Genomic DNA, 72,089 nt, shown 5'->3' on the forward strand with positions numbered 1-72,089 from the left:
GAGGTTATTGTAGTTTGATTGCACACATACATGGTCTCTAGCCATATGGGTCCATGCAGTGTAGATTGGCTGCAGTAGGTTCACTGTAGGAGTAGGGTATGCACCTACAAGGAATCTATCGACCTTGATAGAAGAGGAGAGATCCTATGTGATTTGTTAGACTGAGTTCTAAGACCTTGGCCAGGGCAGTAATATAAAGTGGAGAAAGAGTTTTCCACTATCGAACTCGAGTCGAATAAATCTTGACATATGACAGACGATGGGGTTTGACGAGTTGTCCATGACCTCCGTCCTGTAAGGATCCACGATAGTAGGACTGTATCACATGTTAACTGCACCTAGAGGTTCATCATTCCATTCTGCTGGGTAGCCACTACATGCTGCTAGGTGTCACTGGTGGATGGTGGGACTCACAGGGATTATCTCGATGATCGATAAACCCTAATGAGTTGAGTTGGAATAGTTCCAACCCATTGAAAGGAGTTTTCAATGATATTGAGATAGAGTTCACAATATATCTCACTACCAGTCAGAATAGAACCTATGGGGTCACACACACTAGAAGTATTGACCGATCCGATGGTTGAAATCGTGATTAGGAATCACAAGTAATCAATTTGATTGATAAGAAGTTGAAGAAGGAACAAAGGGAATTAACTAATTGGACTTAAACACAAATCCTACTTCGGGTAGGATTCCTAGAGTCCTAATTGGATTAGGACTGGGAATCCTAGTTGGAGTAGGACTGGGATTTCTACTTGGAATAGGATTCCTACAATCCTAATGAGATTAGGAATTTTGAATTAAAATAGGATTCCTACTTAGAGTAGGATTCCTAGAAATCCTAATTGGATTAGGACTTTGGATTCAAATAGAGTCCTAATTGGATTAGGACTAAAATTAAACAAATCCTAATTGGATTAGGATTCCTTAAGTCTAAATTAATTATTAATCTAATGAATCAACATGACTCCTAATTGGATTAGGATTGAAGAGTTCAATTGAGTCATGGTTCATTCAAGTCCTAATTGGATTAGGACTAGCATAAATTGAACACAATTTGGCCAATCCTAATTAGATTAGGATTAAACCATGAAAGAGGGACCTAATCCTCTTTGGAAGAGGATTAGGTTAACCAAGTAAGAGGGGCATCAGCCCCTCTCCACATGGCTAGGGCGACATGAAGAGAGGGGGCCGGCGCCCCCTCTTTGGTAAGTTATCATGGAGCTCCTAATTGTTAGGAGCTCCACTCCCTTTAAAAGGAGGACTAGGGCCGGCCCCCCTTAAGGTTGAATCCCTCTTCCTCCAAGCCGTGGCCCTCTCCTTTCCCTTGGTGTTCAGCCGCAAGCAAGGTGCAAGCAAAGGAGAGCTTGGCGACATCCCTTCTTCCTCCTTTTGGCTTCAACGCGTGTGAAGAGAAGAAGGCTGCGAAGGGCTTTGATCTTCTTCCTCTTCTTCATCCTTCTTCTTCCTCCTCTCAAGTGCAATCAAGAGTTGATTGAAAGAGAGAACATCAGCCATCAAAGCTATCTCTGCAAGGGAGCTAGCACCCCGGTGAGATAGAAAGCTTGGATCGGATCCTGCTTCGTGTGGATACCTGTAGAGGCCGGACGTTTGAACGGCTTCAAGCGAACCCTCTTCCAAAACCACGAATTCAGATTTGCGGTGATCATCTACCCGTGCAAGGTGAAGATTTGATCTTCCTAATAGTTCTAAAAGTTTTAATTCTTACCTAATTACGAAAGGTCTCGAAACAACGTTCATGCGATGAACGTCGAACCCGTGCATGCCGATTCCGCTGCCATCTGAAAAATTTTTGAAATATCAGCGGCATGGGCGGGTTCCCAACAGTGGTATCAGAGCCTAGGCTTCGTAGATTAAGGTAAGAATTAAATATCTAAAGGCTTATTAGATCTGAAAATTGAATGATCATGCATGCTGAAAAATTCTGCATGCAGATTTTTCAGGGGTGCTGATTTTTTGCATGCTGATTTTTATGTGATAAAAAGATGATTCTAATTGCATTGTTAATGGGATTACAAAGTTTAGAATCATGATTAGCATGATCAGCGACCTAAGTCATGATATAATCAGTTAGTTTTCAGATCTGAAAATTATAATTGTTGCATACGGTGATGATCATAGGATTCAACCCCTTTTGGTATCAAATGTAATGACCTGCGATGTGATCTGCGATGTCATGTAATTTTTCAGATGCTTGCATGCATCTTATTTGATGTTTTGAGAGGCCTGCGTGCCTCCTAAAAGGAGATGTAATTTATTTTTATTTTTATTTTACATCTGGTTGTATTTCTGTGATGTGATGTACATCAACGATCAAGTTGAAGCAAAGGCATGAGATGAAAGGTGATCTAAGCGGTTGATGGCGATGGGATCAAGAGTTGATCAAGAATCGAATCAAGGAGGCTTAGAACCAATTCAAGAGTTGAAGACCACTTGATCGATTGATGTGCATGTGCTTGTAATACGACCTAATTAGAATCTATGATCATCACCTATTTAAAGTTTAGCTTTAATTTGATGCTGCGATTATAACTGCCTGTGATGAGCCGTTTGCATGTGATGTGAATGCGAGTCGGGTAGATAGGTTTACATATGATGTATCAAACCCAATTGAGACCTAAATCAAAACCTCCTCAATCAAGTCGAGAGTGAACCGACATGAGCAAGTCATATTAGATTAATTGATCTAATTGGTGTCTAGGAAAGCATGAAAGGTGGTTACTTAATTAGGACCTTACTCTCTGAGTAAGGAGAGCCTCCCACCTGCTTACCTGGCCAATTGTTCGATTACCTCTTATGAAGGGCTCAAGTTGCAAACACTAAGACCTGATTAACCAATATTAAGTCAATAGGTCTTCCACTGTAGTAGAGCTGCTAAGGCCTTTCTGATGTTGATTTGTCTCGGCTGGACACAGTGGTCAAGTTGCATCGGGGGGCTGGACCTCTCTATAGACATGAGATGTTGTAGGGTAAAGGTGGGGTTGGGCACCAATAACTGTTAGGTGAGGACCCAATGACGACTTTATTCCTACGGTTATACGGTGGGTCTGACTTAACTAAGAAATGGGACCAATAACTGTTAGGTGAGGTCTTCATGGCTTAGAGACCAAGTTACACTGCACCATGCTTGAGAAGCATTGTACAAGAGTTGTACACTCATCCATCTATGTGTCACCAATAACTGTTAGGTGAGGTGGTATTGTAAATCGGTGGGACCGCAGTACCCACTAGAAACCCTAGTCGTGTGGGATTTCCGTTTTCCTACCAGGGGAGTGTGAGGGATTCGAGAAAATAGTGGGAGTTACATTTGTTCTAAAAGACCTTAGAACAGATTAGGATCAAGTACAAAAGTCTAACTAGAATCTTTACTCTCTGCAGATACAATGTCAGCTTCAAACCCTTTGACCCGTATTCTTGAGACCAACCGACTGACCGGAACCAATTACAAAGACTGGCTTAGAAATCTCAAAATTGTTTTGGACTGTGAAAAAATAGGCTACATACTCGATTCAGATATCCCTACACTACCAACACGTCCTACTGATGTTCAGCGTGAGATGCATAAAAAGTGGTTGGATGATGACATTAGAGTAAAATGCTATATGATGGCATCCATGTCTAATGAACTCCAATGCCAGCATGAAAATATAAAGACTGCTAGGGACATACTGGCACACCTGCAAGAGTTGTATGGTGAGCAGAGTCGCACAGCTCGTTTTGAAGTGTCCAAGAGGCTTTTCAAAGCGAAGATGCGCGAGGGGCAGTCTGTCCATGATCACGGTCTGACCATGATCAAGGACCTAGAGGAGCTTGAGAAGCTCGGTATGGACATGTACAAGGAATTACAAGTGGATTTGATCCTACAGTCACTTCCTGATTCATTTGGTCAGTTTATAGTAAACTACCACATGAATAAGATTGAATGCACTAAGACTGAACTCATAAACATGTTGGTAACTGCTGAGGGAGCCTTGAAAGGTTCAAGGGGCAATGTCCTTGCTGCTGAGTTGACTTCTGGTTCCAAGAGAAAGTCTACTTGGAAGAAAAAGAAGTCTGCTAAGAAGCAGAAGAAAGACAAGAAGCCAAAGAAGGAAGTTCAAAAGAAAAAGGCTGACGACAAAGAAAAATGTTTCCACTGCAATGTCGAAGGCCACTGGAAGAGAAACCGTCCTTCATACCTCGAGAGCCTGAAGAACAAGAAAGGTGACACACCTTCAGAAGGTATAGACTTGCTCATAATTGAAACTAATCTAACGGTTTCTTCTACTTCTAGTTGGGTTATAGATTCTGGTTCTAGTGCTCATTTGTGCACTACCATGCAGGGTCTAAAGAAAAGTAGAAGGCTGGCGGAAGGTGCAGTAACCCTTAGGGTTGGCAACGGGGCAAAACTTGCTGCTGTGGCTGTGGGCACCTACCATCTGCGACTACCGTCTGGATTTAGTTTAATACTTAGAGACTGCTATTATGTACCTGTTGCTAGCAGAAATTTGATTTCTGTTTCATGTCTAGCACAGGAAGGTCATGTTTTTACATTTGACAAAGACTGCTGTTCTATTTATTTAAGAAATAAAATAGTCGCACGTGGTTTTATGATTGACAGTCTCTATCATTTACATATGGATGTATCTGTGAATGTTACCGAGCAAGATGTGAGTGCCAAAGGATCCAAAAGATCCAGAGATGAGATCAACCAAAGATATTTGTGGCACCTCAGACTTGGCCATATTGGAGAAGACAGAATGAACAAAATGGATAAAGATGGGCTTCTCGGCTCATTGACTTCCGAGTCATATCCAACTTGCGAGTCCTGTCTTCAAGGAAAAATGGCTAGACTGCCCTTTGTAGGACATGGGGAGAGGACCACTGAAATACTTACCCTAATACATACAGATGTATGTGGCCCATTCGATGTGCTAGCCAGGGGACGTTATTCTTACTTCATTACCTTTACCGATGATTATTCACGGTATGGGTATGTGTATCTTATGAGACACAAGTCTGAGTCTTTTGAAAATCTCAAAGAGTTCAAGAATGAAGTAGAAAAACAAACTGGAAAACCTCTTAAGGCTCTTCGATCAGATCGAGGAGGAGAATACCTTAGTGGGGAATTCTGGGACTATCTCAAAGAAAACGGCATAGTCTCACAATGGACACCTCCGGGTACACCTCAACTCAGCGGGGTGTCAGAGAGGAGGAATCGGACCCTATTGGATATGGTCAGGTCCATGATGAGCTTCACTGATCTACCTATGTTCCTTTGGGGAGATGCCTTACTCACAGCGATTTATTTATTGAATAGAGTTCCCTCTAAATCCGTTCCTACCACACCGTATGAGATATGGCATGGTAAGAAACCAAGTCTGGGTCATCTCAAGATTTGGGGATGTCCGGCCCACGTCAAGAGACTACAGGCGGACAAGTTAGAGGCTAGGACCATAAGTGCTCGTTTTATAGGATATCCTAAAGAGTCATTAGGATACAATTTTTACGTCTCAGAGGATCACAATGTGTTTGTGAGCCGTCATGCCATCTTATTGGAAAATCAGTTTATCCTTGATAGAGGCAGTGGGAGGAAAATTGAGCTTGAAGAGAAAGTCTCTGAAAAGCAACGAGTCATAGATCCTATAGAACCCATTCATAAAGAGCCAGTACACGATGTCCCTCGACCACCTCGTAGATCTAGTAGGGTCTCCCATCCTCCCGATAGATACTTAGGTATACTAGAAGAGGATACCGAGGAAATGTTCCTAGTGGGAGATAGGGATCACATACAGGATCCCAAAACCTACAACGAGGCGATATCTGATATCGATTCCGAGAAATGGCTGGAAGCTATGAAGTCAGAGTTAGACTCCATGCATTCCAACCAAGTCTGGACCTTAGTAGATCCACCAGAAGGTATTGTACCTATTGGATGCAAATGGATCTACAAAAGGAAGATAGGTTCGGATGGAAAGGTAGAGACCTATAAGGCAAGGCTTGTGGCGAAAGGGTATAGTCAACGCGAAGGCATTGACTATCAGGAGACCTTTTCACCTGTAGCCATGCTAAAATCCATCCGAACATTGCTTGCCATTGCAGCATTTCATGATTATGAAATCTGGCAGATGGATGTGAAAACTGCTTTCCTGAATGGATATCTTGATGAAGATATCTATATGGAACAGCCTTTGGGTTTCACTTCCAGTGATGGAGATCACAAGGTCTGCAAGCTGCAAAGGTCCATCTATGGACTAAAGCAAGCGTCTCGGAGTTGGAACACTCGTTTCGATGACGCAATCAAAGCATTTGATTTCATCAAAAACGAAGAGGAACCGTGTGTTTACAAAAAGGTTAGTGGGAGTGCTGTCGTTTTTCTCGTACTGTACGTAGATGACATTCTCCTGATTGGGAATGATATTCCCATGCTAACCTCGGTCAAGGTCTGGTTGTCAAAAGAATTCTCCATGAAAGACCTTGGAGAAGCATCCTATATTTTGGAAATAAAGGTCTATAGAGATAGATCTAAAAGGATGCTTGGCCTTTCACAGAAGATGTACATAGAGGAGGTGCTGAAGAGGTTCAGCATGGAAAACTCCAAGAGGGGTCTCTTACCCCTTAGGCATGGAATTCATCTCTCCAAGAAGATGTGCCCCAACACATCTGAAGAGATTCAACGCATGAGCAAGATTTCCTATGCATCGGCAATAGGAAGCCTCATGTATGCCATGCTGTGTACACGACCTGATATAGCTCTTGCTGTGAGTGTCACAAGCAGATATCAGTCGAATCCAGGTGAAGAACACTGGACAGCTGTGAAGAATATTCTTAAGTACTTGAGAAGAACTAAAGATTTATTCTTGATTTTTGGAGGATCATCAGAGTTAAAGGTAGAAGGGTACACAGATTTAGACTTCATGACTGATGTCGATGACAGGAAGTCAACATCTGGATATGTGTTCTTGTGCAATGGTGGTACGGTAAATTGGAAGAGTTCTAAACAACCGATCATTGCTGATTCTACTATGGAAGCTGATTACATCGCCACCTCTGAAGCTGCTAAGGAAGGCTTCTGGTTCAAGAAATTCATTGCAGAGTTGGACGTGATGACATCAGATGCCATAACACTTTACTGCGATAATAATGGCGCCATAGCCCTTGCTAAGGAGCCAAGGTCTCATCAGAAGTCTAAGCATATAGAGCGGCGCTTCCATCTCATACGCGACTATGTTGAGAAGAAATATGTAGAGGTGCAGAGAGTAGACTCCGCGGATAACGTGGCGGACCCGTTCACTAAGCAGCTGAGTCAGCAAAAGACTGAAGCCCACCTTGAGAAGATGGGCCTAAGATATATGACCAATTGGCTTTAGTGCAAGTGGGAGATTGTTAGATGTATGCCCTAGAAGCCAATCTGGCTGACACATTATTAATTCTAGGGACATAATTTTGTACTTGACTATTTATTATTGAATAAATAAAAGGCATCTTTTCATTCATATTGTTTATGTGTCTATGAATCGTCCAAAGAATTAATAAGATGATGATACATATTCTCAAGAGTTGAGAATTTGAGCCATGTATCATTAGTGATTAATTTCTAAATGCTCCTGATCAATGGATCATCACGAGGACGGTGATCGATCCGATCAGTGCACAGATCACTTTCCCTCTGGATGGACGAGACTTGAGTCCACAGTGTAGTGACACTGACGTGATAGTGCAGGTGCTTGTTAGAGAACAAGGGTACTGAGCGTGACCAAGACAAGAAGTCACTTGGATGTCTATCCACTCGTCAGTGACTTGCTTGATGTTGCAGTAGTGTGACTGGTCCTTTGACCTGCGGTGCTTCGGCTACTCACAGTGAGGTTATTGTAGTTTGACTGCACACATACATGGTCTCTAGCCATATGGGTCCATGCAGTGTAGATTGGCTGCAGTAGGTTCACTGTAGGAGTAGGGTATGCACCTACAAGGAATCTATCGACCTTGATAGAAGAGGAGAGATCCTATGTGATTTGTTAGACTGAGTTCTAAGACCTTGGCCAGGGCAGTAATATAAAGTGGAGAAAGAGTTTTCCACTATCGAACTCGAGTCGAATAAATCTTGACATATGACAGACGATGGGGTTTCACGAGTTGTCCATGACCTCCGTCCTGTAAGGATCCACGATAGTAGGACTGTATCACATGTTAACTGCACCTAGAGGTTCATCATTCCATTCTGCTGGGTAGCCACTACATCCTGCTAGGTGTCACTGGTGGATGGTGGGACTCACAGGGATTATCTCGATGATCGATAAACCCTAATGAGTTGAGTTGGAATCGTTCCAACCCATTGAAAGGAGTTTTCAATGATATTGAGATAGAGTTCACAATATATCTCACTACCAGTCAGAATAGAACCTATGGGGTCACACACACTAGAAGTATTGACCGATCCGATGGTTGAAATCGTGATTAGGAATCACAAGTAATCAATATGATTGATAAGAAGTTGAAGAAGGAACAAAGGGAATTAACTAATTGGACTTAAACACAAATCCTACTTCGGGTAGGATTCCTAGAGTCCTAATTGGATTAGGACTGGGAATCCTAGTTGGAGTAGGACTGGGATTTCTACTTGGAATAGGATTCCTACAATCCTAATGAGATTAGAAATTTTGAATTAAAATAGGATTCCTACTTAGAGTAGGATTCCTAGAAATCCTAATTAGATTAGGACTTCGGATTCAAATAGAGTCCTAATTGGATTAGGACTAAAATTAAACAAATCCTAATTGGATTAGGATTCCTTAAGTCTAAATTAATTATTAATCTAATGAATCAACATGACTCCTAATTGGATTAGGATTGAAGAGTTCAATTGAGTCATGGTTCATTCAAGTCCTAATTGGATTAGGACTAGCATAAATTGAACACAATTTGGCCAATCCTAATTAGATTAGGATTAAACCATGAAAGAGGGACCTAATCCTCTTTGGAAGAGGATTAGGTTAACCAAGTAAGAGGGGCATCAGCCCCTCTCCACATGGCTAGGGCGACATGAAGAGAGGGGGCCGGCGCCCCCTCTTTGGTAAGTTATCATGGAGCTCCTAATTGTTAGGAGCTCCACTCCCTTTAAAAGGAGGACTAGGGCCGGCCCCCCTTAAGGTTGAATCCCTCTTCCTCCAAGCCGTGGCCCTCTCCTTTTCCTTGGTGTTCAGCCGCAAGCAAGGTGCAAGCAAAGGAGAGCTTGGCGACATCCCTTCTTCCTCCTTTTGGCTTCAACGCGTGTGAAGAGAAGGAGGCTGCGAAGGGCTTTGATCTTCTTCCTCTTCTTCATCCTTCTTCTTCCTCCTCTCAAGTGCAATCAAGAGTTGATTGAAAGAGAGGACATCAGCCATCAAAGCTATCTCTGCAAGGGAGCTAGCACCCCGGTGAGATAGAAAGCTTGGATCGGATCCTGCTTCGTGTGGATACCTGTAGAGGCCGGACGTTTGAACGGCTTCAAGCGAACCCTCTTCCAAAACCACGAATTCAGATTTGCGATGATCATCTACCCGCGCAAGGTGAAGATTTGATCTTCCTAATAGTTCTAAAAGTTTTAATTCTTACCTAATTACGAAAGGTCTCGAAACAACGTTCATGCGATGAACGTCGAACCCGTGCATGCCGATTCCGCTGCCATCTGAAAAATTTTTGAAATATCAGCGGCATGGGCAGGTTCCCAACACTCCACAATCTCGACTATTGACTTGTGTTGAACAAAGCCTTCTTGCAGGAGGAGTATCTCGGCTTCCACCACCTTACAAGCATGCACGGTTCAACCATGCGTTAGATTGTTACATCATGACCCTAAAGTTGTTATACTATATCAGTAGTCTGTTGCGACATAATCTCGAGTTTGTTACGATATGATCTTGGAAGATTCGGACTCTAGCTATAAATAGGTCCGAATGATTCTCTAAAAAAGATAACATAGCAATAGCAATAAAAGTCATCTTAGCTAAGGAAGACTCTCTCTCTCTATTCTCTCTGGTTCATTTTTCATTCATAAAATATTTACCGACTTAAGCATTGAAGGGTCAAGCTGGAGCCAATTTGGCAAGCCTTCACCCTTTGTTTGTTGTTTTGTAGGTCCATGGAGGCAATCCCCATCAACGTCCCGCGATTGGCAGCAACAAATTGATACCATCTATCAAAAACAATGGAGAAAATCCATGAGGCTCGAAGGAGCAATCGTCAAGTACCCACCCAACCTACTCCAGATGGTTCCCCGAGTAGGCCTTTTGATGCAGCGGAAAAAGAAAGAAAGGGTGACTTGATCAATGAGGTTATCCTTCAAATATCAACATGCAAAAGAGAAGAAAACTGCATTGAAGAATTCTTCCCTTGATGAAAGAATTTATCTTGAAAAGAATTTTATCAATATCTCAAAAGTTATACCTTATAATATATTACATGCATATTTATAGGACGTGATACCAAAACCTTAATTCGGGCATTAAACCCGAAAAGAATTTTCTCTCAATAAGAAAATATACTAGAATTATTTTATTACAGATATAGAAACCTGACTAAAATTTGATAGTGTCAGCCAAAAAAAATCCCTACCTAAAAGTTTAGGCTCTACCGTGAGATCAAGAAGATGTGTCGCCGGATCTAGATGTTGGAAGAGTAGAGGGCCAACGTAGAAGATGACCTAAAAGTGATCAGCAATCCTTCTGTCACTAGAGAGATCTTGTAGGAGCCCCTACCGAAGAAATTCAAGATGCCACAGTTTGGACATTACAATGGAAGCACTGACCCGGTGGATCATCTAGCGAGCTTTGGGGTTCTCATGCTGATCCAAAGAGCTAATGATGCTATGATGTCCCATGCTTTTTTGGCTACTCTTAAGAAGCTACACAACTTTGGTTCTCTAGCCTGAAATGCTAGAGCTACATAAGCTGGACTAGTCCATTGTTGTGGCTGTAGTGATGAACAAGCTAAAGTTTCAACTTTTTATTGGATAAAAAGACCCCCCAAGATACTTAGTTGATCTTCTTTTCTGTGTGGCCAAATACATAAGAGCCGAAGAGGCTGGGGCTCCCTAAAAGGAAGCTGCAAGAAAAGAGAGCAGTGGAAAGCATCAGAGCTTCGAAGAAAAAATCGAGCTCAGACGTAAGCATGGCTGAGATTAGGGCTGGAAGTGGGCTCGGGCCAGCCCGAAGCCCATCGGGCCGGGCCGCCCGCGGGCCGGGCTATGGGCTAGGCTCTAGACAGTTCGGGCCGGGCTCAGGCTGAATGATTAAGCCCATATCTATTTCGGGCCGGGCTCGGGTATTTCATTGGCCCGGCCCGGGCCCGTCCAAGTCGGAGCCCACCTCCAGCCCGAATCGCGGGCTAAATGCCAAATAAAATATCGCATTCGCCTCAAGAGATGGACCAATGCGAAATAAAACAGAATAAAGCGGTGAAAACGATTTCCTTTTTTTTTTTTTTTTTGTTTTCTAGAGGAAAATTGGATCAAACCTTTCCGTGGCAGCGTCGGCGGCGGAGGATCGCCGTAGTGGTGAGGCCGAGGACGGCGCTTCTTCTTCAAGTAGCAGACACAGAGAATGCTCAATAGCAGCAGAACAACCACTGCGCCCGCAGACAACCCCACGACGAGCACGGTCGACGGGGAGCCGTTGGTCGAGGGCAGGGAGGAGGAAGGAGGAGTGTTCCTGGAGGGCGTAGAAGGAGAGGAAGGCGGCGGCGGTGGTGACTTCGACGGGATCGCCGGGGACGGAGGGGAGGGTCCCTACGAGCTGGGCGGAGGGGGCGGGGTGGAGGGGGCGGCGGGGGAGGGGGGAGGGGTGGAAGAGGGGGGAGAGGGAGTGGGGACGGAGGCGGGGGGAGGGGAGGAGGAAGGCGGGTAGGGGGGTGAGGTGGAGGGAGGAGGGGAGGTGGAGTTGTTGGACGGCGGAGGGGCGGAGGGGGTCGCTGGCGGGGGGGCGGACGCTGGGGCCCGAGGGGAGGGGAGGGACGTGGGCGCCGGGCGGCGCCAGGGGAAGGCGAGGAAGACATCGGCCCGATTTCCGGCGGCCTGCTTTCCTCTCTCTACTCTTTTTATATTTTAACGTACGCTGGCCTCCGTGATATTTTTGGTTCATTTTTAAGCGCTCGCTCCGTTTTCAGGAGTTTGGAGGGGTCTGGAGGGGAAAGATTCTCAAATTAGCTTATAAACAAATGGCAAGCCCAAACGGGCTGGCACAAATGGGCTGGCCCAAACGGACTCGGGCCGGGCTCGGGCTACATTTCTGTAAAATTGTTCGGGCCTCGACCCAGCCTGAAGCCCGAAAAATAATTTCGAGCCGGGCTTGGGTAAGGGTGTGGCCCGGCCCGGCCCGGCCCACTTCCAGCCTTGGCTGAGATAAGAGGGTTTACTAAATGACCTCATGATCCACCTCGAAGGTTTGAAAGGTAAACTGTTCTCAAATGCTCTGTGGGCCCAAATTATGGTGAAAATCCAAAATTGGTGGTACGTTGGTTAACCTCAAAGGATGAAGACTCTAGCCAGTAAAAGGAATCCAAACACGTTCTGTTAGTTCCACAAAGACCATGGGCAAGATATTGAAGAGTGTCTTCAAGTAAAGGATGAGATTGAAGCCCTTATCCAATATGGACATCTTCATCACTATATTGGGATCCAATGAAAAAATGCAGAGTAGAATAGTTGACCCCTAGATGAGCGAGATAGCAACAAACTACTCGTTGAAGTAATTATCCTGATCCATGAAGGACCAGCAGCAAAGGAGAGCCCATGGCTTGAAAGTTTAGGTGGCGATGCTAGACACTTGACAAGGTTAAAACCACTAGATGAGGAGAGCCCTGAACAATTGAGCTTTGACACACTCAAAGTTGATAAAGTAGGACTTGTAAAATTCATTCATGTTTTTGTCGCTCATGAGGTTGTATTTTAGCTCTTCTCTAATGCAATGCCTGAAACCGGCACAACCGACCTATGGAGACACTCCAAGGGTAACTAGGACCTCCATTCTATGAGCCTACATAGCTAGGGACCTAAACCTGGAGAACCAAACTTGAAGTACTCAGGCAGAGACACCCTAGAAGTAAGTGGGACCTCCGTTCTATAAGCCTACGTGGCTAAGAAGCTAAATTCAAAGTGTCAAACTCTAGGTACTCTCATGGAGATAACCTAGAAGTAAATAGGACCTCTATTCTATGAGATTATGTGGCTAGGGAGATAAACTCAGAGAGCCAAACTTCAGGTACTCTCACCAAGATACCCTAAAAATACTTATGGCCATCTTTCCTTCTTGACCGTATTGCACATTAGTTCAACTCATCCAATCATGGTCTTGTCTTATATGGTTTTTGGGTTTATCTTTCTTTTTTAGCTAATATTCAAGAGTATTATGCATTGTGGCCTTATCTTGAGTCATTCAAATGATCCTAGATGATTGCATTCCATCGACTACAACTCTATCCTAACTATCTAGCTTAATTTGCTCATCTTAACGTCCTGTGGACAACCTGACACAAGCAATCTAGGTGGCTGAGGTAAATATAAGAACCCTTTCATTATTTCATTTATAATATTTTATTACATGATAGGTCCAAGATCAAGCTAGGCTACTAAAAAAAAGAAAGAGAGAAAAGAAGGAGGAGAGGAAAGTTGATGTGTTCAAAGGTCTACTCACTGTGCCCGGGAGAAGGATGTTCTTCCGATGAATCCTACCTCTTCTTGGGATGACTCCTACAAGAAGCAAAGAAAATGAGATATGGCTGAAATCTAGCAATTCCCTTCTAGCATGTTTGAAAGCCTTGTTGGAAGAAATCAGTGATCTCTTGTTGGAAATCAAACGAGGACTTGTATTCTTCAACCACTTGAAGAGCTTTTCTCTCAGCCTCGATGACTTGCAGCTTTACATTCAACAATTTTCTATTGATCTCGAAAGTTCGAACTTCATCCACCTCAACCCTCAGTGATCCTTAGTTGGACCTCTATTTCAGCGATCCTTCATAGAGAATTAGTGCCCATAGAAGCTGATTCATCTATTAGCCTCACTCGAAAGGACCCTATCCTAGATTCCACTTCAGTCACCTTGTACATGGCCCATCAAAGGGCTAGCTGGAGTACCTTAATATGCTCATAAAGGCCTCCTCCCAAGGAAGGATCTATAAGAACACTATGTCGTAGTGGGGAGGAGGAGAAGAAGATTAAAAAAGGATTGAGCCCCTAGGAAGAAAAGAAAAAAGAGGCCAAAAAATAATCCTACAAGTTGATTTCAAGAGAGGCCATTTCCTATCTTCTTAGAGGCGACTTGACGACCTACACTGATCCAAACAAGTGAATTACTGGAACCTTTTTGTTTCTGAAAACTATCATCCTTTTGGAAGACTAAAGGATAGAATTAAACAATCTAGTGGAAGAAGCGGCCGATGAATCCATACCTTTTTTGGAGCGGTACAAATTTCAATGGTAGTTACTTTCTTCGCTCGAGCCAAGGTGATGGTTCGGACTCATGAGGATGTGATGTGGGGTAAGAGGATTTGTCCAACGCATGGCCCGTGCTGTGGTCCCTATACGTTCGAGGGTCCTCCAAGATAGTTTGGCCTGATCTTGTTAGTCATACATGGAGGGTAGGTCGAGTAGAGGAGAAGCATTCAACCCCCAAGGTCGACCTCCTCCTAGCTTGGCTTCTCAAATTCAATTATTAACCTATGCTAAATAGAGCCTTCCTGCAGATGGATCAACTCAGTTTCTATTGCCTTAAAGGAGTGCTCGATCCATCATGCACTAGGTTGTTATAACAGGACACCAAGGTTCTTACACCATTTTAGCAATCCATTACGACATGACCTCGAGCTTGTTAACCAGCTATAAGTAGGTCTGAATGGTTCTCCAAAAGAGGTGCCATAGCAATAACAACAAAAATCACCTTAGCTAGGAGGGTCTCTGTCTCTCCATTCTTTGTTCTTTCTTTCATCTTCATTTTTCACCCGCAAAACCTTACTAACTTAAGCATCGGAGGGCCCGGTCAGGGTTAATCCAGCATGCCTTCACCATTTTGTCCATGATTTTGTAAGTCTACAAAGGTGATCCATCTTGACATCCTAGGATCAGCAGTAATATTAGTTATATATAACAACCTAGACGAACCAAATAGATTTGCCATTAGACTTTTAGCAAATGGACCAAATTAATTTGCTGTTGGGTCGAGTAAGTTTATAATAGTGCTTCAATAGTCTAGTCAACGCTAGTCTTCATTTTTCAGATTTTTCTTGGCATCAATCGAACACCTCTTCCTTTTGGTCCTGCCTTTCCACTACCCTTAACATGATTGATAGCTGGAGCGCCCCCTATTTCTCCATGAACATCATTGGCAACAATATTGTTTGCCCCTATGGTGCTGCCACCATTTCTGACCAATAGATCGGTATATAAAGGTCATCTGAAAGGCCTCCAACCCCAAATCCACAAGTGGCCTCAACATCCGGCTACCCCTCATCATCTTCCTCCCCAACATCCTTCACCATCACCTCGAGTCCCTGCATTCTTCCTTCGATTTCACCCTCTATGTCGCCTAGTACCAGTATAGATAACTAATCAAGTATAATCATGTTCGTGTAGCTTAGGTCATTGCTGTTATGGTTGAGCCATATGAGATTTCGATAGTTGTCGAGCTCCATTAATGTCTCTTAAGAGAGTGAGTTGTTGCCCAATTGGAGGATAAATAGGTTCTAGAGATTGCCAATGCCACTAGATCCTCCTGATAAGATGATTTTTTATGGTACCATCTTCCAAGAATGTGATTGCCGAAGGACGCCTATGTAAGATTTACATACTTGGTGAGGGATTATGGAACACTTCTACTAACAATGCTATAACTAAGGACTAATGTCTCCACAATGGAAGACCCATTCTCAAACTAATCAATCCTACCAATTTTGTCGATTTTTCATCAATTTGGTGCATTGAAAAATCTAGAAACTCCCTCTCCTCATGCACTTTGATGTATCCTCTTCTTCTGCATCTCGCCATTGTTCTTTTCTTCTCCTCTCTCAATGCCAACAATGATTGTGTTCCTTTAACAGAGTTCGTCCTTTGATTTTGAATACAACCTCAACAACCAAAAAAACAAGTCAAATAAATCATAATCTAATGACCTATTCAAATGGACTCCAACATGTTGGGGATGATTGCGTGACCTCATCCCAACCTCCCAACCTGATAGATCTTTTGATGAAATTTCTTCAAAATATCATCTCATGGGCCCTACTGAGCATTCAAGGCATTGACAAGCATTGCAAGTCTACAACTATTCTTGAAAATGCTTGAGATAATAATGAAGCCTAATGGTTGTTACTTTAATCCTCTTGTCATTTGTCAGGGCACTTAGATTATGTCTTGGAGCTCTTAGGTTGTATTTTGGAGCAAGGGAGCAGGATACGACCAGCTGGTTCATGGACTAGCCTTGTAGGTGTTATGTCTACTAGAAAGAAGTGGTAGGAAGATAGATAGCTCGCAATCCAATTTATACCAAGATTGGATGCAATCAGAGTGACCTCGAAATTCTAGTGAGGATGCATTTTCACATTGGGATAGTGCAGATGTGCGATACTGGGTATTATAAAGGTTAAATAACTGGTAAGCTTATTTAACATTTACAATAAGATTGGATAGTGCATTCTCTCTATCATTTTGAGAAGTGGTAAGCTTGATGAGACGATGATAATAAGTGATGGATTATTTGGTCACTTTCCAAAGTGTTGTATTAGAAATATATTAAAACTTGTTGGGAATCAATGGCTGTCAATATTCTTGATTGTGATGATTAGTGGATTTGTGGTACTTCATATGTTCTTAATGCTTTTGGAAAACCTTAGGCTTGTGCTATTGAAAAATTACCATGTTTGGACAATTCTCAATTGGGACAAATTTTATAAACTACATGATATTCATTACATAATTTATATCTTATTAAACATGTGATTTTCAGACTTGAAGTTGTCATGATGTCTAATGGCTTCTTACATTTTTGAAGCATAGGCATGGGGTAAGTTAGAGTAATGAATACTTCTAAGTTTTGGAAGTCATATCTCGAAATGAAGTTTCAAAGTTTTAGATGTATTATCTCAAAAGAAATGAATATTCTTAAATGATCAATACTTATACTCAAGCTTTACTTCATCTTAACTACAAGCATATTGACCTATATCGTATGGAGTTAAATCTTGGCATGCTGCAAGTTGATTAGCATAATTTTATCCTAGCATGTGGTGCTCCATATCATGCTTAATAATGTATTGCTTAACTTCAAGTTTTTACTACCCAATTTTGAATTTTATTTCTTTTCCAAATTAATAGCATAATAATCACAAATAGGCCTAAACTCATCATATGATAAAGAAACTGATGTTATTGTGCTTCTAATTACTTGTATGATCTACCTGGGTAGCAAGCATGCCTATGCGATGACATCTTGATTAAGTATTTTGTCGAACATCTACTATTTGGTTGGAGACATTGTTGGCCATGATATTACCATAGCTAAAACTGACAAAAGCCGCCACCCAAGGTGTATGAAAGTTAAATCTATGGAATCATCTAATAAAAAAAATGTGGAACCAGAACCATTGTAAAGTTAAGGGATTACCTATGTTGGAGGACAGTGCTGGTATGCATGGGTGCAATAATCGTTGTGGGTGTCGAGAGGGTGAGAAAAAAAGGATAAAAACCAACCAAATCAGTAAAGGAGAGGAGTGTTTTCAATCCACCAAATCGGTGACAACAAATATATTGTGGTTAAATCAGTGAGCTAACGAGGCACTCAAGAGATGGGTGGAGTTTATCACTCGTAGAGGGGCAAATTTAGTCATTTTAGAAGGTGTCTTAATGTTATTAGGTGTCAAATGGTGCTCGGGATCACATTGCAACACTTAATGAACTTAAAGGATCTAACTAAAAATTTTTAAATAAAATAGGTGGTAAATAAAACTTGCCATAAGTTGAGGGCATGTTTTTGTAATTTTTCTTTCTTTTTTTGTTGTAGATTTGGCTTATCCATTAGAGCTTAAGAAAAGAAACTTCCCTCACATTAGCTTGAAGAAGTTGTGCAAGGGGAGGTGGGAAGGAGTTTGACCAACTTACTTAGGTCAAGATAGTACTCACTATTTTTGCTAGGTAATCTACAACCTGATCACCTTCTTACATAACATGATCATAAGAGAATTTGGAGAATGTGGTAAGGAGGGATTTGATACTCCTCAAATAAGGGTACCAAGATGTTTGATGACTATTAATCCATGATAGCATAGTCATAGGATCACCTTCCTACATGATCCTGTCAACTTGAAGGAGTGTCATGGCGATCGTTAGCCCAAGCCATGCAACAATGAGCTTGGCAAAAGGAATGGAGTCAGTGGTTAGGGGAATTGCCACTGCATAAACGACTTTACCTTGATAGGTGTGAATTACTAACTTTACACCTACCAAATTTAGATGGACCAAGCCATCAAAATTTATCTTAATGTGTTTTGGTTGTTGAGGATGCCAAGCGACAAGGTATTGGTGGAAGGGTCTTGCAAAGGCCCGGAGAATATGGTAACCCTAGATGCTAGAATCATTGAGCCTCGGCACCACAATCAACTTGGGATACTTAGAGATAAGGTAGGAGGCTTTGCAAAGAACTATGTCAAATCAAGGATCTAGTGCTAGAACACCTCATCATTCCTCCCTTCTATAGTAGCCACAAGATGTAGATCAGAAGAGTTAGGGAGAAACTCATATACATAGATGATGCTTTAGGAAAAAGCAAGCCCATAACCTGATGAACAGTTCTCAGGTCAGTAATAAAAGGGCTACCAAATTTAGCCCACACTAACCTTGATTTATGGCACTAGAGGAATAGGTTATCAGCCTTTTCTTCTTTCAAATTTCATCTATTACAAATTGGATACATTGTTGGAATTCTGGTTGTACGTAGAGAGGAGTTTAGGAGGCCACCTAAAATTAGCTTTCAAATAAAGCAAAGTTGTCAAAAATGGGTCCTCAACTTCCACAATCTTGAAGCATACCTATTGGTGTTATCTCTTCCTCTATGAGAGATAAATTGATATACATCCATGGCTGTGACCAATGCTCTAAATTCAGGACCTAGGTAGAGGGCATCCTCTTAATTCATCCCTCCAATTGAGGTGTTTTGAATCTGGGCTACAATAATAGGTGGAAAATTGATGTTAGTTAGAAAAAGATAAATAGCAAGAAAATAGTTAAAGGTTATTTCTATTATAGCAACCAAGGCCATTAGAAGAGAAATTACTGCCAATAAAGTTGGCAAAGCCCAAGAAAAAGTGAAAGGTATTTTTGCATTCATTTGAGGTGGAGCCTCATTATCTTGAGCTACAAACTAATATAATTTATCCATAACTTTCTCTTCTACGGGGACTAGTCCAAAGCCTAGCACAAGCTGATGGGAGGTGAGATTTTTTGGCTAGAGGGGTTGTAAATTAGATTGGTGGCGGTTGGTTATATCATAGTGGATATGTCTTAGTCTACTAGATCTTTACGGACATCATTTTATCTTTTATAACTTTTAGTTATGGATGATTTGTCTATGAATTCAGATTTCATAGTAGTTTCATCAACTAATTATAAATTTTCTATGATTATACTATTTGGATGATATGATATATTCGACGAATGTTATGACTCAATAAGAGTCACTTTTATATGCATATGTTTCCTATTGATTTTATACTTTATTTAATATATTTAATGGAAGACTTCCTACTTCACATTTATTTGAAAGTGCATATGACAAAATTTTATTTCATCTCCAGGATAATTGAGCACTAAAGTGCAAGTAAATAAACATAGTATGCTCAAGAAGCATATTTGATCATCTGAAAATGTGGTTCCTTTCAAAGAGTTTTGACTAAAGCAAGAAAAATACGATTTTCACCTAGTTATTCTACTAACGCCTAGCAATAGATACTATATGATGGTAGAGACTCAAGTTATTCTATCTTCATAAATGATGATTATTTTCATAGCTGTCAATTGACATTTATAACTAAATAAAGAATAGATTGGTCATATTGAACCTTAATATGTGTAACTGGTTAAAAAGAAAAATCTATCAGGAGAGTTGTATTTTTCTATGTGAAAGGATAATATAAATATTAAGTGGGAGTTTTTATTCTTCATAGTGTTGTGCATAATATTTGATGTTATAATATTAAGTGGGAGTTTTTATTCTTCACAGTGTTGGGCATAATATTAAGTGGGAGTTTTTATTCTTCATATAATAATTAGCACATGTATGCATAAAGTTAGAAAGAATTTAAGGGCCTATTTGGTATCTTTTCTCTTTTTTTTTGTTTCTTTTTTCTTTAAAAGAGAAACATGGAATCTAATGCAAAAATTATGTTTGGTTATCCTGTTTTTGTTTTCCTTTTTTTTAAACAACTTTCATTATTTCTGGCAAAAGTAAAGTAAAAAATTTTTACTTCAAGTTTTTTTAAAAGCGGGTTTTCACCCTTCTCCTTCCAACCCTTCTTCTTCTGCCCAATCTTGGCCTCGGCCCTGTCTCCCCTGCCCAACCATCGGCTCCTTGAGTCTCGCCCACCATCTCTCTATCTCTCATCTCCGAATATGTCGCCAATCCATCTCCATTTCTTTTTCCTCTGCCACTCCCTCGATTGCCTCTCCACCCAATGTTGAGCTCTGTTAGAACCCGCCCATGCCGCTGAAATTTAAAAAATTCAGATGCAGCGGAAGAGGCATGCGCGGGATCAACCGTTCATCGCATGAACGTTGTTCAAAAACCGTTCGTAGATAGATAAGGATTAAAAACTTTTAATCTAATTAGAAGATCAGATCTTCACCTTGTGCGGGTAGATGATCACCGCAAACTGAAGTTCGTGGTTTATGATGAAGGTTCGCTTGAAGCCGTTCAAGTGCCCGGCCTCTACGGGTATCCACACGAAGCAGAGGACTGATCCAATCGCTCTAATCTCCCCGGGGTGCTAGCTCCCTTGCAGAGATTGGTTTTGATGGCTGATCACCTCCCTTTCTTTCAACTCTTGAATGCTAGAGGGAGGAGGAAGAAGATGAAAGGATCAAGGAAGAAGATCCAAAAAGCTAGATGCAGCCTTTCCTTTCCTTGCGTTGAATCCCAAACGGAGGAGGAAGAAGGAGACCACCATGAATCTTTTTCTTTCTTGCTTGCGGCTGATCCAAGAGGAGAGGAGAAAGGGGGCGTACGGCCACAAGGGGAGAGCTTCTCATATTAATTAGGTCAGCCCCCAAGCCTCCTCTTAAATAGCATCTAGGGCTCCTATTTGGTTTAGTCCAAATCATGAATCAATTGGGTTCAATCTATGCTAGTCCTAATCCAATTAGAACTTGAATGAACTATGACTCAATTGAACTCTTCAATCCTAATCTAATTAGGAGCCATCTTGATTCATTGGATTAATAATTAATTGGGACTTAAGAAATCCTAATCCAATTAGGACTCTAATTTGAATTCGAAGTCCTAATCCGATTAGGACTCTAGGAATCCTACTCCAAGTAGGAATCCAAATTTAATTCAAAACTCCTAATCCAATTAGAATTATAGGAATCTTACTCCAAGTAGGAATCCTAGTCCTACTCCTAATAGGATTCCCAGTCCAAGTAGGAATCCCAGTCCAAGTAGGATTCCTGTCCTAATCCAATTAGGACTCTATGAATCCTACTCCAAGTAGGACTCCTAGTCCTACTCCAAATAGGATTCCCAATCCAAGTAGGAATCCCAATCCAAGCAGGATTTCTAGTCCTAATCCAATTAGGACTCTATGAATCCTACTCCAAGTAGGACTCTTGTTTTAAGTCCAATTAATCAATTCCCTTTGTTCCTTCTTCAACTTATTATCAATCAAATTGATTACTTGTGATTCCTAATCACGATTCAACCATCGGATCGGTCATTACTTCTAGTGTGTGTGACCCCATAGGTTCTACTCTGACTGGTAGTGAGATATATTATGATCTCTATCACAATATCATTAAAAACTCCTTTCAATGGATTGGAACGATTCCAACTCTACTCTTTAGGGTTTATCGATCATCGAGATAATCCCTATGAGTCCCACCATCCACCAGTGACACCTAGCAGCATGTAGTGGCTACCCAGTAGAATAGAATGATGAACCTCTAGGTGCAGTTATCGTGTGATACAGTCCTACTATCGTAGATCCCTATAGGACGGAGGTCATGGATAACTCGTCAAACCCCTTCGTCTGTCATATGTCAAGATTTATTCGACTCGAGTTCGTTAGTGGAAAACTCTTTCTCCACTTTATATTACTGCCCTGGCCAAGGTCTTAGAACTCAGTCTAACAAATCACATAGGATCACTCCTCTTCTATCAAGGTCGATAGATTCCATGTGAGTGCATAACCTACTCCTACAGTGAACTTACTGCAGCCAATCTACACTACAAGGACCCATATGACTAGAGACCATGTATATGTGTAGTCAAACTACAATAACCTCACTGTGAGTAGCTGAAGCACCGCAGGTCAAAGGACCAGTCATACTACTGCAACATCAAGCAAGTCACTGACGAATGGATAGACATCCAAGTGACTTCTTGTCTTGGTCACGCTCAGTACCCTTGTTCTCTAACAAGCACCTGCACTATCACTTCAGTGTCCCTACACTGTGGACTCAAGTCTCGTCCATCCAGAAGGAAAGTGATCTGTGCACTGATCGGATTGATCACCGTCCTCGTGATGATCCATTGATCAGGAGCATTTAGAAATTAATCACCAATGATACATGGCTCAAATTCTCAACTCTTGAGAATATGCATCATCATCTTATTAATTTCTTGGACGATTCATAGACACATAAATAATATGAATGAAAAGATGCCTTTTATTTATTCAATAATAAATAGTCAAGTACAAAATTATGTCCCTAGAATTAACAATGTGTCAGCCAGATTGGCTTCTAGGGCATACATCTAACAAGCTCTCCCTAGTACTTAATTCCATCATCAGCCCTATCACTCTCCCTCTCCCTCATTGCCGGCCAAATTGTGGGCTCTTGTTGTAAAAGAAAAGCGAACCAAACATATTTTTTATTAATAAAAATCTAAAAAAATAGATATAGAATTCTTCTTTTCAATTTTGTTTAAAAAGAAAAGTAACAGTAATGCCAAACCAAGCCTAAGAAAACTATTTTCTCATACTACTTAGATTGTTGGTTCTAGATACTAAAAAAAAATTGGTTCATTAAATGCATCATGATATTACTATATTTACCTAAAAGGAGATTATTGAAAGTGGGACATGCCCTAAAATATATTAGGACATTGAATATACTATTTTGATATATTTTACCAATATCTCTTCCATACACTATTACGAACACTAAGAGGACCGTGTCAAATGAGTCTGCAAGTATTGTTACAAGGCAAAATGACCAAATGGATGATTGCGAATTCCACGGAATGACTTGATCATTCTAGACACCTGAACATTGTTCATACTTATGGTTGAGGTAGCATTGCACTCATAAGACTATCATCGTATACAATATGCAATAATAGATTGGAGTGATTATTTTATTATAGTCATCAAAGTAGTTGACTTTATACTGGTATAGTAGATATATTTCATATTGAATAATTAATGACACCAAAGTATCTCTTGGAATCCACTATCGTAGTTAGAGATGTTGATTTCATGTGTACGGTGTGCAAGTGGTCCATTGAGATAAAGGCATGGCTATCCACTATGGATTTGGTTTCAATAATTTGGGATCAAACCCGTATATCGGCATTTAATATCCTGGATTTTATCCTTTGTAGGAAGCAATGATTTATGTGCTCTATTATGAGGAGGCGTGAACATAGGAGTCCTGTTACAAGATTGTGTTTTAACCAAATCACTTTCATATTGTAATTATTATTTACTTTAAATATAACATAATGTTATTCAAAACTAATTTTGCACTTGCAACGGTTTTTTAGTGCATCTCATGATTCAGGGTTTTGATTGACCATGAATTGATTGACTATGAGTTGATGGTGCTAATATTTTTCCAATAGTCAATCAAGGACAAAAATAGATGGAGGGACTCTGGAATAGTTGTTGTGCATGAAGGAAGACTTTTTTCTGATCACTCTACCTACTAGGAATTAACATGATTATATATCTTATCTATAGGGAGACTGGTCTGCCCTACTTTAGTATGACTAGTACACCTATTGGTAAGATAGAATGTAACATCCAATAGAGTTGAGCTTGGTCCACTTGACCGACCCAAATATCCACCCCTGCACCTCACACCCCCATCTCTACTCAGCTCCTCTTCTCTCTGTCTCTCTATTTCTCTCTATCCTCCTCCATTCTCACCCTCCCCATGCTCTATCCCCTACTATGCGGATTTGTCCCCTCCTGCCCTGCACGTCCACTCTCTCTCCCCATCCCCCTCCACCACAACCTCTTCTCTATCTCAACCTTACTAGACCTAGGGGTGTGCAAAAAAACAACCGAATGATGAATCAGGCCCAAATTGATCTTTTTGGTTTGGTTTACATCGTTTTTTTTTTAAAATTTGATTTAGTGTCAGCTTGAGAAATTCTTGAACCAAAAGATTTAGTTCGACTTTGATTTAAGTTTTCAAAAACCAATTCAACTAGCCCCAGCCTGACCTGACTCGTATGTGTGTGTGTATATATATATCATTTTCTTATTTTCTTTACGTTTTCTTTTATATAATAATTTTTTTTTATATTTAGACTTAGACTAGCCTATTTAGCCAAACTTTTGAACATCATCCTAATAATGAAACAAATCCAATTTTTCAGATTAGTTTAAAGTGGTTCTTATAGATGGTCAGCTCGATTTTGGTTTTGATTTTAGAAAACTGAGATTTATTGGTTCAAGTTTTGGGTATATATTCAAACTGATCCGATCTAACTCGTGCACACCTCCAATTGGAATGCAGCCTTCAATTTTGCCCCCATTGAGATTTGCCCTCCTCCGATCTTTTCCTTCACCATTGTGGGCTCACTCCGGTTCGATTTTGCTCAAGACCATTTAGATCTCGAGACGAGCCCAGGTAAGGCTTAGGTCTAACCCCGTAAAAAATTTTTGAATTTTTAGGCAAGCTCAAGCTGCATAGAACACAACATGACCAAGTTCCAACCCTACTTAATTATGGTCGCTTAAATTCTGATTATATCTGTTCTAAAATAATATCATTAGATAAATTATTTTAAATATTAGAATATTTTATTCTCTATTTTTTATTTTTTTGAAATCAAGAAAGGCCAATAACTATCTTTGTATCTTATATCTACGTCACCATTTGAGGGGAGTCCGATGCAAATCGAGCCAGTGCCTCTTCGCTTAGGCAGCAAGGAGTGAGATCATTTGCGCAAATACTCAGGGATGAATAAATTAATTATTTTATCAAAACAAAAAATATTTTCTAAAATATCAAATATGGACCTAATTTTATATATATATATATATATATATATATATATATATTAAAAAAAATGTTGTCGAATCCCCGCCTGGTGAATATTGACGGTGGTGATCCAATAACAACTTCCATCCTACCGCTAAATTCTCGCCCCGGTCTCCGACCTTACCCATGTTCGTACGGTCCCAGAAAGGTACGAATCAGAATCCACCGCGAGCCTCTCCGTAGATGGACGGCTGCGATCTTCCCGCCTGATAGCAAATAAAAGCGCGGCCGCCTCTCTCTCTTCGTCCCTTTGCTAGCGACATAGGAAAAGAAGCAGAGAGAGGAGGGAGAGGCAAAGGCCGGAGAACACAAATTCTACGCCCTCTCTCTCTCCTCTCTCTCTATCTCTCTCTCTCTTCTCGGCAAAGATGGAGTTTTCTCCGATCTCGTTATCCTGCGCCCAGAAGGAGACGGGGATGGAGGCGGCTCTCTTGCAGGTGGATCAATTCCTCTTGGAGGCCCTCGAGAACCCTCGCCATCGTCTCACTGGTGCGCCCTCCCCCCTCTTCTTCTATTTCTCGATGTCCTTCTTGTTCTTTAGAATTCTCGCGCTCTAATTGCTGGATTGGAAGGGATTTCTCCCTTTAGGGTTCGGACTTTCTGTAGGATTTTGATGGTTTGGAGATGGGTTTTTGAGCCTCGTAGGTTGATTTATTTGTTTGGATTTGGTCGAATGCTTAGATTTGGTGCGGTTTCAGTTTTCCTATAATTTGGGATTGCTATTCATATTATTAATAGATATATCGATCTGATGGTTAGGTTTTGATTTCTTCTCCTTAAAACCTTGGAGTTTGTTAGAGGATGCATTCTTTTCTGTTGTTTAATTCTCTATTCAACATTTTCTTGTGTTTGATTTCTTAATGTTCCTAGCAGTATTGTGTAATTTCCAGGATTTTTTTTTTTGTTAATGACATGTTGATATGGAATTCCTAGTTAGTCGATCTCTTGTTGTTGCTTGATCGAGCTAGGTAGTGGAAGGGAAGATTGGCAAACTAACGGCATAAGTGGCTTTTTAGTGATGAAAAAGAAAATGATTTTTTTTTAGTAGAAAAAAGAATATGATATGTAATGTGAGGTTTTGAGTACTTGTTAATAAAAAGAAGCATTTCTTATGTGCTAAGTATCATTATATGCGAATTAGTTTTGCCATATTAAGGTCCTCACCCCCCCCCCCCTCCTCTCTCTCATGTCAACTGCATAGGAACAGAGTTCAATGGTTTGATGTTTGGGCTGAAACTCCAAAACCAAGGTCATGTGATATGAACACATGTGAAAATCATTGTGTTTTTCAGATTCTTGACTGAATTTGACTTACTAGGGAATATTTATTTTAATGTCGACTCAATCATTCTTCAACTTCCAAGAAGCATATTCTGAAGTTAAACCTTGAATTCTGCATATTTTCAGAAAAAATAGAACTGTTTTTGTATTGAATTCCGAAAACTTACTGAAGTAGCTTTTTTTGACATGGACTTGGTTATTCTAGGGCTCAAATCTCCTGAATTCCATTTACTAGATTGTAAGTTAACAGTTAAATGCTATACTATATGTAAAGGAGATCTGAAACTTGATCTTTAACTTCTTATTTTTTATTACATACATACATACCTATGTTCATATGTGCAAATATACACATGTATGTGTAGTATTGCTAATATATGTTCCTAAGGATATTAGTCCCGGTTCAGTTGGTCCTGCCCAGAATACGAGGGATCCAGCACCAACAATTGAAGCCATTACAAGTGACTATCTCTAAACTCCATGCTGTAAAACAAAAATCATGTAACTTGGAGGTCTCTCATTTATATATCAAGTGGTCAATTTTTGAACTACCAATCTTTGACCACTCTATGTATTATAGGCTACGAGTCTTTAAATCACATGATATTTTGATTGTAAGTAGTTTAGATATAGTAGATCACATCAAATGACTCAGATCGTTAGCGTCGGACCCTTTAGTTAGGTCCATTCTAACAAGTGCCAACATCTATATATGTATAGTGTACATGTGTATTTATGTATATATAGTTTTAAAGCAAACTATTGAAATAGTTTACCTAGAGTCTGACTTAACTTTTTTAATTGTTAAGAGTTTCTTTTTTTTTTTTTGGGGGGGGGGGGGGGGGGGTGGGGGACAGAAACTATTGAAACTAGACTCCGAGATTTCAAAATTGTGAAACTGAAATTTATTTTCTCTGGCCGAAGCAAAAAGCAAAATGAAATAATCAAACTCGTAGATTTCAATATCTTTACGTGGAACTGGAAGGATAATTTAATTGCAACGAACATCTTGAGTCAAATTGCTATCGACCTTAATGCTTCTTCCAGATTGCATTTATTTCTTCCATCCTTATGAAGTGCTTATATGCATTTGTTAAGTTTTTTTTCTTGACAACAATGTAATTCTAATTATGACTGCCTTTCAAAGCTCATCTGATGATCAGTTTAGGTGTTTTTTTAGCAACAGCATTCTTCCAATTTGACTGTTGTACTAAACTCATTTTTGAGTGTAATGGTTATTTCTTATTTAAATGCCCAACATAGCCAAAATAGTCCTTAATTACAATTACCTTGAATGTTTTGGGAGCCTGGTCCTTCAAGAAATATGCAAGGTGATGTTATCTTAGTTAGGATTTAAGGAATCAAGGAAGGAGATGGTTGTGCAATAGATGGCTACAGATCTATATATTATTTTGTCTAGGGTACCAAAGTGGTTATTTATGATGGCTTGGGCTTCCAGCTGAATTTGAAGATACTAGCATGATTCTTGATGATGCGAATAACCCACTGTAGGTACTTCTGGTTGATTATGAAATTGTTTGAGGTAATTTTGGAACAGAAATTGAGCTTTCCTAATTTGTTATTTACAGGAGCTGGACAACACAAGTGATCTATCCGATTGAAGTAGATTAAGATTGATAGTTGGGACTGGGATTGAATTTTTCCAGTATGTGCTAGTTGTTGGAAAGATTAGTTTTAGTTTCTGACAATGCCAGTATCAATCAGTCTCTGTTTACTTGTATAGCATAACCTTATTTGGAACTATAATCTTGACCACTGATTTTAAAAAAAAAACGAATTAAGTTTTTTTGTGTAAATTATAAAGGGAAGTAAAGGTAAAATATGCTGATGTGAAGTTAAAGTATGTTTCCTAAAAGATTTCAATTCTAGCAGGATATATTATTGGTTGGTGACAAGTCCATCGAGGAGGATATTTTATGGGTTGGTGGGAGAAAGTTACAAATTTAGGGGCTGTTTGGATGCTGAAAGATCTTATCAGGAGAAATAAGATTTCCTGCCGGGCCTTCTTTTTTAAAATTATGGTGGAATAAATGGTTTGGAGAGATTGGGAGAAATGATTTGAAGAGATGGGAGGCAACCATGGCACAAGTAATTCCTGCTTTCTCTGATTACTAGTTCTGTTGCCTAAAAATAGGGATTATTCTTGCCTGGGGCTGCCCCACTTCTTTAAATCACGCCTCTCCACCATAGTTTTAAAACAGAAAAAGCTTGCATAGAAGATATTATCTGTCTGATAGGGTCTTCCATCATCTAAACAGGGCCTTAGGTTAGTAGATATTTAATCTCGGATATCTTGATAGATATTATGTTTTTTACTATGGCATTAGACATGATTCTTTTTTTTTTTTTTTTTTTTTGGTAAAAACGGCAGTTCATATAACTCTAACTTGAGTACATCCAGCCATATCAAAAGAAAGTAAAGATAACAACGGAGTGGGACTATCAGCTGCTGAAGTCCAAAGAAACTCTCCGGAATGCCTAGCTACGTAAGAGGCGACCCAGTCAGCAGCTCTGTTCGCCTCCCGATACACATGTGTAGCATGAGAATCACCCATCTCCTGAACCAGCCTTCTAATCTCACGGATGAGTGGATGACCATCACCGAACCTATCCACCCCCTGGATCCAATCAATCACCACCGAAGAATCACCCTCTAGATGCACCCGGGCGGCGCCGAGGACCCTCCTCGCGTAAGATAAGCCCTCCCAAGCAGCCCTCAGCTATGCTCCAACAATAGTAAGCCCTGGGATGCGACGGCCACTGGGGGCTATCAGTCTGCCCCTCCCGTCTCTGATCACAAAACCCACACCTCCAGAGATACCATCCACCGACCGACTACCATCACAATTCACCTTGAAATGACCAAGGGGTGGGGGTACCCAAGAAACAAGGGCGAACCTAGGCGCTGTAGCAGCGGGAAGGATACCCCAGATGTCCCTAGCCATTCCAGAAGTGAACCACGCAGTAGTCGCGACCATCTCCCCTGCATGTAGCATAGCTCGATCCACCACCATCCTCGCGGACCACCTCCTGCCCTCAAATAGACCAGCGTTCCTATCCAACCATATATGATAAGTCAAGTGGGCCATCATAATACCCGCCTCAACAGAACAAGGGCTCCGCGTAGAGGCTCTCAACACATGCATCAGGTCCTGGGCCGACTCCACTGAAAGGGGTAACATAACAGGAGACCTACTCCATATCTCTCTAGCCCTGGGGCACTGCAGCAAAACATGGTCAATGGTCTCCTCGATACTACCGCTCACAGCACTGAGAAATCTGCATGCCCCGTCCGGCTAGCATACCCCTGGTTGGTAGGCATCCCCATGCCACCTTCCAGAAGAAGAGCGCTACCCGCGGATGACATCGTAGCCGCCATATCCATCTGCCCTCAATCTGCCGGTCTGACCCCCTACTCGTCAAAGTGTGGAGATCCCTGGCTCGCACCTGCGCTCGACCCGTCGGCCACCAGACTAATCTATCTGGCACCTCCTGCAAAGGAATCGGAAGGTCCATGATCGTCACTGCCAACTCTTCCCCAAACACCTCCCGAATCAATCCCTCCCTCCAGCAGCCCCCCTCTGGGTGTATCAGATCACTAACCCTAAATCCAGCGATCCTCGCCGAGTCCACTAAGGTCGGGATACGGCTGATCGGCTGCTCAGTCACCCACCTGTCCTCCAAAACATTTATAGACCGCCCATCACCAATGGCCCATCTCATCTCCGGTAGCACCAACGCAGCCCTAGCACACATCTCCCTCCACACCGGCGAATGTAATCGGCCTCCACGCACTCCAGGTATCAGAGCTCCATATTTGGCCCTTATCAACGAGGACCACATGCTGTCTGGCTCTAGCACAAACCTCGCTGCATGTCGAGCCACTAAAGCCTCCCTCCTAGCCATCAGAGACAACACCCCCAACCCACCGAACCTGATCGGCTGACACACCACCTCCCATGCCACCAGGTGAACACCACCTCTGCCCCTATTCCCACCCCAGATAAAGTTTCTAAAAGTCTGCTCCAAGGTCCTCACAAGAGACACCGGAATAAAGGAATTGGACAATAAATAGATGGAAAGTGAAGAAAGAACTGACCGAACCAATGTGATCCTCCCCATCATGGAAAGAGTATGCATCTGCCATCCCTCCAGTCTGTGTCTGATACTGAGCTCGAGTGAGAGGCAGTCCCTGCTCCGCAACCGCCGGCCAGAAATCGGAACCCCCAAATACCTCAGCATACCCTCCTGCTCACCCACCTCCAAAATCTCCAAGATAGAGGTCCTCACTGCCAGCCTGATCCTCGGACTAAAGCATACAGTAGACTTCCCCAAATTAACTCTCTGTCCTGATACCTCGCAATAGTGGCATAGAATCCTTCGAAGAACCTCCGCGGTCCGCCTCGTAGCCCGGGCAAGTAATAAACAATCATCAGCAAAAAGAAGGTGAGACAATGGAGGAGCTCCCTCCGCCGGCCTGTAAACCTCCATCTCCTGAGTGACCATCGCCTGTCTGAGCGCTCTAGACAGCGCATCCGCACACATAATAAATAGTAGTGGTGAGAGGGGGCAACCCTGTCGCAGCCCTCCGGTCGGCTCAAAAAATCGGGATGGCGAGCCATTCACCAAGATGGCGAATGAGGGAGCCCTCACACATCCCATAACCCAGCTAATCCATACCTCGGGAAAGCCAAACCCCTGCATGGATTGCTGCAGAAAATCCCAACTCATCCTGTCGTAGGCCCTCTCCATATCGAGCTTGATCCCCATCAAGCTCCTCCTCATCGGGGCTCTATGCATATCAAACATAAACTCCTGGGCAATCATCACATTATCTGAGATACTCCGCCCTCTCAAGAAAGCACTCTGCTCCGGACTGATCAACCTCGGGAGAATCTCCCTCAACCTAACGGCAAGTATCTTCGCCGTCGCCTTGTACAAGGTCGTGCACAGGCTAATCGGGCGAAAATGGCCCGGCTCCGAGGCGTCCTGCCGTTTCGATATCAGTGTGATAAAGGTCCGCTGCCACTTAGTGGGCATCGCAGATATACTGAAGAACTGCTGTATGGCCGCCGTCACATCATGTCCGACTATCATCCAGTACCTCTGAAAAAATAACGGAGGAAAACCATCTGGCCCCGGAGCCTTATCCCCCTCAAGGGACCAGACCGCCTCCCTAACCTCCCTCTCCAATACTGGCCTGATCAATGCTGCAGTCTCCTCCTCCGACACCCCAGCTAAAGGCGCCGATATGTCCTCTGAGCTCCCGCCCCCTAACTGCTCGGTCCATCGCGCTCTGAAAAAACTCTCCACAGTCCGACTGATCTGAACAGGATCCTCCGTCATCTGCCCATCCTCACCCCTGATGGCTCTGACCCTATTCTGGTGCCTTCTGATAACTGTCGCTTGATGAAAATATCTGGTGTTCCGATCTCCCTTCAGTATCCACTGTATCCTAGACTTCTGTCTCCAAAATACCTCCTGCTGTCTAAGTAAAGAATTATGCAGTGCCAAGTGAGATCTAAGCTCCCCCACCTCCTCCTCCGATAAGCCCCCTCCCTGGGCCTCCTGAAACTGTAACCTAGTAATCGCCCCCTCTAGATCCTCCACCCTCCTAAAAATGTTCCCCACCTCCTCACGGTTCCACCTCCGAAGCCGTCTCCTCGTCATCTCCAGTCTACGAGATACTCGGTACATAGCATCTCCCCTAACAGGTACCCTCCAAGCCTCCCGTACCATCTCCCAGGATCTAGGATAACTGAGCCAAATCTTCTCGAACCTGAAGGGAGGGCGAACTAGTACAGGTGCATCAGTGCTCACCAATAGTGGGCAGTGGTCCGATGCAATCCTCGGCAAATGACTGACCTGGTAATCCGGAAAACACTGGATCCACCCCGCAGTAGCACAGGCTCTATCTAGCCGCTCCCATACTCTAGCCTGTCCCTGCTGATTATTACACCATGTGAACTTTGGGCCAGAAAAACCCAAGTCAACCAAACCATTCATCATGAGGAAGTCCTGAAACTCCTTAACCTTCCTGTCACAAGAAAAAGGCTTCCCACCCCTCTTCTCCTGAGGATCCACTATGCAATTAAAGTCACCTGCCAATAACATTGGATATCCCTGCCTAATCAACTGAGTGGCCTCCACCCACAAATTCCGCCTCACCCTATACTCTGTGCTTGCATACACCGCTGCCAAAACCCACGGACTTCTATCCCCTTCCGAGATAACCATGATTACCTCTTGATTACAGACATTGAATATATCCATTTGACAACACCCCTGAGCCCAAGTGACAATGATACCACCAGATAGCCCCTGAGATTCTACTGCATAGAATCCCCATCCTCTCAGAACTGCCCTCCTTGCCTTCTCAAGACTCCTTCCGGATAATCGGGTCTCGAAGAGGACACAAATATCAGGCCTATATTGGTGCACCAACCTACGAAATGCCGGGGTAAAGGACGGCTTCCCCGCTCCACGACAATTCCATAAGAGAGTCTTCATAAATCACCCGACAGATTGACGTGGCCTACTTCCCCGAAGCCACTACTACATGCTGCCTCATCATCCAACTGCTCTTTCCTCACAGAACCCTTGGGACTCACCCCCTTGATAGAGGCCAACAATTGGACCACAACCTGCTTATGCTTCCCCTTGGTGTCTGCCTGAGCCGTAGCCACAAGGCCAGACTCCTTGCCATCCCCCAACAAGCCTCCAGCACCCAAGGAACCGCCATCATGCTTGAACTCCCCCCCCCCCCCGAAAAAGATTGGCCACAAGGTTCGGATCACTGTTGGCCCGTGCCAAATGGCACGGTCTGTCAACAGGGTCTTCCTCGATACCCCCTGCAATCACTCCCACCAGACCATCACCAGGATCGATCTCCATCCCTCGATCCCCTGCTGTCTGCTCCGAGGGTGCACCGGTCATCACCACCGGCTCCAACTCCGCCGACTCCATCGTCGCAACCGTAGTTGTCCGCGTTGGCTTCCGCCCGAGCGTCGCCCCACCTCCAGCACGCAGCACTCCCCCCGCTCCCCGAAGCTCCTGGTCCACCCTAGGGGGTCGGTTGCGCACCGCTGACTGAGGCGGAGGTGAACTCCGGCTCCGCCACCGTCGGAAGCCCTCCGTCCTCCTCGATAGCACCGATGATGGCCGCTGCTGCCCCCCACCAACCTGGGCCCGGCCTCCCACCGGAGCTCTCGACCGCTTCAAAAGGCTTGGGCCCGGTCCTCCAGCCGTCTCCCGCTTGGGCCCTTCAGCCTGGCCCGTTGAAGAACTGGCCCCACTCGAGCCCAGTTTGTTCCCCGACTCGGTCCGCGACTCAGAGCTATGACCGAGTTGATTCGGTCCCTCCCCAGTCGCCCTCGCTCCGGCAACCGCGATGTCCTTCTCAAGCGTCCGCCGCCGGGCGACTTTGGAAGGCTTCTGCCATCCCTCGAGATCAATCGGAGAGGAAGAGGTAGAAGCCGGCGTGTTTCCGGTGGCCTTCGAGGTAGCTCGCCCGGGCGACGACCCCGGATCCAACCTCCCCTTCTGCTTGGCTGCCTCCTTCCCCCACCTGGATGCATTAGCCGGCCGCTGGAAACGGAGGCGATTCGTGACCAACCAGGGGCCAAAGACACCCTGCTCTCCCGCATCATCTCCTTCCCCAACCGCCATCGCCGAAACCTCCGAACGGCTCTCCCCAGCCGTTTCCTTCCCGGTACTTGAGCTTCCCTCCACACCTCCCCCCCCATCGCCGGTAATATGGGATCGCACTCCTTCATTTGATGACCAATCCTGCCACATTTAGAACATGGAACCGGCAGGTTTTCATATAGAAAACCTTGCCAAAATTTATCCTCAGCCCTCTCCGAGCTCCCCTTCAAAAAGATCCCCGGCTTCAGCGGGGCGGAGCAATCCAGCGCTATTTTTACCCTTGCAAAACCGAATCGGCCTCCCCCCTCCGTGAAACTGTCCATTGCCAAGGGTTCACCGGCCCTCGCCGCAATCCGAAACAGGGTTGACCCCTTCCAGTAATCCAGAGGGAGCCCCGGAAGACGTAGCCACACAACCACTCGGCCTAACCCACCAGCACCCGGAACGAAGTTGGGCCGCCACCGTTCCATGGCGAGCAGCTGCCCGGCGACCACCCATGGACCATTCATTAGAGCAGCCTCCCGGTCTTCTCCGTTGGCAAACCTTACTGCAATGAAGCCATCCACCAACGGATAGCACTCGACATCATACTGCAGCTTGCCCACCCTACGGATCTCCTTCGCGACCCAGACTGCCGGAACACTCCTCCCCATACTCCGGACTATAACTGTGGTGTTCCGCCACTCCGACCTCGTCCCCTCCAACTCCTCTGCCGGAACCTCCAATATCTCAGGATATTTGCTCTGCATTGCCTGTAACTCCCTTGGAGAGATCCGATGGTTCGACCACACCGGCTGCCTGGGAGCGCCCTTCGCCACCTCTGACCAAGTGGGAGCCTTCACCTCCTCCCCAGGGACAGGGAGGCGAACCCCACCTGTCTTCCCCGGCGTCGGCGTAGCCGCTGCACCAGCTCCGGGCTCCGTCATGTCGCACACCCACCGACCGTTCGGCAGAAAGTCCCTGTGACTCCGGGCCGATTCACGAATCTTAAAGCACCCACCCGCTCACACCCGCTCACCCACCGGGAATGTGTCTAACTGTCTAAGTGTCTGAGAATGTGTTATAAGTCTGTAACTGAAACTTTATAGACAAATGTAGCATTTGGGTCTTCTCGTCTTCCTTTTTTGGTCATTCTATAAATGATTGTTAATGTAAGATGGATCTTCAATTTTTGATGGCTGTGCTGTTTGAATTATTCAATATCCTTTCCCCTTTTTTTCAATAGGGAGTGTGCAGGTAGCATGATTAGGCCTCTTAGTGTTTTTGTGTATTTCTTATCAGTAGGTCGACAGATATGAATCTGGGATTTAGGGGAAAGTCCAGCACCTACTTGGAAGTGTTTGCTCAGCAGATCAGGAGGTTCTGCTCTGTTTGTGGGTGGCTAATGTTCTTTCTAGCTTGGCTTGGCATGTATCATTCTTTATTACATCCAAGATGAGAGAGACACAGCATTCTTAATTTAAAAATTATTAGATAGAATTCTATGGATGCTCTAAGTCTAAGATTCTCTGCTTCGAAACCAATATGTGATGGTATCCCAACTCATGTTTCTGTGACCGCCTCTCCTTCTGTTCCCTTTGTTTTCCTCTTCCTTTGCATTACAGAAGTCCCATTATTGTTTATCAACTAATAATGTGAATGAATTAGTTGTGCCCCATGTTTCCAGCTGTTCATTATCTTATATGTTGTGCCTTATGAGCTATCTGTGATTTCAGATTTTCTTGGAAGGAGTAAAACTAAAAGTTTGAGAGTTTTTTTTTCCTTTTATTTTATTTTATTTTTGTTTTTTTTTGGGGTGGGGTGGGGTGGGGTGGGGTGGGGTGATGTTGACCTGCTTATCAGAAGACAAGACCTCATGAAGCATGTGAGATGGAGGATTATTGTTGTCTGCGAACACAATCTGATTCAAGATTGAAAATTACCCCTGCTGTTTATTGGTGCACTTCTGTTGTTTCTCTTTTAAAGAAAGGATCAGAGCTGACCCAAGATTGGGTGCACTAAACCAAAAATGTGTATAAACTGAAATGTTCTAAGAAAGCGTTGATGTCTTGTTCAGTAGATTGCTTCAGTACAGGAGAGATCAATTGAAATCAATGAGGGTGGTGTTAAAATTGTCATGGAAGTCCTTTAGATTTCCTGCAGTGGTATTTTGCGCTTTGTCATTGAGAATAGAATGCATAGTACTGTTCTAGTGTCTTACTGCATCTTGCGCTTTTGGTACAAGTTGAAGCTCAAGAATTTTCAGAGGAGTCATAGTGCACCTTTTCAGGGAGGGGAATAGTGGATAGAGTATATCTTGGTTTCTCATTCTTGTTGTACTTTCCTTTTCTTTTACATGATGAAGCATTTTGGTCCACTTGTACAATGCTGCTGAAGTTTGGGTTATTCATATTCCTGTGCAAAATCAAATGGCTTTTTTTTTTTTTTTTTTTTTTTTTTGCTAAAGAAAAGGGGTAGGGGGGAGGAAGGGACAAGCCCACCCCCGCGTAGCAGCCCCCACTGGGCCCCCGCCCCGCCAGGAGAATGTTCGATGCGGGCAGAAATGGCCGTGTGTTGGGCACCCCGACCGGTTTTACTCATACCCTCCCCATCCGTGGGCCCGGCTCAGCTACTCCTCTGAGCTCTGGCTCGAGTCCCACGTGTGAGTACGTCACACCCGGCACCACTCCGGCTACTAGCGGTTCAAGAGCGGTCCTACACCACAAGTCCAAGCAGTGGCCAAAGTAGTGAGCTCCGGTCCACAATTTAATCGTCGCCGCAGCGATTCGAACTTGAGACCTTGTGGTTAGAATTGCTGCCCAGTACCACTAGGCTACCACCTTGGTGGCAAATCAAATGGCTTTCATTAAACCATGTTTTTATGTTTTTGTGGTAATTTTTGAATCCTTATACCAGGTACGCTAGAGCAGTAATTTTCACTGTTTTAATAATTAAACATATTGTAACACGTTTCCTAAGTCCTCCCTTTCCCCAAATATTCACTTCAGGTACTACTTTACTCCTACATAACTGCTTGTGCTTCAAACTACCAAGACATGGAAGGTTGAGCTTATGACCATTGTCGTTCCTTTGCTTTTAACGAATCATGGAGAGATAAGATATTAGTAGACAGATTAGAATGTTGGATAGTGAAGAGGGCCATAAAAGTTCAACATCAAAGGTGATACTGTTCTGCTGCATTTAAGAGTAATGATGGAAAAAGGATAGCACCAAAACTGGGGATCGATGAGATACTAGTTGACAACTCAAATCAGTTGGACAGTCAAGATGGGCCATCCTAAAGGTGATAGTGCTCAGGTGCATTAGTCAAGCTAAGGATAGTAACAAACTGAGTACTTTCGAAGAAAGGTAACTAGTATGTCGCAGAACATAAAACAAAGATTTAAGGTGGTCTGGAAAAGAAGAGGCTTGAATTTCTTCTAATAAATCACGTAAAATGAACACAAGACCCAATAAAGATTGAATAGAAATTATTGCTAAAGAGAAAAAAATCTGTGTTGATGGAGGTGTTAGGCATTGGTGGGCCATATTGAAATGGAACAGTGATCTGAATTCATATTATGTAGTAACACAGCATTCCCAACTAGCATGGCAGATTCATATTTCTCTTTCTAGTCATTGATGGCTTATTGTTAAAGTTGCCAGTCACTAGATCGATCCAAGCATTTGCACTTATATTTGGCATTATTCATAATGATTGTTTTGACAACCGAATACGATATACTGTATATTTAGGGCTGGAAATGGGGTGGGTTCAGGTTGGGCCGCCCCTTTCCAAGGCCACCCCAAATTATTGTACTTGGAATTTGGGCCTGAGTTTTTGGAAGGTTAGACCCAAGCTTGGCCTGAACTCAAACCCTTGAAGCCTAAGGTCTTATGGTTTCTGTCCTCCACTCCCTTTCCTCCAGTTAAGCCGTAATCCTTCTTGCTCAAAAGAAAAAAATCCTAATGATGAAACTATTTAAGAAATACAAATTTAGAGTTCATGGTGTCTTTTTGGAATAGAGGAGATTGGTGGGTGAATGTATCTGCGAGGGAAGACAAGATTCGGCTTCCCCTGTTCCTTGCAACCAAAGTTGGAAGTTCTTCCAGAAGCCAATCCATTTCGAGCAAAAGAAAAATCAGTTTTGGCCAAGTCCAATCCAAAATTGACCAAAATTTTCGATTTTGATCAGTTTCAGCCAGAACCAAACGAAGTACTTTTTTGACACGTAAATATTTTTAATATTTTCTAAAATTCATCAACTATAATTCAATCACATTTTTCTAAGGCACTAACGATCTAATGTGTGCTATTGTGCTATTTTCACTAGGCTTTGTTATTGTGGTAGGTAAGATACAATCCTGTTGTGCACTAAAAGTTTTTAACAGCATTGCAATTTGTAGAACTAAAAATGCATGTGCATGTATGGGAGCTTTTATTGTTTTGAAGAGTGATACATGTAATTAATTCTATACTCGTGCAATTATCTTGTTACTTAATGCTTGACTGAGTGATATTTGCTATTTTTTACTCAAAAGTTAGTGTACTCTTGTAATATGCATTTCAATACAATTTAATTTCTGCTTGAGATTGCCCAAACTACATAAATTAGACAGCTATTTTTTTCTCTTATATTAAATTAACTTAAATGACTCATAGTTGTCACTAAGTGTTTGTTTGAAAAGAATTATAACCCATCGTTCTTTGTTGAAATTTTGACCCTAGGGACTTCTAAAACTATTTGGGATGGTCTGAATTCTTTCATAGTTGTTAGATTGAAGTTGTAAGAATTTCTGTCAACATGCTTAAAGAATCAATGTAGTTTTCATGTAACTAGAAGGATCGAAGGTTTTGTGATTTGAGTGCAATTGTATTTGACTACTGAAATGGAGCTGAGAGAATTATTGCTTGGTCATAGAAGAGAGAGTTTTAGATTCAGACAGAATGCAGTAGAAAAAGGTAAGCAACCGTAACAGTATTAGCTGGGCAGCAGCTGTAATAAAGAGAGCAAAAAGTAGCAGGAGGGGAAGAGAACGGCAGCAGATGGATCAAGGAAGAAGAGGATATAGAAAGAACAGAAGAAAGGGGGTGGAAGTGGAGAAGAGATGGGTAGACAAGAGGATGTATTGTAATGTCTCAATCGGGGATCCATGCGACTCAATTTTTATTAGTAAGCAGGGCAGGACACTTAATTAGAATAAGTGGACGAAAATGTCCCTAAGTAGTGGCTGATTTACATGTATACCTACGAGGTCATATTATGTAATTTGGGATTGATTCAGGCTTAACTAATGACCTGATTATAATAGAAAAGGTATTATTTGAAAACACTAAACTAGATCAACGCTGATTATATCAATATTCATCAACTACAACTTCCCCTTTTCTAAGGGTTAGAACTAGGTAAAATTTGATTATTTTAAAAGCATCACTATGTGTAAGAATCAGCAAGATGGCTTTTGAGAGGCATTGTTTGTGCCAGGATCTGTGGCGTAGCAAGCAAGATGGAATTCTGTCTTCTTACCAAACAATGATTTCAATCAAAAGTAAGTGAGTTCACTTCGACAAGACTTGAAGGCACATTATATTAGTCTTTTGCACGTACAACTTTGCAGCATGGTGAATTCTTTGGTGCTAATTTGTGGTCTGAAGAGATGGACTTGGAGGGCTTCCAGGTGGATTGACAAAGCTGGTTGTAAATTATTATTGTACTATTGCATTTAGTTTCTGAGTTGGACACTAATACTGAAGTTTCTAATTATTTAGAGAATTCCTCGTAATATATCTTGCTTTCCTTCTTTACTCTGATATTTTCTTTTCATGTAGGAGAATAAGCTGTTGTGCTGGTGCTATTGTAATCAAATAAGTTTAGTTAGATTTAGAATAATAATATGGCACAAAATATGATTATGTGTTAGCTACACATCAAAGTCTGGTTGACATTGCAGTTGATCATTTCTTATATCATATATAGTTGCTGTTGTATGGATTGACCAATATTAAAGATTAGTAAGTTGGCCTGTGAATTGAAAGAGCTATTTATGAGCTGCTTGTTCTGCTCAAAATCTAGCTTTATATTGGCTCACTTGATTAGTAAACAAGCTGAATCATGAGTTAAGATTTTGAGATTTAAAAACAAACAATCTGAATACAAGTGTGGCCCAACTCAATCTAGTCCTGATTACTGTTGCCCGAAATATAAATAGGTAGATATATATGATATATAATTGACTAATTATTTACATAATCAGCAGTTCAATCTTAACATAGTGACTGCAATGTTTACTTGCTAGGAGACGTGGTTGCTGTTAAATTATGGTCTAATTGTTGAGATTGTTATGAGTCTATACCTTCCCCTTTTCTCCTTTGTCAAGCACTCAAGGCTGTAGCACCTTTCCCTTAGTTCCGTTCATAGCTTCCAGCATTTAGCTCAACCTCCTCCTTGGCAAAATCAATTCCATGTCTTGTCTTTCTTATCTTGAAGTCTGGCATCCCACTCAAAACTGTCAAGAAAGGCGTTTTGCTCCATCTCTGCCTTCTCCATCTCTCTACTCCATGCCCTAAGAGCAGTGGCCTCCTCCATGGAGGCTTAGTTTGGTGGAGGTTCAAATCACCCTCTTGCTATCGCCTGTTTTTGTAGCTGATTCAGATATCTTCTTGGCCATTGCATTCTACTTTTTGCTGCAGCCTCGGACTTAGTTGGTCTTCTGTTGGAATGAGCTGCAGAGTGTAGATTAAAATGTGAGATTGGGTTAAGAGAGGTAAGCAATGTGGAGGACTTGAGATTAAATCTTAAAGGACAATGTTGCAGTGATCCAAATTTCAAGCTTATGTGAGCCTACTTCGAGTTGGTTTGCTTGATATTTAATGGGCAAGCTTGAGTCTTGCAAGCTTGAATTAAACCCAATCTGGTAATGTAAAATTTCAACTCAAGCTTGAGCTGGCTCACCTAGACCATTTATTCCAATGTTTTCTTGAGTAATACTAACATGCTAAAAAAAAATCATCTGTTTCTTGTTCCCCCTATACTATGCATTCATATATTTGAGATTGCATTCTGTAAATTATAGTTCTCTCTGCCACTATTGAAGCTGTATATCTGGCATTCTTCAAATTTGTTGCGGACAAAATTGTATTTTTATTATCCTATGAGAATTGAGAGCTGATGCCTTTGTGCCTGAGAATTTGTACCTTTTGGAAAGCCATCATTTTTTAAATCCCCTCGATGATTGAAGAAATTGTTAGAAGAAAATATAAAGGGTCAACATATCTTGCATATACTTTTAAGTTCTGATATAGTTGCATCTTCTGTTGTCTGTATAATAGTTCTGCGGATGGAGTTGGACATTCAGAGGTTCATGCAGAGCTCTGATTTGCACCAGTTTGAATTCCAGCACCTCCCAACTTCATACCTTCGGTGTGCTGCTCATCGTGTTGCACAACACTATGGTCTACAGACTATGGTAGCAGATAGCACTTTAGATGGTTTGAATGGCAGAATAATTGCGAGAAAAACATCTGAAAGCAGATTTCCAGCTGTCTTTTTATCAGATGTTCCAGCTAAACAGACTGAAAATGAGAAAACTGAACATTTTAAAATTGCTATTCGTCAAAGGCCTAATAAAGTTTCCCATAGCGATTTAACTGAACTAGAAACCAAGAGAAATCTTGCGAGAACAGTGGAAGAGAGGAAGGAGGAATATGATAAAGCACGGGCCCGCATCTTCAGCGGTTCTAGCAGTCCAGACTCAGAAGGTCCAAATTCTCCAGCTGCAAATGATGGAAGAAACCATTGTTCAAGCAAAGACGAGCATGAATGCTACCAAAGTTGCATTGATGAGTATGAACAACTCAGCACAAAAGTTGGTGCTCCTAGGGTTGCCATTTTCAGGGACAGGGAAAAGGATCGCAGTGATCCAGATTATGATCGAAGTTATGACAGGTATCGCATGAGTGATCCAAGGCACTGCACCGTGATCAATGTCATCATCTGTCAATCAAACAATGCTTTTAATGCTGTGTAACTTTTGCAGGTATATTAAGGGCCTTGCACCTAGCCAGACCTTCAGCTTGCCAGCTTGCAATGTTCTTCAGGCTCCATTTTTTCAATACGAGGCAGGCTTTGCTCAGCTGGGTCAATTTCCAAGCAATCAAACTCCTATGAACTATGGGCCACCAGATTCAAATTTGAACCCTTATTGTGCTGTTGGATGCCAACAAGCTCCTGGAGATGCGGTCTATATGCAATGGCCTACCCCTGCTATGATGTATGCACACTCTTATGAACATTTCAGACATGGCATTTTCCAGGTAAGCATGCATATGATTATCAGATCCATCTACTGTCATTATTGGTGTCAAATAGAAGTGAGCTGAACGTTTCACAGACTATAGTTTTGCCCAGTTGGGGCTTTCAGGTCTTGTTTCTTCAGGTCCTAAACCTCTTTTATGCATCCACTCAGCTCAGTCTAGTTGATATTCAGCCCACTTAAATCCCAATTTCTTTATAAAGTTAGCTAATAGTAGAATGGAACATTTGTTTGGAAAATAATACAGGTTGAAAATAGCCGAGTACATGGTATGTCATTTATGAAGTCTAATATTGTAGCGTTATGTACTTTCTGTTATGTTATGCATGCTGGTTCAATATCATAAAGAGTATATAAAATGAAGATGAGGCTGTCAGAAGTTGGCTTAAGCTTATTATGGTTTTAAAAATAAAAGCTATGAGATCCAAACCATTTATGAAACTGGTTCCATAACTGATGTGGTGCCCCATGGATGGCCCAACTTCCTGTCCATGACACCTACCTTACGTTGATTGCACCAGTACCTTGTTGCCTTGTCAGTTTGGGAATCTGTTTGGCAACTGTTTTGGGTCCCATCGTAGTACTCTTATGATACATGAGCTCTCCAATTTTTGTCATGCTGAGCTTATGCATGGCTCTGAATTCAACGTTTTCTTAACTTCAAATTGCCAGGATTTGAACTTATTATTTGTGATTGTGCAGGCTCCATTCTATCAGCAACCTCTGAGCTTTGATCATATGCGAAACCACTAGAGGCAGCAAGGAAAAGTCAGATGTATAACAATCTATGTTGTACCGTAGACCAGAGACTATAAGATACTCAAACTAATTTCGTTCAATTCTAGGGTTTGTGTTTGTATGAAAAGAACAAAGTACACAAATTGCACTTAGTATCTTTTAAATCTGGATCAGACTCTATTTTAGTTGTTCCCAAGTATTAATTTACTGCTTCTGTTATCATCCAATTGGTATGTTTTAGGTTTTTTTTTTTTTTCACTTGAAATGGTTTGTTCCTATTTTTCTATGTAAACGTGTGCTGCCAAGAGACTGAGTAGTAGTTCCTTACAGTAGATTCACAAATTACTTCGAAAGACGGTTAACAAGAAAACTAGTCTCAAGGACTCGTGTTAGACTTGGTAGAGGTACCATAGCATGTTGTTGAAGATTGAAACCTCTTGGCTGAGCTACATGGCCAACATACAAGATAAAGAATTGATTGGCTGGTACCATATGTTATTAAAAAATTTTATAGTTCACAATATGGTAAGAACAAGAAGATAGAGCAGTTGGTATCAGAACTATTCTATTACACTCCTCCGAGTCGCCTTTAATGTGTAATCAACTGCCATATGCATATGTTAAATGAGAAAAGCTTTAAGCAATCTAATAGTGTATTTTTTCGTAGCATGTAATCTTCTTCTTAAATGCAGCACTATATACTTAATTCCAAAACCTAGCTAAATGAAATGTTCCTTATGGTTGCAATTATGTTGCAAGAGGACCGGTGTGGAGCTTTGCTTTATTAATTGCTTGCATGAATTTGTGTGAAAAAATTATACATGGAATGATGATAAGGTTGGCTGCAGGAGGAAAAGACGGTTTTTGGTATTTCTTATTTGGTTGATTGCAGGAAAATATAAAGCAAACTTTACTGCAATCAAAGTTAGCTGAGAAATGAGGGAGCTGGGAGAAGAGTATGCAGGAGAAGGTTCGTCCTTGCATGCTGCGGTAGCTTGCTTCCATTCTAGGGATCCTGGAGGACCGCAGCCAATGGGGTGGTGGTTACTGATAATTGGAGGCTTGTGGTCTCTAGTTAGTACAGGAATCGGACCCAGATCAGCTCCATCTAACCTCTCATCTCCCCACTCACAGTGTCCCATTTCTCCTCGTTCTCCCTGGTTTGGAAGCCATTGCTTTCTTTCTTTGGGGTGCAAGACAAGTATGTTGTTGTTTCGCTTCTTAAACTGCCTCCGATTTGTTTGTCTTCTTCTACAATTTGCACATCTTCTCTCGCTAACTTGTTGGAAGTTACTCTCCTATGAGCGAAGCTCTAAGACTTGCCAAGCTATACAACATGCGGCCTTTCTTTCTTGTTTCCCTTTCGTATGGTTGGCGGCCACATATTATATGTTTCTCTCTAGATATTAGATGTTTTAAGTTTCGTTTGGAATTTTAAAGGACTCGACGGGGCTGGAAAAAGTATTGTATCAAGAATTCCATATATATACAAGGTTGTTTTCAGGAAGCTAAGCTAGACCAATTAAATGATAGATCCGTGAGGTCAATCTGTGTTAACCAACTGAACAAATGGGAAGCTATGGATGCTTTGGGATGTTTAATAGTGCTTAGAAAAAGAGTATATTTGGCGGATTGTGTACATTTGGTTGTCAACCATATATGTCTCTTAGACAGCTTTACGATGGTTCCAGAGGCAGTTAGATTTAGTTGGATTTAGCACCATTTGGGGGAGCAAGCATTTTTGAATGAAAAAAAGTTTTTTGGTAAAAATTTCGGAAAGTTCTTTTAACTTTTTCAGAAAGCTAAAAACAGCTTTTTGGAAGAAGCTCTATTTTGGAGCTTTTCGAAAAACTGTTTTGAATTTTGTCAGAAAGCTATTTTTTTACCAAAATATCTACAATAAAATAAAACAATTACATACTTTGTCTCTTTATAAACCTAAAAAATATGATAGAGCTCTAACAAAGAACCCTAGCCATGGATCAGACTCCCTTTATTATTGTATTATACTATAAATATAATATTATATTACATTATATCATAATACATTAATATGTTATGTTAAATAATTTAATATTATGTTATATTATGAAAAATTAAAGTACACTAATAATTATAATATTTTATACCTTTATTATTATATTATACTATAAATATAATATTATATTAATATTATAATACATTGATATGTTATGTTAAATAATTTAATATTATATTAAATTATTATGCTATAGTATACAATGTTATATTACTATATTATAATAATATTATATTACATTACAGTAATATTATACTATATCATATATTTATGTATTAATATATGTTATATTTTATTATGCTTTGTTGTATAATACTATGTAATGTTCTTTATGTTAATTTTGTCATACAAAATTACTTTCTCAGTTTGTTTACCAAATACATGTTAAAGTGCCACAATATTTTAAAAATTTTAGTTACCAAACAGCAAATAACTTTTTATAAAAGCTTTACTTTAAAAATTTCTACTTCCAACAACTCTCCCAAACGGGGCCTTAAATATAAGGTTATTAAATAAAAGGAAAATCTGGAGGCAATGTTGGTGTGGTAGATCTTTCACTTGACGAACAAAAGAGAGAATCCAAGCTTGGTAAAATTAGATAGGTCGCTGACCTTAGCGGAATGGATATCGTCCATCCGGATTCTTTTTCTAAAGCTATTCCAAGTCGAGGACCTAATCATGTACCAACCCTATCGGAGTTTGGGTTGCCTAAGCCTGTTAATAATACTTTTAGATATAAAAACTCTCGCTTTGCTTCCAGGCACAAAATGATTGCTGCTGCTCCACGACATTTACAGATTTTTGGCAGAGTGTGGCTCCTATCGGCCATACATGTCATAGAGAGACGAATGATGCTGCTGACTGTATTGCCTCTTTCGCAGCTCATCACTCTGGAGGTTTCATCTAAGAAAACCACGTGTTTGCCCCTTATCCTATGTGCTATCTCTTTTTTTTCTGATTTTATTGGTTGCACGTTAATATACAAAATATTTTTTATGTCATAATTAAATCTTTATTTGCAAACAAGGGTATTGTAAATTAGAAATGTATTTGAAGAACCAAACATTAATTATACCAAAACAATTCAATGATAGAACTAGGATTTCCACTTACGTGACCTAGTTAGTCCTATTTAAAAGATTTTCATAATAATTGCTGCTAACTAGATATTATGTAATACAAGTAGCAGTTTCTATCCTAGACCCACCAACTTATGTAAATAAAATGGGTTTAGATGAGGGTTTTTAGTAATTAGTTAGGTTTAAGTTTACTGACCAAATAACAAATGGGCTGGATTTTGATTTAGGTCATGCAAGGAGAGTAAGGTGAGGTGCTAACCAACTATGAAAACAATTGTCAGCATGATTACTTTATCCATCGTCATCGACCAGTCAAGGCTTAATTTGGAATTAAGAAGGTTTTGCAGTTATTGGTTAAAAAAATAAAAAATTATTGAAGAGAAAAACGGATTGTGCATATTTAACATTGGTGATATTCTTATTCTTATTTTTAATGTCCACTCTCTCTCCCCCCCAACATCCATCCCCCCCCCCCCCCCCCCCCCCCCCCCCCCCCCCGCCCCCCGCCAACAAAAAAAAAAAAAAAAAAAAAAAAAAACACTCCCAACCCTAGGTTCCTTATTCCTAGCCCTAGTCTATTTTTTCTTTTTATGGAATATGATACCTATTTAATTGTATATAATAAGCATGTTTCATATAAATTTATTCATTTTAGCTTGATTATTTTTTTGATGAAATCTTTTCAGCTTGATTATTGATAGAACAAAATATTGGTTATGGATTTTTGACCTAACATGAATTTAAGCTAACTTACCAATTGCCACCCCTATTCTCTTACATGTGGACCATATTTTCCTCCATACTACCGGAAAATAGAAATCAAGGAAAGACACATGCAAACACACGCACGTAAACATGCACAGGGTAACATCATAGGCATGGTGAAATTAAATTGTCCACCAAGGTCCAACAATAAGGTACCTAATTCCCACCAATTACTGAAACATCCAAGCCTGAGCAATTATATGACACTTTGAAGGACAATTTACTCTGCCACTTTCACCTTAATCTCAATTAGAAAATCTTTTTAGAAAACTGGGAATTTTTTTTTTTTTTTTTACGTGTGCAAATTCTTCGATTCTGGATTACAGATCATAGTACAAATCATACATCGTACGCAGATAAGACTTGCATGCATTAGTGCATTCATGCACAGGTAAACATGCACCAGTGGACATAATCTCTTACATACGAAGTGATACATCTCCAGCAAAACTAGGATATCCAATGAATCACAACTGACTTCTCATGGACAATGAATGCTACAATGTAATGTTGGTTCCTCGCTAGATGTCTTACAACATAAGATTACAACAAAGAATTAGCTCGTGGATTTGTGCGAGTAGTGCCGGATCTTATGAGCTGTATGTTTGGTGAATCCACATAATCAGGAGACCTTTTCAAGTGAAGGAGACCAAGATAACCTTCTTTGATTGATGCCATCACCCACCTCAATTCTCCTCCATTCAAAGACCCTCCGGCTCTTGTCTCCAACTATCAACAATTGAGTCATCAGAGATCATTGATCCCTCTCTCCATTGGGGAGGTGTCAAGAACTTGGAATCCCCTCCGGAAGAGTCACTTGGTGTCATAGGTGAGGAAGAGCGACTCACACGTAGTTGTTGGAGGGTTGCAAAAGACTCCCTCATGGCAGACATGGCCTCAAAGAAACGAGTGCAGGATGCCAAAGCAGCAGGGATTGGACGCAGCATTTCCTTCAAAGGATGAAATGTCAAAGACAGGCCTACCATAATATAAAAGTCAAGCAAACAAGAAAAATAGAACAGACAAAATTTAGGTGGCAACACCAATCAACACGAGGAAGATTCATATCAATAGATTTGGTCTACAATTTGAGCACCTCAATAATAAAAATTATCAACAATAATTTGTATCCAAAATCATTCAAAATAAGTATTTCTGCATCTGATGTGGAAAATTGGATGCAAAATTGGGTTCTCGAAAAAACATCACCATTTAGCTTTACCATGTGAATGGAGCTTTTAATTATGACGTAACAAGATCTCAGAGAATTTAAATAGAACACTTGCTTCAGGGACCAAAAAAATGATAGTCAGAAGTGCACATATGAACATTTACCAGTAAAGAAGCCAGTTGAATATCATGGACAGAAATTTTTGCTCAAATGCCAAATATACTTCTAATACTAAGAATTTTTATCAGCATTTTTTTTGAAACAAACAATAGATATAATCATTCTCACCTACAATACATAAAACACCTAGTGTTGCATACATTTTAACAAAAAAACTATCATGTTCTTTTCTTTACATACCCCCCATACTGATGGCGATTCTCTGAAGTTCTGGCTCCACTGGAAATCAGCGACAGATGCTGTCAAAGCCCCATAATCACTAGCAGCCTTCAGCAACAGCTCCGAAAATTGTTTCTGGATCATATGTAAGAGTTAATAATATTCAACTATGAATACAAGTTACAACATTTCTAGTCGAAATACCACCATTATCGCCAGCACCAACTATTATTTGAAGGGATGGCATGAACGAAAAATAATGATTATTTTTGGGAAGTTCTAGAAAAGGCTTTGCACGTTAAGCATCGATTCAAATGGCAAGTAATACTAGTCAATATATTCATTTGAAAAATTTCAAAAGCTTTCAAGAGGAATTGATAAGTACACATCTCCAGGTCACTGTACACCGGAGGCACCCATACATGAGCCCATGTAAAATATGAAGGAATTGATAAGCACACTCCATATTTTCACAGGTATATTTCCTTCTCTCTCTAACTCTCTCTCTAACATGTTTAGAAAGAGACATACAATATGAATGCATCAATTAAAAAAGATCTGTATTTTTAACAAAATGATGTAATGAAAAAAAGTAGTGTCCACCAATGCACAATCACATGGTCTGTCATGAACTAGAACTCTTCCATCACATGATAATGGTCCACCATCAACCCTACATGAAAACTCCATCCATTCTCACAAAAGATGTAAGATATACAGCCATCTACCAAATTCCTCTCTGTAATCTTTATCTTCACAAATCTGGATTAGTAAGACAGGTATAGCATGTGCCTGATACTAGGTGATTTTCAACTGCGAGAACAAGCGGTCAATAAGTTGTCAATTCACCCCTAAATGCACAAAAGAGTCAAAAACAGATGCTTAGGCAGCTTCCAGTGATCACCTAAGGCAACATATGCAACAGGTTTATCTATCTTAATAGTACAAGCAACAAAATGGACAGATGGATCATCTCTGCTTTGAGCCATTGCAAGCATCCATATAAGAGCAAAGTCGAACTATACCAATGCAAAGTCAATGATTTAGCATTCATATTAAAAATCCATACCACTAAACAAGATTTACAACACCCATATTGCCAAGAAACCAATAATTTGTATAAGCACAATTTAATGTTTTGATTTAATTGATGGTAGGGCAAAGGTGGTAGGGCAAAGGGCAAGCTTTGGCCCAACAATAAGGTTGTTCCATTGTGACCAGTGTGTCACGGTTTCGAAATACGAAAACAGCCTCTCCATACATAGAGGTAAAGCTGTGTATATTTTACTCTCCCTAGACCCTGCCATGGTGGAAGCCTCGTGCACTTAGACGCCTTTTTTTATAGTTCGGCTGTAGTTGTATCAGTTAAATTCTGGTTCCCATATGTTCCAAAATATGTAGAACATGATCAACAGTGAAGATTCTCCATTTCATATGGCCTACAATATATTTTAGCAAATAAGCCTTATTCATATTCTCCAGTTTGTATTCACCTGAGGTATTCCTATGAATTTTTGATAAAGGCAGGCAAGACCCATCAATATTTTATTCCAGTTCATGAAGTTGATACAAAAATTTAGGACATGGAAAAGTCAAGATCCTTCCTAACCTTGGAAGAAGAAACCCAAGCCCAGTCAGACCACAATAAAGAAATCTCATTTACAAGTAACAGAACAGACTTGGTGAAAACATAAAATCCTGGCATTCCTTTGCTACAATGATTTCCCCCAAATTACAGTTGCAAGAATATCCCACTAAAAAAGCTATTCTTTGCACTCAGAACTCTCCAGAAATATGAGGCATTGGGCATCTGACCAGAGTTCCAAATGAGTCTCCTTCTGTATTTATGTATTCCCACAAAAGCCTTCTAGATATGATCATTGCCATTAAAAATTTTTGACCATCATTTCCCTAGAGGGGCAGCATTAAGATCTGTGAGATCTTTCACACCAAGACCCCCCTCCCTCCCGCCAACATCAGATTTGCACAGACACTTCCAGCTAACTAAACAGTAGGCTCCTTTAGCATCACCCATACCTTCCAGAAACACGACCTTCTGATTCTATCAACTCTGTTAGAAAGCCTACTTGGAACCAAAAAGACTTAAGTACACCAGTAAGTTAGCTAACCCAGAATTTACCAAGTTAATCTTCCACCAATTGAAAATATCAGGCCGAGCTATCAAGCCTATTCTCTATTTTTTCAATCAGAGGCATCAAAGCTCTCTTCTTTAGACCATCAGACCTTAGAGGGAGGTCAAGGTACTTCACAGGGAAGTTAATTCTCTTACAGTTTTAAATGGAAGAAAGATACCACAATTAGCTCCGTTACCAAAATAAGCCAACCAAACTTAAGAAAATTGATTTCAACAATAAGGTTGCTATCAGTAACAGTAGAATTCCCAACTGCAACAACCTTCACTCTATTCCTTCTACTATATACAATTTTGTGAAAATGATAAGAGATTCCATCAACCTCCTGAGTCAATCCTCTCCATCTCTTCGTTCCACAAAAATTTCTACATCATTTTAAGATCTTCTTTATTTTCAGCTCTGGTTCTCTCTCAGTCCACTACAGAACTTATGTCTGCTCACTTAACATCTAATTCATGAATAGACTAGAGCAACTCCTCCATTCATCTCCTGATGCTGTAAATATTTTCAATTTTTTACCACTGCTTCAATTTGCCCTTAATATGTCTGAACTTGGTGAATAGAAGAGCAAAGGATATTATATTTAAAACTTCACACAGCACAGCTCTACTAAAGTAACAAGATTTAAATTACCAAGCCAAACCGTTTCAAATCTAAAGACCTTGTCACTTTCACAATCAAGCCCAAAAATCAGATATAAAGTCACATGATCAGAAGTAGGTTAGAGACCCAAAAAGAGCCTCCTTTACCTGAACTAGGTGTGACCCAAAGAGGGTCACCTCATTCATGCTGTAGTTAAAGCTATCCTGCATCTCCTCATGATTTAAATCTTCTCAAGGCCTAGACTCCTTATTACTCATTTCTTTTCCAAAATTAGCATAATGATCCATCCCAACTGAACAATCAATTGGCACTGATTCAATATTTACCTGGTTCAAATTTGAGATATTTACCAATCTGTCTCAGTGAAATGATATTTTCACCCCATCTTAATAACTCTCTCAATTCCCAACTCAAGAGTCTCAACTAGGTGCAAAGAAGAAACTCTACAAATTTCTACAGCAAATATTGGATTACCCAATTTCTTTAAGGTTTCCTTCTTCTAAATTCAATATAAACCTTCCTGTACCATCAATCCCAATTTTCACTAAATGAGCTGGGGGTTTCAGATTAGGAGATATGACATAGTTGAGCCAATTATCCACCCTGATCTTAAAACTATAACAAAAGGCACCAATATTTTCTTTCATAACCTTCGGTATTCTCTCAAGCCATCGCAGACCATCATAAGATTAAACTCCATGTATTTCCTTGAAAGACCATTGACATTGAACAATTTAAACTTTATGGCTAGACAAAAAGGTCACTCTTGACAACATGAAGAGGACCTCTATATGAGGTTTCCTAAATTTAGCTCCAGAAGAGAATTTAATAATAAAAGCCCCAACATCGTCTAAAGCCTTTACCTCCCACTTCCAATTCATATCAACATAAGAAATACAAAAGTGCTCTCCACCTTCCTCTATTTAGGAGCTTCATTAAAGGATAAGATAGTGGTTGAATCCTCATCAAATTACTTCTTCATGTGCTTCAATATAGGAATGGACATTGAACCAAGAATAATCTAATGCTCCACCATTTCTCACCAAATTCCAACTAGACCACCAAGTGGAAGCCTCCTACAAATAAAGCTTCTATGGCCAATCCTATAGTTGCAAAAACACTCAGGATATTTTTGCACTCCCTCCAATGATGCTCTCTATCTCTAGTCTTGAAGCAAACTCCTTTAAGGATAAGAAAATGGGAAAGATAAACCTTCAATTGATAAAGACCAAAAGATTTAGAAAAATTATCTTGTGCCCTACAAGGAACTTTTCCAATATGACCCATGCAGAACTTCCTATCAGATCTTTTCCCTCTGGGCTCCAGTACCTTCCAACCTCCATCTTTACCTTTGCCGTCTCAGAGGTGACTTGGAAGCACCACCAAGAATAATGTGGCAATAAATTGCCGAATAGGTTAAGATAATGTAAAAGCAAACATGGTGATCGAAGGCCAAACTGTAGGGTTCATGCAAAACTAGAAACTTGGAGGGTCTTGTAAGGCAAGAAGTGTTGAACTTTTAAGGAATATTTATCATGTTTTTAGTTATAATCTGCTGCAGTACTTCATGTTATTGGGTTTGCCATAAATTTGGCTTATTGGACCTTCATTAAAGCTCAAACAAGTAGCTAGCTCCCTTGTTTTAACAAATTTGGTGCCACAAAATGTGAGGAGTGTGTGGGGAGTGTGGAAGTATCCTTCTCCCTTTATTATTCTTTCTCATGTCATCTCCTACTCCCCTTCTCTTCCTTTTCTCTCACTTCTCCAATATTTTATTTCTTCACTCTTTTCTGATTTTTCCCTTAGCCTGAAGCCGTTACATGATACCAAAGCAGGATTAGGGCCTAATATGTGTTTGTTTTGCTGCCTGAAAACAAAGAGGGGAGGAAACCCTAGTTTGTGGGACGTTTTGCTGCAAATAAAGTACTCCTTTCTATCTGTAAGAGTGTTTCTTCTCTTATTTGTGGGATGCTTGTCAATCCCACAACTGTTAGTTTGTAGCAGTGCCCTATTTCTTCAAAAGAAGCACATGATGCTGTGGAAAGAGCATTGTTGAAGATTAATGGTGCTGTATTTGATGTTGTCTTTTTCAAGGAGTGATTCTGTGTCTACCTCATAATCCCAGGATTGCTAGATGTTGGCAAGAGCCTTCACTTTGTTTCTCAATCAGCACTCTGTGTATCTTCTGTGCAGAAGTGCAAAAAAATGATGCTTTTAATTCAGTTACTACCCTGTTAAAATTTCCTCATTTTTGCTGGTTCCGAGTGAAGCCAAATTTTTTGTTGGGTTTCCTACATTGTTGCTTTGCTGAAAGCTGCTGTCTATTGTTCCTTCAACTTTCATTGTGGCGAGTGGAGAAGTTGTTGCAAAAGTTGGGGTTACCATAGGAGATTTACTTGGCATCTATCAAGCTTTGTGGGACATGGAAATATCTTCAATGGGCCAAAACAGTTGATGTTTTCCTCAAGGCAAAAGGAAAGCATGATATCATTGAAAATCTACCTACTGACAGTAACAAGATGAAGGAATGGCAGCGAGGAAACTCACAAATTATGACTTTATTGTCGAATAGCATGGAACCCAATGCAAGCTGCAATCTTAAGTTTTATGACAGTTAAAGAAATTTGAGAGAGTACTTGAGAAACGTATTTTTTTTAGAAAAATATTTCTCGCATATATAAGATCAAGGTCCGCCAAACCGGTACCAAGACCCGTACGGGTCGGCACCGTACCGAAGCGGTAGGCATAGGGTGTGCCGGTTCACAGACCAGCATGCCCTTTTTTTTGAAATTTTCAAGAATATTTAATTGGTAATCACTCTTTTTGAACTTTTTCAATGAATTTAAATCTAATTTAATATTTTTTTGATTTTTTTAATGTTTCTATGATCCCAGTTTAACCTATATGATGCATCTTATTGTTTTAAAATGACACAAATCATAAAATGAATAATATAAAATATCCTCAAATTAAGTGGTCACATGAAAATTAAAAAATAATACAATTAATTGCATACATTTAAAGTCCAATATATATACCGATAACTAAAATCATCCATAGATCTACAATATATAAAAAAATCAAGCCCAAATCAAAAATTTTGGCATGGTCTTCCTTTTTTTTGCTATTTTTGAGCCATTTTTCAAGCCCCCCCCCCCCCCCCCCCCCCCCCAAAAAAAAAAAGGAGGGAATGAGGAGTAGCGTGCTACCTACCTTGAACAGTGTGTGTGCTGAGTATTAACAAATTAAGCAACTCCTTTCAGTACTCGTAGATATCTTAATAGACTGACAAGCATGTCCTTGACTAACTATAACCTCTCAAAATGTAGGATCTCCTAGTGCTTACAGCATGTGCAATTATATTGGGTGTCAAGAAAACTAAGGAAAACTAGTGTTTGTTGAACCAATGACCAGAGAATTGAGCCAAATACTAGAGTCAGGAAAAACTTAATTCTAGAAGTATATCATGAATGAGAAGAAGGGTGATAATCAAAACATATCTATTTTTTTAATTTCCTTGCAAATTGTTTTAGTCCTATGAAGATAAACCCGTTAACTTGCTCTAAGAAACTTAGCTGTATTCTAAACCAATATCCAGATAAACTAAACTAACCAACAAATCCTTAGACCTAAGCTAAATGAAAAGGACATTTACATCACCACTCCAGCTATAGTACTTGCATGCTCAATAACATGTTCTAGAAATCCTTATTTGATGCTGTTAACACTTCAAAAAGATATATCTACAAAATTGTATATTATGAAGCTGAAAAAAATGTTTGGATGTCAAGTTATGGTCCTTAAAGCTTGCAGCCAGAATGTAATCTAAAAATAGCAATTTTAATAAAATAACATACAAACTAAAATCCTTATTTGAAAATTAGAAGCAATTTATTCCTCACAGACCACAGAAACTATGATGAGACAAATTCGATACCCCATGATATTATAATGAGGTGCTATAATTAGTCTTGGGATCAACATATACCTTCTAACTGTCATCGAAATATTAGAGAATTAAATATGAAGTAACCAGATTCTAATCCAAATAAATATTAGAGTTTCCCTTGCATTAGTATCAGGATGATAATTGAAAGAATGAAAATTCCCCATATCAAATACTCTATTAAGCATGAATTTAAATTTATTAAGCTTCTAACCTGATATTCAGCTTCCACTGGAATGCAATCTAGAGAATATGGTTGTTGAAGCCGAGCAATGATTCGATCCTGACAAAACAAGTCCACCCTATGAGAAAAGATTCTGATAAGTGGTATATCACAAAGTAATCCACTTCAATCGCTGATATATGGGTGGAGATTAATTAGGCTATCTAGGCTTGGCAAGTCTGATGAATTTCCTAAACTATAATGATCAAAGTTTCTCTTTCAAATGATTAAAGGAGAGGTTGGGCCTCATGCATACTACAGACTTAGAAATCTAACTCTTCTTTCGGCTTATTGAAGTCTGTATTCTGTATGAATGCATGACCTAGGATATCAATGGCCCACACTCCTATCAAGCACAAAATTTTACATCTTCTCTTACAAGATAAATATTTTTTCCCTGAAAGTGGAGATCACAGTTATAGGGTGTAGCTTTAAAACGCAAGCTTAGAATTAACTAGGCAATAAGAATCACAATCATTAAAGATACAGATGAAAAAAAGCAGCAGATGTAAAACGGAGGACAGAAACTAACACCAGGACAGAATACAACATATGAATGTTCCACTCTTAAATGTATCAACAAATTAAAATATTGGCAACATTACTTTTATGCACAATTTGAAGATCCAAAGAGGTCATAATGAAGAACCTTGGAGGTCGTAATACCTTGTTCTGGATAACATCTTTTAGAATAGCAGTAATTCTGGCCAAAGACTCACATTTCTTTTCCATTTCACTCACATGGGTCAGATGTGCAACATTTTTATCATCCTGTGCATTTGAAAAAATGCATATAAAAAAAAATAGCTTGATAAAAAGGATACATTGGTCAAGACACATAAGTGTCAGAAAAGTATGATTTTATTACAACACATACTTATCATCCAAAACAGTCAAAACAGCATAGATAAGTGGTATTTGCTTGATGCAATTGGCCAAATAGCACTAGAAGTTAGAATAATAACATTTCCATCATGAAGCAGCTAGTTCCTACAAAGCAAGGACATTCATATGGGCAAGCAATTCTAAATATTTGTTAAGTTCAACTGCTTCCAGTAAGATGCAAAATTATGCAAACAAAAGAAAAGAATAACAAGATATAAATGAAAATGGAGGTGGGAAATCAACATATGTAGCACCACTAAATTTAATCAACTATATTGACTTTTATCATGATTGATACATCAAGAAACTAGGAAAAAGAAAAAGAGAGAGCTTAATTTTAAACAAAACCGATACAGGACCAGTCAAAGAGCTTGAGATCTACTGTCCAAATTGATATCGGACAAAAACAAGAATGCAAAGCTTCAGGGATTTCTGAGATATAGGCAAAGAAAGCTGAAAATGTGGTTTGTATGAACATAAAATTACTTGTGAATTTGGATGGAAGTGAATTAGAAAAAGAAAATCACATATTGGTGATTGGATGAATGCAGCTAAAGCATAGTTAATAGAATTATAAGGTTTGATTGGGTGACCATGGAGGTTTTATGAAGGGACAAAAACACTCTTTGCCCAGCTAATGCAAGTACAAAATCAATATATCAGCATCAATTTTATAGTCTATCTTTTACTATCTTAAATGGATTTTTAATTAGTAAAAATCAAAAACGATGCCTCAAAGGAACAGTTAATCTCTGCTTTACTACAGTGGCTGATATTTTGCTACCTTGGTCATATATATTAGTTAATATCTCAAATTATCTTGGTTTTTATTTTTTAAAAATATTCTCATCATCTCAAGCAAAAAAATCAACCAAGATCTTGATTTCATATCAAAATAAGTCATCCACCAGAGCAGCCAATATCTTGGGTTTTAAAATCTTGCTAGTGATACAGGATTCTCCCACCCCAAACTATAAACTGTAACTGAAAAAGAACCTATATGCATTAGCCCTCCTCTGAAAAGGAATTTTGTAAAAAATTGGGGGAGGCGGGCGGGGACTCACCCAGAACTTGATAGTGCATTTGAAAATCAAAGTAAAAGATATAGTACCCATATATCGAAAACCATTTGCTAGAAATAAGGAAATATAGCACACCTTCCCTTCAAATTGACATCTAAAAGATGGTCTTCCCACACTCAAGCAGCCAATATACAAAGTTGACTTCCCAATTGGAAGAACAAGGAAAACTTCACCAATAAGTAACTCTCAAACAATATAAAATTGTCAGTTGTTGACATGATCTCCCGCACTATTCATTCAACCCTAGTTGTGAAACCTGTACTTGATGTTGCACTCTTTAAGTTAGTATACTGAAATATGACTACTTTAGAAAAAGACTTCGCTTTGGGTTGCATATTAACGACAAAGCAAGATGTGTTACTAGAAATTTAAAAAGACTGATCTCATTTAATGCAAATAACAAGTGGAATCTTTTTAAATAAAAAGAACTAAAACATTACTACAGCAGTGTCTCTAGTCTTGGTATTAGTACATGAAAGACAAAAAGAACAGCAACAGATCTCCAGAGTCAATTTGAGCTAAAAAAGCACAAGCAATTGTTTCACCTTTCGTCCTTGAAGTTCCACTTGCAAATTGGCAATGTTTTTTTGTACTGAAGTAAGTTGTCTTAAAATCCTTACCAAGTCATCACTTTTGTCACCACCAAAGGAGTTAGACATGCTTCGTTGATCTTCCTATAACATGCACAAGATTGAAAATTGGATCAAATGATGCTAAGGAACATAGTTTGAAGAGAAATTGCATGTCCAACAGAATAACAAGATATACTAAACAAGAAATCCTAGAAATTAATTCTTCTATTAAAAGAAAAGCTAGACAACCCTCAGAAGATTGAATATTAAATCAAATATTATATGAGGAGGCCCGCCTCATGAAAAATGAGAGGCCTATTGATTCGAAGTAACTACGAAAGGGTCGGTCAATAGCATAGCTCTTTCCCGGGTCTCCTTTCGGGAGGAGAAGAAAAAGCTTTATCCCACTGGCTCTCCTGTCCCCCAGCAACTCCCACAAAGGCTGAAGAAGACTCCTACCCTCTCTGGCTCACTGACTAGCTAGAAAAGCGGCAGTCCTTCCAATCAAGCAAGCGACCAACCAATTCCAACATTGTTTAAAGAGACAATTTCAAACTAAATAAATCAGTACATCTAGGTATTGAATGAATGCTCAAAACATATCAAATTAAAGAATGGATCATGCATGACACTCCTTGTTTGGGCGAGGACCAGGATAGCCTAACCACATCCAGAGTCTTTATCTCCTACCAGAAAGTTAAGTAGTACTTAGACTACATCTAGAGAAATTTAGTATCTCCAATAAATCACAGAAGAAGAAAAGGCAATAAAAGCATCCTCTAGCAGATGGGAAACTCCAAACCTTTAAGCTCTACTTAATTATGGAACTTAAATCAAAGCAGAAAACCCATACAAACATGATCACCCTATCAGCTACAATCAAGTCAACAGACGTGAAAACTCCAAATCCACTATGAGAAACAACATAAAAACTAAAATTTAATGAACTTAAAACAAAAAACAAAGGAACAAGTTCACATGAATGCACAATTAGATAGAAATGATAAAAATATATCCTGTTTTCCTTTGGAGTTTTGGCAATGCAAAGGTGTTAGAAATTTGAATTTCATCCAGTTCATTTGTTCGAAGAGATTACTACTACCAAAAATCGCAACTTTTCGAGGCAAATTCAAGCTGCCATTGGAGTAACACAAAATTGGAGTAATCCATCTGCCTGCCGACCTCGAAGAACTGGGATCCCATGCGTGTGTCGAAATTAAATACGAAAGCCGAGATCTCTGACGAAGAAAAGGTCCAAGATCTACAGGAAGAGGGGATTGAAAGAGAATCTAAGAAGGGAGGAGGGAGGACATTTGGGACCTGGAGGGGAGGGATGGAGAAACCGAGATCGGAAGCGATGGAGAGGGCTTCGGCCATGCCTCCAAGGCGCTTCGGAGGCTTCTTCGCGCCCCAACCCGCGTCGCCGGAGACCGACATTTGGGACTCCCGAAGCGAACTGGACGAAAGGGGAAAGAGAGCGGCGAGGTTTGTTTGGCCGGCCCCTTCCGTTTTGTACTCTGAATATAAAAATACTAATTCAAACTAAGCTAGTAAAGTTCTATTTGATGGATGGTCATGATATCATCAATCAAGATGAAAAATCAAGAGAATTAAATTTTGAATACAGTCCAAATCCTGTGCCTATTAAGAAGTCCAGCTAAGCTCAAAGAAAGGAGAGATAAGGAACTATCTTTTAATTGCATAAGGAACTATCTTTTAATTGCAATGGCAAGTTTGGACCAGGACACCAATGCAAGACAAAAAATTCTCATTGAAGGATGGAGGATGCTGTAGCTATACAAGAATTGGAGCCACCAGAAATCTCCATTGATGTCGCTTATTGTGCGCGAGTTCTGCAATTTCCTTAATGGAGATACAAGGTAGAATAGCTCGATGCCAAATTATCGTCTAGGTGGATTCAGGAAGTACTCACAATTGTTAAACAACCAAGATGCTAGAAAATTGGAGATCACTCCTAATACAAAAGGAAAGTTTGAAGTCATCATGGCAAGTTGAGAATGCATAGATTCCAAGCTTTGGGTAATACGAAGGAGGTATGATGATCTAAGGAATTTCAATTACTATAGATTTCTATTTACCTAATGGTTAAGTAGCTTAGGGCACATTATCTGAGAATTTTTTTGAACTACCCATGCAATTCAATCTTGATTAGAAGAGGGTTATTCTGAGAGACAGGCACGTATGGATAAGTTGGTGGATGAGTTTGAGATATCTAAGGGGTTTAAAAAAAATGAAGGAGTTCTTTTGCAGATCCGTGCTCGTTCCATGCACCCTCAAGATAACCCTCAACCTAAATCTAATTTGGAATTATCTAATCCAAAATTAGAGTAGATTTTTCAGTCATATGATGATATTTTTGAAGAGCCTCATGGGTTACTCCACCAAGAAACCATGATCACAAAATTCCTCTAAGCTAGGAAGGAGACTTGTTTGTCTGAAATAATATTGATATCCTCACTATATACCAAAAAAAGAGAGATTGAGAAATTGGTGGTAGATATTCAGGCTTCGAGAGTAATTCACCCAAGTCAAAGTCCTTACTTATCTCCTTTATTGTTAGCGAAGAAGCATGATGGGTCTTGAAGCCTCGAATCAAATCACCATCAAAGATAAGTTTCCTGTACCAATCAACGAGTAATCGGACGAACTCCATGGTATCAAGTTCTTCACCAAGTTGGTATATGATCTAGCTACCATCAAGATAAAAATGCACCCTCATAACATACCAAAGACTGCCTTCTAAATGCACCAAGGATATTATGTGTTTATGTTGGTGCCATTTAGACTCGCTAATGCTCCATCAACATTTTAGTCCTCGATGAACATGGTATTCGAGCCAGATCTTCATAAGTTCATTCCAGTATTATGTGATGACATTTTGATTTATAGCAAGTCAAGGGAAGAACACATGAAGCATCTTGAGATTATTTTAAATGTTTTGAGAACTCACTGGTTATTTGTCAACAAAAGGAAACTGTAGTTTTGTCCAACAAGAAGTGAACTACTTGGGTCACATAATTTCTAGCGAAGGAGTTGGTGTTTATTTAGAAAAAAATGGCTATCATAAAGTAGTGCCTAAGCTAAAAACAATCGAAGTATTTGAGCGGTTTCCTCGAATTAACAGGATGCTACTGCAAGTTTTATTCAAAACTATTAGGAAAACAACAATCCCATTAACTCATATGCTAAAAAGGGAAACTTCAACTGGACCCCAAGGGCAGAAGAAGCTCTTGAATTGCTCAAGAAGGCAATGACCCAAGCTCTAGTGTACGTTAGCTCTTCCCAATTTTAGCCAGCCATTCATTATTGAATATTATGCATCAAGATCGAGCATTGGAGGAGTTCTCATGCGAAGCAAGAGGCCGATTGCATTTTCGGTCATGCCTGGTGCGAATTTATCTTTATCAGCCTATGATAAGGAGATGTTGGCTCTAATTCTTGCAGTTCGAAAATGGAGGCCATACTTGTTGGAGAGAAAATTTATTATGCGAACAGATTAGCAGAGTCTTAAATACCTACGAGAGCAGAAAATCACCATCTCCGCACAAGAAAAGTGGTTAATTAGCAAATTTGATGGGGTGTAACTTTACCATTGAGTACAAAGAAGGAAAAGAGAACTATGTTGCATTTGCACTTTCACACAAGTATGAGGAGGCTATGTAATTGGCTGCCATATCAACACCAATTCCCTCTTGGTTAGAACTTAGAACCAATAAAAGAAGTCACAACATTAGTGAAGCTATGCCAACAAGTAAAAGCCACTGGACCTTTGGAATGGAAAGAACGTCTTCGCAGCCAATGTCTTTAAGATAATAATCTTCAAGAATAAAATTTATTTATCTGCTGACTGACTCTTCTTTGGTTCGTCTCATTGCTAAGGAAATGCACTCCAGCACCCAAGAAGAATATCACAAGACTCTTAAAAGAGTAGTCAGTTTTTTTACAGGCAAGGCATGAGAAAATCACTTTGAGAATATTTCAAGAACTGTGAAGCTTGTCAAAGGCAAACGGGGGAAAATCTCAATCCGGCAGGCCTATTGTATCCACTCTCAATTCCAGCATAGATTTGGTTAGATATATGCATTGTTTTTTTGGAGGAGCTTCCTAAGTCTAAAGGGAAGTCGGTCATTGTTGTTGTTGTTGTTGACAAGCTCTCTAAATTTGCGAACTTTATTCCCATCTCTCATCCATATTCGACAGCTTCAACAGCTTAAATATTCTTTGAGCAAATATCTAAATTGTATGCAATGCGTAGAAATACTGTGTGTGATAGAGACGTCACTTCCACCAGCATTGTTTGGAGTGAGAGCTTTTCAACTTGCAGGGAACCAGATTCAACTTTAGTTCAGCCTACAACCCCAATACTGATAGCCAAAGCGAGGTGGTCAACCAATCAGTCGAGATGTATCTCTGGTTTTCATTAGGCATAGCCCGAATGTGTACGCTAGACTCTTTGGGTCAAGTGTTGTTACAGTATAAGCATCCATGCAGTGGACCACGAGTTGTGGGATAGAGGCTAGTTATCAAGGAGTTGCATTCGCAATTGAATGTGGCCCAACAATGCATGAAAAAGTTTTATGATGCTCACAGAACCGAGAAAGAGTTTCAATCATGTTGGGGATTTTGTTTATATCCAGTTGCAGCCATATCAACTATCGACAGGCATCCTCTTCGAGGGAATCTTAAATTATCTCCTAGATACTATGGACCATTTGAGATCATTGAGAAGATTGGACTGCTGGCAAACAAGCTCAAATTACCATAAAGCTCTGAACTTCCATTCAGTGTTCCATGTCTCCTTGCATAAGAGGAAGGTAGGAGCAAATAATGCTATGTGGAGATCTTCATCCTAGTCCAAGTTTTAGGAGATCTTCCTCCTAGTCCTCACAAACTTCTGATGCAGATAATGCTATGTGGAAGGCATCTGTCACAGACAAAGAGGCTGAGGATGTTGTCTAAGAGCCTTGCTTGAGAAAAATTCCCTGGGCTCGGATGGATTTTCACCAGTATTCTATAAGGCCTTTTGGATCATCATCAGGCATGATATTGTTGAGGCCGGCAGGAGGTTGTTTTAACTGGTTCTATGCCACCTGTTTGGAGGTGGACTTTTTATCTCACTCATTCCTAAGAAGCCTAATCCGCAGCAAATCAAAGATTCAAGGCCAATAAGTTAGTGTAAAACATTATATAAAAAATTGTAGCCAGACTGTTGATCACCAGGATGAAGTATGTATTGCCTAAGTTGATTTCGGAGGAGCAGGAGGCTTTTATACGAGGCCGGCAAATTTCTGACAACATTCTAATTGTTCAGAAGATCATTCAATGGAAATTGCATCCAAGAGAAATTCCTTGATGGTGATGAAAGTTGATATGAAGAAGCATGCTCAAGATAGAGTGAAATGAAGCTACCTTCAAGCTATCCTTGAGCACTATGGTTTCCATCGGTCTTATGTTTATCAGATCACGTTATGCGTCTCCAATCCAAGCTTCTCTAATTTATTGAATGGATTCCGTATTTCCTGGTTCGATTCGACCATTGGATCGAGACAACACTGACCCTCATCCCCCTTTTTGTTTGTTCTTTGCTCTAATATGCTTAGCAGAACATTACAAGATACAGTGTCTAATGGAGATATGATGGCCTTTGAGCTGGCCAGAGGAAGGCCTCACATATCTCATCTTATGTTTGCAAATGATTTACTTCTCAGTACCAAAGCCTGTGCATAATGCTCCAAGAATATTATGATAGAATACCGTAATCAGTCAAGGCAATAGGTCAATGTTGAGAAGTCATTATTGATGGTTAGGCTGAAGCGCAAAGATGATACTTAAGAGCATAGTATGTCGCACCAGTCTGAACCGGACAGTATATAACGTACCGTACCATAATGATTCGGTACCGGTGGCGTGCCTACACTCAATACATCAAAAAAAAATTCATACCATACTGTATTGAACTGTATAAATATGGTACCAATACGAAGTCCGATACCGAGATGGCAAACTTTACTCAAAAGATATATATGTGTTCACTTATCTCTCAGTGTTCCTCTATCTGGTAGGTGTATAAAGGCATCTGAGTTCAATTTCCTCTTCGAGAAGATTCATATAATAAATTAGATGGATGAAAATGGCGACACAAGTTGGCTGCTTTATTTTGCTGCAGTTCTGTTCCTCTTTCATTGGTGGACAGGCTTCAGCGGATTTTTAAATCCTTTTTCTGGGGGACATCATGACATTGGACAAATAGGCATTCACCTTGTTACTTGGAAGGATATGCGTAGATCAAAGGATTTGGGTGGTTTGGGCATTCATGATCTCCTGCATCGGTGCAAGGCCGCCAATCTTATGCTTAATCCTGAATTGTTCTGGGCTAAACTCATCGCTGCTAAGTATAATTTCAAAACGTCTGGGGAGGAGCACCGATGTAGCGAGAAAAGTCTCGGCCATGTGGAGATCTATAGCTAAGGAGGCTGATCCTATTCAGTATGCATTTTAATGGCAGATTGGCAATGGTGGAAGTATCAATATTCTGGAGGATGCATGAATTGATAACATACCACAGTTACCACTCAACATAAAACTTATTCCAATGGACAGTACTTTGCAGTTAGATGGTAAAGCTGCTTTCCTCTTTAATTACTGATTTCATGGATGGAATGTGCCGAAGTTGCAGAAATTTTTCAGTCTAGAGACAATTCAATATATTATTGCTTTACCCGGTTCGAAGTGTATTCATCACCAGCTCTTCTGCCCGAAGCCTATCCTCTCCCAAGATTCTTGCGCAGTCCAATGAGCTTCAAGAGCTACAGGTCCTTGCATATGTAAAGGTGCGATCCATTTTGTTCTTTTAGAGAGCTCATTAGGCGTAGGTGGACTAGGCTAAGCCCGGATGCGGTCGCCTCGGGCCAGCCCACCGTTTCATCCAAAGAAAAAAAAAAACAAAATATTAATGAGATAGGATGGCATTTATGCTTTTTTTTTTTTTCTCCATTCTCGAGTACAGCACATATTCTTAATGAGATGGGACATGATGCATCGTCGATGCCTATGCCCATCCAAGACATCTCTCTCTTTCTCTCTTTTTCAATTATTTTAATTATTTCTGCATGGCTTGCGTTTATTTACATTTAGATCAAAAATAAGTATTTATTTTTACAAAATTAGTATTTACTTTCAGTGCATTAATATTTATTTTAAAATACTTAGTATTTACCCCTTTCAAATTTTTTTTTTTATTATTGTTCACTACGAGACAGATCGATCACCTGATGGAGGATAACCACATTTTTTTATTTATTTTTAAATATTTGTATTTATCCTCGCAAATTATATATTTACATTTTAGTATTTATTTCTATAAGCCGGGAGAGGGAGGAAAAGAGGGCTGGAGAACGGCACATATCCCAAAAGATGGGTGTCAGCATGACAGCCTGTCTTGTCTCGTTAATTCGAACTTCTCTCTTAAACAGTTATTTGGATACCTCAACATGTGCGCCGATCAATATATATATATATATATATATATATACGCGTACTGCAGAAGGAAAACAGCCAACTTATGGATTGAAAGAGTGCGGAGTCCCTTCAATGTTTCTCTTCAATTATTCTGAAACTTTAGGAGAAAGCCCCCACAATAACAAAATTGCAACAGTACAAATTCAAAGACGAGGACCGTTTTCTGGAAACAAAGGAACATAATACCATACTAGTCAACCTATGCCACCTATCTTCCCATTGACATATCACTATTGCATCATCTCATATTGATATAAGAACTTGACATCAATATCTGAGAAATTGGAAACTAGCAAGTTAAACAGCATGATTAGTAATGCACTTCAATGAATGATGGTTCCCAACAGGAACCTTCCAATGTGGGGGGGTAATTGCAGGCTATAAAGCAGCAATGCTAAATGTGGAATACTGCTGAATAGATTATAAAATGTCCCCAAAAACTATACATGCATGTAGTCAACTGAAAAAATCCATCATTAACATCACATTTTACCTTTAACTACTGCAGCTTGAGAAGTTTGGGTTGAGCATGTCATCTAAGAAACTTCTTGCATAAACTGGAATTTGCTACTTCATGAATGGAAAATTGCCGTATCATCTTTGCACTCCAACACAGGTGAAGTATTTTTTGTTAACCATCACTACTGATCAAGCAATTTGCAGCTTATAAAGTGTGTTTAAGCTAATGTGCAGGTTCAAAAAAAAAAGAAGCTAATTTTTTAGTGTCATGGTAAGGCGGTTTGCTTCTTCAAACATGCTTCAGATTTAGTTTCAGATGCAACAAGCTTTGGAGATCGGAAGGCTAGATAAACAGGGCAGTTTGACCCCACTCAAAAGATACTTCTTTTCGTAATCAATAAAACAAGCAAGTTCCGACTTTGCTAACCACAAAGTTTTCATCAATTTCTTCCATAATGAATTGGTTGCTTGTTATGAATAGCACAAAAGTTCAGAGAGACAAAAAGATATTGCATGATTAATGAACATTTTGTTATTAAAAAAAAATTCTAGTAGAAAAATTAACATGACAGGATTCTGCAAAATAAATGAGCTATCTATTCCATTGCAGACCTTCGACAAACATCAGCTAAGCACTACAACTACAAATATGCTGTAATGTTTATATGGATACTGCAATTATTGTTCACCTAAAATAGAAGTCCCCTTTGATTCTTAAGCACCTGCATCATCGAAATTCAGATAATTTTTATAACCCAAATTTATAAGGGACAGATTCATCTAAAATCAGTTTTTTTTTTCTTGTTTTGGTTGAATCCTTATCATCAGGAAACTTCACTTGCTCCTATCTATTCTGCATAATCCTCTGCTAAAAATCTGTCATCCCTCCTCCTTCCCATCACATCTTTTGTGTTCCAGCAATAGACATTTGTTGCAAGTGTTTGGATCCATAATGGTGGCAAGATGTCGCAGATCCCACTTCATTCCTATTGTCTAGAGTACAATATTGTACCCTAGAAACAGGTTATGTATTGTGTATATTGGGTACCCATACGAATCCAAGGAACTTCAATAATACTATGTGGCTAGTCTTTTTGGGTAAGGTCCTAGCTTGTTAAGAATGGTATCAGAGCAGATCTGGCCCATAGCCGATGTAAGACTAGATACACGTCTGCACAGGCACTCACATGAAAGGCAAGGAACCAAGGTACTCAATTGCAGGTCTTAGAAGGCAGCAAATTGTGGACTTCATGCTTGTTAGTAGTCTGTTTCATATATATCATAAAAATTCTAGTGTTCATAATTTTTTAAAAAAGGAAAAATTTAGAAATCATCGCCTTTCCTGGTAAAGATGTAAAAATCTCCATGAGCATGTCCAGTTTCTGGTTATGGATAGGATTTTCAAATATTTAGGCACAATTTACATAATAATTTAAAAAAGTCTGTTCCACATTGTTCCAAATCGTCATTTATCTTTTCCTTTTTTTTTTTTTTTTGCTATTCAACATTCTGATCTCCCCGACTGTTTCTTACTTGTAATGATGAATGAATGTCAAATAAACATGAGAGTTAGTTATTGTTTTTCCTTTCCCTTCTTAAGAAATATGATGGTGATGCACCACCAGGGTTTAAAGCTGCACTAACACTGGTCAGCAACTAAACATGAGACTCCTTGGTCTCATTGGCAATCTCCAAATTCTTTCCTAAACAATAATAACATGATTATAGGATTTAAGATGCATAACCCACTGCTTAAGATGCACATCTCATCTTACTTTGCACAAAGTTATTTCAAGAGAAACAAAAACTGTGAAAAAGATGCTGTTTTTCTCTTATCCATGTATGTAAAACAGCTGATCTAACTCTGCAAGACCCTAAATAACCAGTTTCATCATTGGCAATTGATTCAACAAGATGGCTTCGGCCTAACTAGATGCTCCCGAATAGTCAGCATTCCGTATGACCTAGAGTGTTCTTGCACTCTCCAGTCTGCTGCAAAGGTTTCTAGCTTTTACCAGGAGGTTTCTTCGAAGTTGCGAACCTACGTTGTATAAATCCACCTATTATGTCCTCATATGCTCACAATCACAATCAGTGAGGACGATAATACATCTATGTCACCGCACCCCACCTGATCATGTGTCCACCTTGCATGCTTGCATTTTATCCCTCTATTCCTTCAAAAGACCACATTCTCCTTGGGGCTTCCTTCTCAACTATATGCATCATATCATCTTCCATGCCAAAGAATTCTCTACCTGAATCACACTAGTGAAGCCATGATGTTGTCACTGACGTGGCCCTCATGCCTGCCACACACACCTTTCTGCTTCAAGTCCCCTTCATGGGGCACTTGAATTTTCAAATTCCTTCAGGTCTGCCTTTTCCTACAACAATGGAATTGGACAAGCTCGCATGACATCATCATTAAGAACACCAACTAAAGCTGTAGGGGAAAAATGGCAATGGACTATTTCAGTAAATGCCAATCCCGTACCACTAAGCAAGCAGAAATTCTTATACAATCTCGTGCATACACATGAGTTATTCTAAATTGATGGCACTTGATATTCCAAAAACATTTATACTCTTGTCTTGAGTAAATCAAAGCAAAGCTATTTAGTCTCCTCTTCGACTACAAGATATATGACTCTCCCTTCGCATCAACACTTTCAGGCATTCCATATATGACCATCTCAAAGAACATCAGCTCATGTAGTCTTGCCTTAATTAATGTCCCCTTACCTTGGTAAGGAGTGCCTGTGCTCTCACATCCAAAAATCTCTCAATTTGACCTGCCCTCTCCTTTCCGCCTGCCCCATCTGCAGTTTATATGAGCAATATGGACCACCTTAGATGAAACCATACAAAAAATAGTTGACTTTAGGTCTTTATCAACCCATATTTTTCTGATTTTCTCGACAAATTCCAGCCTCATCCTTAGCCATATGGTTGAGCTCTCCCTCCCTCAGTCTTAATCTCTCCATACTCCTCATATTTACACCGAAGATCTATCTATTTTTGCACTCCATAGGCAAGATGTTAAGCATGGGAGACATAACTAATTCACATATTCCTAGATCAAGCTAGTGTTCCTTGAGCTTTGAGCTAATCAGGGCCAAAGTTTAAAAGTTCTAAACTAAGAATTTCAGCTTCAGCTCCTAGCAATTTGTGACAATATGGATGCCTATATTTATCTTCTCATAAAGTCATGCAAGAGGAGATTGCAAAACATAAAGAATTCTAATTTTCTTGTGAGAAGGAGATATGTTTTATATCCAAATAGACTTGATATGAATCCATTATGGGAATCTAGGTAATAAGTGTTCATGTGTTCTGTTCACGAACATAATGAACTGAATCAATTAGGACCTGTTTAGATGATTGGGCTGAAAATCCTATTGGATTCGTGGATTAGGCCAGAATAACCAGCAAAATCATAGGATTATATGCTGGGCTAGGCCCATATTCATAAGTACCTAGGCATAACTTTGGAGCACGTCTTTTTTTTCTACCTATGGGATTCAGGCCGGCCCACTCCAAAGTTATTCATAGGTACTTATGAATATAGGCCTAACCCAGCCTATAATCCTATGATTTTACTAGTTGTACTGGCCTAATCCACGAATCCAATAGAATTTTCAGCCCAATCATCCAAACAGGCCCTTAATGTCAAAAGGCTTAGGATAAGATCCATGTAAAGCACTTAACGGGTCTAATTTCGCCCTTGATCTTTGCTTACTTGGAGGAAAATTGCAAAGTGGATAATTGCTGGCTATTTCAAGATTGCCATATCCTCATTAAACACCTAAAAACAAACTCGGCACAATCACTTTTTAATATGTATCTAGACAAGCTAAACTCCATCATAGCAATACTACAGATTTAAAAGTCTCCATATATTACACATAGCAGATGATATAAGCATATGGATGAAGTCAGTGAACCAAATCCCAATGCCAAATTAAGTCTATTCACATCTAAGTCCTAAAGTAAAGACTTACAAACTTGGGATGACGTTGTTCCTTAACATTTCCTTCTAACATAGATCTAATCACTAAAATTGTGTAGCATGCCTGATGCTGTAACTGACATATAATAAACCCAACTGGAACAAGAGGATAAGTAAAACTATTGTGGCCACCTAAAATTCTGCTTATGCATTCTATTTTCACATTTGATTCTTTGGGATTCATACAAGGACATATTTCTACAATAGTTAGCTTCGCTGAGTCCTAAACTGAGCCATCTATTTATGAAGCATCTTAAGCATTCAAAATAAGATGTTTCCAACTAAATTTTCTTCCAATTCATACTGTTATAACCACCAAGTTCCTCCAAAATTGCTGTTTATCATATTGCCAAACACTCCAAGAAACAAAAAAATCTCCAGCATCATGTTTGCCATGTACTATTTTGGCTCTGCAAAGGGGTTAGCTACAAAAGAGGAAAATACGATCATTTTTGCAGCTCAACAAAAGGGCTAAACCTAGAGGCAAAATCTGCCCTTTTCTTGGGCCTATAGTTATCTCAGAGTCTTAGTTTTGTTAGGTCTAATTTTATTATTGTAACGGATCCTTTTGCATCAAGTCATTGGGGTTTTGCCGGATGTCTATATGGGATAGTTTTGACACCTAATAGGTCTTTAGTGTCTTTCAGGTTTCAACTTTCTGTTTGAGTTCTATTTGAACTCAAGTTGTGCTTTTAAGACCACTTATCAGGGCACTTTATTAGATGGAACTATCAGCAGTTCTGTTCCGTATTTAGGAGTCATAAAGGAATTCAAACAGTGGCCAACCGAGCCTTTATTTCCTGATTTAGCCAGCTGAGTGGCTGAGTGGCCCAGTGTTTATTTATTAGTTCTGTTTGGTTGCAAGGAATTCCACAAAAAAAGAAAACGGAAAGTAATTTTTCCGTGAAAAGAAAAGGTTCTTTGGAGATATCATAATAAGCGTTTCCAAATTGGAAATTTTATCCTGAAACAAACAAATGGAAAACTACCTAACTAAATTCCATTCTGGTGTTTATGGCTCTCTGTTACGGAGCAGAATACTGCTGATTACCCGATCAAAAATGATATTTAGATGAGTTTGCAGCACAGTTTGTTCTCTGAAACCTGCAAACAGATTTGCAGCTATTTTACAGAATTTTACAGATTAAAGGTTCTGCTGTTTAGAAGGAATTGAAATCTGAATTAAGGCCGCTGCACATTGCCATTAAGTAATCCCTAATTCTCCAGTGGGTTCACATCAAATTTCCAATTAAATTTGATCTTAAGGTCAGTACCAACATAAGAAAATAAAATTCTACACAAAGATCAACCTACAAACACCATATAGTTTTTCCAGTACAATCTCTTTATTTTTTTAAATAATGTAATATAAATAGAAAAGATTATCTCACTAATTTAGCCAGAGAGAAGTATCCTACTACTCCATTCTTTGTTGAAACCAATACCAGGTTTCATCTTAAAAAATAAAAGGCCCTTTGATCTATCGTCAGCACCATCTGGAAGCCCTTTGATCTAGACCCTGCTTTTTCCCAGTTCTTCTCTTTTCTAAGTTCGCCTTTGGTTTATGTTGCATATACCCAAGCTATTTCAAATGGTTCTCCTGCACCTTATTCTCTGATGGTTTCATTGTAACCTTGTCCGATATCCTCACCGTGAATCCACCTTAACATACCACCATGCTTATGGGTCCTAAGTATCATGCAATACTCATATAATAAGATACAAGTTTTTTATAAC

General features: G+C 40.1%; 2 protein-coding genes across 3 annotated transcripts; one reads left to right on the top strand and one right to left on the bottom strand.

Annotated features, from left to right (window-relative positions):
• Positions 1 to 25,743: 25,743 nt before the first annotated feature.
• Positions 25,744 to 43,713, top strand: LOC103720587. The gene is made up of 4 exons (XM_008810354.3): positions 25,744 to 25,996; positions 41,766 to 42,381; positions 42,473 to 42,749; positions 43,451 to 43,713. The coding sequence occupies exons 1-4, from the start codon at positions 25,876 to 25,878 to the stop codon at positions 43,499 to 43,501; spliced, it is 1,065 nt and encodes a 354-aa protein (XP_008808576.1). The 5' UTR covers positions 25,744 to 25,875; the 3' UTR covers positions 43,502 to 43,713.
• A 3,932-nt stretch (positions 43,714 to 47,645) lies between these two features.
• On the bottom strand, positions 47,646 to 59,847 carry LOC103720586 (AUGMIN subunit 2-like). Of its 2 annotated transcripts, none has more exons than XM_008810352.4 (6): positions 59,663 to 59,847; positions 58,391 to 58,444; positions 56,470 to 56,574; positions 55,795 to 55,863; positions 48,900 to 49,013; positions 47,646 to 48,318 (listed from the first exon to the last, which is right to left on the bottom strand). In XM_008810352.4, the coding sequence occupies exons 1-6, from the start codon at positions 59,777 to 59,779 to the stop codon at positions 48,070 to 48,072; spliced, it is 708 nt and encodes a 235-aa protein (XP_008808574.1). In that variant the 5' UTR covers positions 59,780 to 59,847; the 3' UTR covers positions 47,646 to 48,069. The 2 variants fall into 2 exon arrangements, with proteins under 2 accessions (XP_008808574.1, XP_017701536.1); XM_017846047.3 differs by having other exon boundaries at positions 58,316 to 58,444; positions 59,663 to 59,846.
• Positions 59,848 to 72,089: the final 12,242 nt, after the last annotated feature.

This window comes from Phoenix dactylifera, chromosome 1 (genome assembly GCF_009389715.1).
Source record: "Phoenix dactylifera cultivar Barhee BC4 chromosome 1, palm_55x_up_171113_PBpolish2nd_filt_p, whole genome shotgun sequence".
Lineage (NCBI taxonomy): Eukaryota > Viridiplantae > Streptophyta > Magnoliopsida > Arecales > Arecaceae > Phoenix > Phoenix dactylifera.

Coding starts and splice junctions, on each gene's coding strand:
- LOC103720587 (XM_008810354.3), top strand. CDS start 25,876: ATGGAGTTTTCTCCGATCTCGTTATCCTGCGCCCAGAAGGAGACGGGG. Junction 25,997..41,765: donor CCCTCGCCATCGTCTCACTG/GTGCGCCCTCCC, acceptor TCTGTATAATAG/TTCTGCGGATGGAGTTGGAC. Junction 42,750..43,450: donor TCAGACATGGCATTTTCCAG/GTAAGCATGCAT, acceptor GTGATTGTGCAG/GCTCCATTCTATCAGCAACC.
- LOC103720586 (XM_017846047.3), bottom strand. CDS start 59,779: ATGTCGGTCTCCGGCGACGCGGGTTGGGGCGCGAAGAAGCCTCCGAAG. Junction 55,864..56,469: donor AAGATGTTATCCAGAACAAG/GTATTACGACCT, acceptor TTGTTTTGTCAG/GATCGAATCATTGCTCGGCT. Junction 48,319..48,899: donor AATCGCCATCAGTATGGGGG/GTATGTAAAGAA, acceptor CATCCTTTGAAG/GAAATGCTGCGTCCAATCCC.